Source organism: Gracilinanus agilis, chromosome 1 (genome assembly GCF_016433145.1).
Source record: "Gracilinanus agilis isolate LMUSP501 chromosome 1, AgileGrace, whole genome shotgun sequence".
In the NCBI taxonomy this organism is placed as follows: domain Eukaryota; kingdom Metazoa; phylum Chordata; class Mammalia; order Didelphimorphia; family Didelphidae; genus Gracilinanus; species Gracilinanus agilis.
In genome coordinates this window covers 262530322-262596462 of record NC_058130.1, presented here as the reverse complement: position 1 = coordinate 262596462, position 66141 = coordinate 262530322, and the positions used below count along the sequence as shown (strand labels likewise).

Here is a 66141-nt window from a genome sequence, read left to right as displayed (position 1 = left end):
AGCAGAGGAAGGATTCGAACCAGAGTGCCATGCTACCAAAAATTATAACATGGAGGAAGGGGGAAGAGAACAAGTATTTATTAAGCTCTTACTATATGCCAGGCACAGTACTAAGAACTTAAATATTATCTCATTTAGTCCTCATAATAATCTTGGGAGGTAGATGTTATTATTAGCTCCATTTTACAGTTGAGAAAATTGAGGGAGATAGAAGTTAAGTGACTTGCTCAGGAGCATACAGCTAGGAAGTCTGTGAGGCTAAATTTGAAATTAGGTCTTCCTGGCCCTGGGTCCAATGCTCCAACCATTGTGCCATCTAAATCCAAAAAGCTAATATAATCTTAAACTGTATTAAGAGAAGCATAACGTTCAATATGTTGGCAGTGAAAAGGCCTGTGGTACCATGTCCTGTCTGATCACAGATGCTGGCTTTAGACTATTCCTCTGTCTCCCAATTCTGTATTTTTACTCACTGTCCCCCCCACACCTGGATATTCTCCCTCCTCATCTCTACCTCTCAGCTTCCCTGACTTCCTGGAAATCCTAGCTAAAATCTCACTTCCTACCAGAAGCCTTTCTTGATCCCCCTTAATTTTAGGGTCCTCCCTCTGTTACTTATTTCCAATCCTTCCCATACATGGCTTGTTTGTATACAGTTGTTTGCATAAACCGTGAGCTCTTCCTTGGTGTCCCTGAGCTTATCACAGGGCTTGGCCACATAGTAGGTGCTTAATAAGTGATTCTTGACTGTCTGACTAAGTTCAGGGTTCCATATTTTAGGAAGGACACTGATTACTGGGAGAAGGCTCAGAGGTGGATAACCAAAAGGGCAGAAGAGTGTAAAGGCAGAGTTGGTGTGATAGCTTTGGAGAGGAGAGGAGCATTCTTATGCCTCCTTTGAGAGGTCCAAGAGACAGAAGCAGGAACAATGGGCAGAATAAAAACAAATTTATGCTTCATCTACCTATATTCCAGGTTGGAAGCCTGAGATGTTTCCGGAACTGCTGTTTGGATAAGTCCTAAAATGGAGAATGATGACTTAGAGCTCTGTGCCTACTCCAGGGGCAAAGTTGGAGAAACCAACTTTGAAAAAGGGAGGCATTTTTTATACTTTCTTTGAGAGAACACTTGTGGTTTTGGATTCATTTAGGGACCGACTCCAGATGCACGCAGAGAGAGAGAGAGAGAGAGAGAGAGAGAGAGAGAGAGAGAGAGAGAGACAGAGAGAGAGAGAGACAGAGAGAGAGAGAGACAGAGAGAGACAGAGACTTTAGAAGGCAGACACATAGGGAAGGGCTGGTTCTTCAACTTGTCTCTGATTTTCCATCTTATCTCCTGAGAGACTTTGGGAAATTTTTCTTTGGGGAGAATGGGGCCGCTTTCTTACTTTAACTGAGATATATTGCTCCCAGCGAGAGAGTTATATTTTGTGTCTCCTTCTATCTTTTCTGTCTTTTTTTTCCTTACTCCCAAGTGTTCTGAGATCTAGTGACAGTAATCCTTATAAGCTACTCCATCTCTTGACTACAAGTCTTTCTTCAGGATAAATTGGACATATTCAACAGAGGGGCTACTAGCATTTATATAAGATGGGATTTCAGCTGGGACTTGAAGGAAGCCAGGGAAGCAGGGAGGCAGGGATGAGAAGGGAGAAAATTTCAGGCATGGAGGGCATTTAGAGAATTTCCAAGTGAAGCATGTATGACTATTTGTCAGATATGTTGTAGAGGAAGAAAGAAAGGAACAAGAATTTACTGGGCACCTCTAACATTACAGGTACAGTGGTAAGTACTTTACAGATATTTTATTTGATCCTCACAACAATCCTGGGAGGGAGTACTATTATTATTCCCATTTTACAGTTGAACAACTTCCCCAGATCCCACAGTGAAGAAGCTGGAGGTGTATAATTGTCATAGGTATTGTATAATTGTCATAAAACTAAAAAATCTTTTAAGAAAGAAACACAGAGGTTAGTTTTGAATTCAGGTCTCCTGACTCCATGCCCAGTATGCTGAATTGCATCTGTTGTAGAGGCATTAAGAGATTCTTAACCAAATATAGGCTGAACTAGGTGGCCCCTGAGATCCTATGATTCTGTGTTTTGGGGAAGAAATATGAAAGTATTCTATTTTTAAATGAATGTAGGAGGTTGTAACAAGTGCAGAAAGTGATAAATATTCAACTTGCTTCCAGTTGCATACATGTGTCTTAAATGAATCAATCAGCCATCACACAAGTGGCAACTTCCCAACTGACCAACAGAAGTGAGTTCTCAATTTCAACTCACCCAGGCAGCTGAGGGGCACAATGGATAGAGCACTAGGCTTGGAGTCAGGAAGACTGGAGTTCAAATTTGGTCTCAGACACTTCCCAGCTGAATGATCCTGAGCAAGTCATTTCACCTCAGATTACCTGAGCAAAGGATCCATTGGAGAAGGAAATGGCAAATCATTCCTTGCCAAGAGAACCCCATTACGTCATGGCCCATGAGGTCACAAAGGACAGGCCTAAAGAACAGGTTATTTGGGAAGCTGACTGATTTTAAAATCTAGAGCAATCAGTTTGCTTATCATTTAGTAATACCATCCCAAGCATAGAAATATAGGATTCAGAGCCAGAAGGAACTTTATTTTTTCAAACCTTTACCTTCTGTCTTAGAATTGATACTAAGTATTGGTTCCAAGGCAGAAGAGTGGCAAGGGCCAGGCAATGGGGGTTAAGTGATTTGCCCAGAGTCACACAACTAGGGAGTGTATAAGACCAGACTTGAGCCCAGGATCTCACAACTCCAGGCCTGACTCTCTATCTATCAAGTCATTGAGTCACTGCCTCTGAGAAGTAACTTTAGAAATTATTTTGTTCACCACCTTCGACCCCACTCTGCCAAAATACCCCACACTCTTCTACCGATGAAGAGGTTGATGCTTAGAGATGCAGTTATTTGCTAAAAGCAGCACAGGTCGTCAGAGGCTAAGCTGAAATTTAAACCCAGAATATCTGACTCACATTTTCAAAACCTGCAAGGAATTTGCATATGAAAAAGAAAACAGGACATGTCTGACCATGTCAATTGCTCAAAAATCTTCAGCAGCTCCCTATTGCCTCTAGAATAAAAGGAAAATTTCTCAATGATAATATGTAGCATTTATCTATCACTTTAGGTTTGTAAAATGCTTTACAAATATTATCTCAGGAAATGTGTTTTTCATGATCACATGTAAATAACCTATATCAAATTCCTTATTGTTTCAGGGAGGATGGAGAGGAAGGAAAAAGAGAGGGAAAGAATTAGAACTTAAAATTTTAGAAAATGTATGTTAAAATTTGTTATTACATGTAATTGGAAAAAATAAAATATTATATTAGACTTAAAACAAAAACAAATATTATCTTATTTGATCTTTAGAATAATCATGGGAAGTAGGTGTTAATATTATTATCATTTTTACAGAAAAGGAAACAAGCAAATTAAATGAGTTGCTATAGGGAATGAGATGAGGAAGGAGATTAGTAATCATACCATTAACACATATGAGATTATGTGCCATACATTTGAAAATGTATGGAAAAAAAAGCCATGATCTTGGGAGATCATGCTACAGTAGTAGAATTGATGTTATAGAAATGAATGTAGTGCAGGAATGTAAACAACTAACTGCTCTCTTTAGTTTATCAAAAAGTCATAATTGAGTGAAATCTATTCACTATAATAAAAATTTGGTTAAAAAATACATTTCTATCATTGACTGTAACTTTTTGAATTACCAAAATACTAAAAAGATATCATTATGGTTCTCTTCCTTACTCCCTTTTGCTTTTATTGCCATTTTGGCTTGATCCTCTTCCTCACCCTCTAAATGTGCCAAAGGTTGGTCTTTGGCACTCTGCTTTTCTTTCTAAGAAAGCTCATTTACTCTCACAATTTTATTTATTACCTCTATCTAGGTAGCTAGCTCACAAATCTCCATTTCCAGACTTGACCTCTAGAGATTCACATCCCCAGGGTGTGATAGATATTTTCCCTTGGATGTACTGCTATCACTTTGAACTCAACATGTCTAAAACCAAATCCATCATTCCTCCCTCCTGCCTGCCCCCGCAAAAAAACAACTTGGTGCTTCTTTGAATTGAGTAATGATCTTATTTCTGCCTTTGTCAGATCACATCTGGATTATTATTTGATATTTTGGGTGCTGTGTTTTAGTAAAGACTTTGACAAGATGCTTCATTTGATGAAAGAGTATTCAGAATATGAGAAAAAATATAGATCATGGTTAATGAGAATTATTTGAAGCTATTGGGATGTTTAATCTGGAGAAGAGAAAATTTTAACATGATAGCCATTGTCAAGTATTTATGGCTTTTTTGGTGAAAGAGTGATTAGACTTGTGCTTGGCCTCAGAGAATAGAACTAAAAGCCGTGGCTGGAAGCTGCAGAAGCATATTTAGGTTGGATGTAAGGACAAATTTAATAAATGTACAAAGCAGACCACGTGAAATGTGCTGCTCAATAAGGTGACATATTTCTTATAACACAAATTCTTCAAGTACAGAATGGATGACTGCTTCTTAGGGATGCTAAAGAAAGGCTTTTTTAAATTTGTGAACAAATTAATTTAGACGTGTTCTGAGATTAATATCAAACTCTTTCTGTTATTCTATGGTTTTACCATTTCTGTCAATGGTACACATCATTTTCCTAGTTAACCAGGTTAGAAACCATGGGGCCATTTTTGACTTGTTTCCACCGTGCCCTTTGTCGTCCAGTTCTGTCAGTTCACTGTTTGCAATATATTCTGTCAGTTCACTGTTTGCAATATATTTTTCCCAGTTGTCTCTCCTTTTCCATTCCCATTACCTATTTCTTCTAGATCCCTTCACATTGCATCTTCTCCATTGCCACAGTCTTCTAACTTTTCTCTGTGTCTTCAGACTCTTTGTAATATATTAGAAGTGCAGAAATATCACTGGACAAGCAGTGATTCAAAAGACTGACTTCTGGTTCTAGTTTCATCACTTTCTAGTCATATGACATGAAGAAATTTTCTTCATTCTCTTGTGAAATGATTTTATGTGTAAAATTAAGAAAATAGTATTTTCATTACTTGAACTCAATTAAATTGATCAAATTTATCTCTCAGAGTTGTGAGGAAATACCTTTGTAACCTGTCAAGTCTGATATAACCTGGGTGTGGGACCCAAACCTATCATGGAAGTTCTCAATAATTAATACCTAGTTTGGTCCACCTAGATTTAAAAGCACTAGGAAACTCATTTAGTTAATTTGCTACCAAGATATTTAGTTGACTCATGGCAAGCTAATGCTCGCAATGTCATTGAAAAATCATAACATTTACTACTAACTGAACAGTAAAGGAAAAGAAAGTAACCATAGCTTGAATTCCCAGCTAGAATTGCCTTACTTACCCCAGCTTGTCACATCTCCATCCGCTCCCCAAAAGTTTGGGTAATTGCTTCACAACTGAGGTGGTGTAAAAATGTAGAAGAGTAGCTAAAAACTTCAATGGATGCAGTATTGACATCAATAACCAGATCACCAATAGCTTCCTCACCATCCTGATTATTTCCATTATTCTTAGTAGTTAGGTCCAAGTACATCCTACTTTTTTCATTCCCACTTTCCTCCTGCCTCTTCCAGGATTATCTTGTTTACCATATGCCATTGGCCCACAATATTCCGAGGCATGTTTTCTTCTACTATCATTGGCATGTTTTATTTTTAGATGCTTTATTGCCCCATTTCCTCTGCCCTCCTCCAAAGCATGAGAAAAGGAAAAGAAACAGGTAGATAAGGTTTCCATGAATTAAACTATTGCTATTATTGTAATTTATGTAAAGAAGGGTGATTCCCTTATCACTACTTCTATGGATAGTCATAGAAGGCTCAGAATATAATTACAAGGTGTGAAAAGTGTAAAGGATGTGTTAAGTTTTCAGATAACTCCATAAGAACTCCCTTAGTAAACCTGGGAAGAATATGGGGCTTTGGCCTGAGAAAAATAATATTGGATTGTCTTATTTAGTATTTCTATGTGATCCATCACTTCTCTCATTTTGACAGACCCCACTTCCAAAGGACTTCAGAGAGTTCCTGAAGGGTATAAGATAATTATTCCCAGCCTCCAATGCATCTGCCTTGCAAGGACCCTTGTTTTTTGTTTTCCTCATAAATAGAAGCCAGCTTGAGCTAACTCAGCTCTCCCTAAGGACAATTCTCCAGACTTTGCTTTCTAGTCAAGATTTGGGGTAACTTGGTCTCCACTGGGGAAGCCAAAACCCAGGGGGAAGAGTATTGAGCCAAGATTGCTGGAGGCAACTGTCTCTCTTGGAGCAGCTGGCATTCCTTGAGTGTCAGAGATGAATATAATCAACCACATCTGAAAGGCGGCCTAATTTCCCTAGCTGCAGATTGATCTTGAGGATTAATTCTGGCCCAAATGATGAAATAACAGGGAAGAGCTGAGAACTCTTAACCTATCTCCTTATTAAAATATCCACCAATCAGAGTCGTTAACATTTGCTAGGAGAGTTCCAAATGATATACCACCAGACCATCAGAAGGAAAACACATCTAGGTTTAAAAGACTTACTCCTGGCCTCTGGCACAAATGGAGACCAGCCATAAGAGCTCTTTGTTACTAAACTACAAGCTCTGGCTAATAAATGATGTCTTTCTTGGAGAATTGCCTCAATCTGCCCTTTGCCATAGGCTATTGGATGACGAGAATTGATACCTTCTAAGAAATATAGCAATTGGCTAAATTAGTTAAAAAGCAAGCCATCTAGCAGTTTGAGTTTGAGAGATAATATACACAAGGAGTTGCTTATCAAGGAGTCCCTAGAAAGGGGGAGTGAGTCACGCATCTTTTAAAGGGCGCTATCAAAGTAGTAGGAGATAACTGCATCGAGCAGTGAGTGGAGGTATACGTTCTAGAAACTGACACAGAGAGAGATCATCTAAAGGAAGTTAGCTTCTGAGGAATGGGACCCCTAGCAATGGAAAATAGAGCTGGCTCTGGAGAAGAGCCTGTGAAATGAATGGGCAACACTCCCATCAGAGATTCTGAACTGCAGGGGAAATCTATGAAAACTCTTTGAAGAGGGAAGGAACCTCCTGGTTTTGTAGTGCCAGGAGTTGTGGGTTGCCCTTGTCACATGTGCCTCCTTACTTTTATACTTTAAACTTGATTTATAATCTGTATGAATCTGTATGCTGTATGAAGTTTGTTCTCCAGTTAGATCACAAGAAATGTAAAAGCAGGGACTATGTTTTACATTTCTCTCTCTTTCTTATAAAGTCAGGCACGGTGCCTTGCACTTAGTAGGGACTCAATAAATGTATATTGACTGAAAGCAATTTCATCCATGGGCAAATTCCATAGTACTATACAAAGAGAGGGTTTCTATTTGAAAAAGAGTCATGAGAAGAGTTGTATAAAGATAGAGAGATACTATCTTTAGAGAGGTGTAAATATATTTTTTCCATTTCTACCTACAACTGTAAATCAATAGCTACAATGCTGTACTTTCTATTCTGGTCATTGCAATTCTAAAAGCAATTATAATACAGCTATTATAAAATCAACAGTGCACAGGAAACAGTTTGTCCTTCGAGGTGATAGAGAAAATAGTTCTTCTTAACAAGGAGATCTGAATTAAATTTCTAATTTTAAACATTGCTAGTAAATAACCTTTACAGCTTACAATACTTTTGCTTTTAGAGAATAAGTAAACAATTGCTGTGATATTACACATAGTAATTGTACTTTACCAAAGCAAAGTAAGAGCTATTTGTGTATCTTAGAGAACTGAATATTGTACACTTCTGTCTTCCTACATAAATTCAACCATCTATCAGATGTGAGTCAGCATTTTCAAGTATAAATGCACACAGAATTTTTAGTTACACTGTGTTGTCCTTAATTAAAACTGTCTGTTTATAGATGGAACAATTATAGCGGCATTCTCATTTTTAAGTAAGACAATTCAGAAGCAGTCTGAGTAAGACATTACCACAGAGCAGTAAGAAATGTGGCAAATAAAGTAAAAGTAACAATTACCAAAAGAAAAGAAAAAAGATGGAAGTGTTCACAAGGAAAATCCATAGAAAAGTCAATAGAAGAAACAAATAAGCTTTAAAAAGGGCACCTAACATCAATAAAGAGATACTATGGAGTAAAAGAATACAAGGAAAACTCTTTAGAAGTGAATATCATAATCACTATAACTAGAATCCACGAAAAGAAAATGGAGCACCACAAAGACGAGAAAATTTTTGTTCAATCACATCTGACTCTTCATGATGCCATTTGAGGTTTCCTTGGCAAAAATAGGGGAATGATTTACTATTTTTTCTCCAGCTCATTTTAGAGATGAGGAAACTGACACAGAGTTAAGTGACTTGCTCAGGGTCACACAGCAAGTAAATACCTGAGGTCGGATTTGAACTCAGGTCTTCCTGACTTCAGACACTGTATCTATTGTATCTCCTAGGTGCCTCCAATGAGAAAATTAAAGGAAGCATAATTGAAGTTTTTAAAAAAATTAAAAAGTGACTCACTAATTTATAACAGAAATTAGAAATGTTCTAATGAAGTAGTAACATTTTTAATGAAGTAGTAGACTGAAGCAGAGAGTAGAAGAGAAAAAACTCAAAAATAGAGATGCAACAAGAACTATTAGAGCAGAGACAAAAAAGCAACATTACCACATATAAGAAAGTTTTAACAAACAAAGCAACTGCCTTTGAAGTCATAGTACTTTAACAATCAAATTATCAAAAGAATTATAGAATTATACAAAATAATAACATTCATTTGGAGAAACAAAAGATTAGGACTATCAGTAGAAATAATTTAAAAAATAGTAAGGGGAAGGGCTTTGATATTCAGGCTATCTTACAAAGGAATTACCAAATTATCAAAATAATCTAGTAAGGGATGAAAATAAAACAGTTGATTAATAGACAATTGATAATCAAGACCTTGAAACAATAAATAAATAATGGGTAATAATTGATAATCAGGACCTAGAAACAAATATACATAGCTGTTTAATATTAAATAAATCTGGGAACATAAACTACTGGGAGAAACACTGACTACTAAGAAAATTCAAAATCAGTCTGAAAGATAGACTAAGAGGTTTATACTAGAATTTTATGCCATATATCTGTAATTTCCATATGGATAAATGTTGCAATTATAAAAAAAAAACAAACCATAAAAATAGAGCAGAGAGAGAAAAACAGAGCGAGGATATATCATAACAGTGTGTAAGGAAATAATCTGTAATCAAACAGGACAGAAGAGATTATAAAAATCAAAACAAATAATTTTTAAACAAATCAAAATGGCCTTTAAATAAAACCAGTGATGCTCACATAAAAAGACATAGTGTGAGAAAAATATTTGCTCAAAATATATCAGAATAGTCTCACATTCAGAATCTAGAAGTAATTTTCACAAGCCTGAATCTTTAAGACACATTTCCCAATAAAGTGGTCAAAAGGGATGAAGAAAGCTTTTAAAAGAAGAAATATGAACTATCTTACCATTAACTGAAAAAATATTTTGAGATCACTAATAATTAAAGAAATGAAAATTAAAACAATCCTAGAATATGTAAAGATGCTAAAGAATGGGAAAACTCATTCTAGGAAGGGAAGGAAGGTATATTAATTGGTTCTATTATTGTGGAAAACAACTTGAAATTATGCAAAGTTATTTAAGTTATTCATACCCTTTATCCCAGAGAACCTATTATTGCAATTATTTCCCAAGGAGGTTATGGAAAAAAAGCAACCATCAATATGTACATAAAGATTCACAGCATTTAGAGGAGGAGAGAGGGCAACCAAATGGTATCTAAGAACAGCAATATGATCAGGAATTAGAGCACTGAAATTTATTGGATGCTGACCGAATTTCACTTCTTCAGCAGGTATGAACCAGGGCACACCTAGCTAGTAAGAGTGATGGGAATCTATTAGATAGCACCCTTTTCTGCCTTTCCACTTTAATCAATAAGAGAATGCAATAGATGGAGAGGACTGAATTTGGAGTCAGGAGGGCTTGACTCTGTTTATAGATACATACTGGTTATGTGACTCTAGACAAGTTACTTAATTTTTTTTTCTCTGTGTCAGTTTCCTTAATTGTAAAAATGGGGATAATGATAGCACCTAACTCTCCCAAGTTATAAAGAACTCTACAAACATTAAAATGCTATATAATTATTAGCTATTATTATACCATTGATCTCCATCTATCCATTCCCTTAATTAGTCCCCAGGTGACTACTTTGAATATTATGCTATTCTCAGGGGTCCTTGATGGGGCAACATTGTTGTCTGCTACAAAATCACCAGGACATTTATGGTCATGTCCCGTGGCAGAGGGAGATGACAGTTACTATGGCCATCTTGCTTCCCACTAGAATTGGAGGATCTAAGAATAATTGCTGTAGTGTTGAAGCATAAGATGGAATCTCTAGAGGACAGACTTTCCCTTCTCTGGCACAACTGTATCAATGGGGCAATCTATTTTTGATGTATGCCCTTCACAGTCAAACAACCCAGCGTGAGATCAATTGATGTAAGTTAGCCAACCTGTCTCAAAACATAAGACAAGGAGGCTTGCATGAAAGCCACTTGTGGCACAATGGATGTGAAGGCCAGCACAACCTCTACCCAGGCAGGAATCTGAAGGCTTTACCACAAAAAAAGTAAGCTCCTTGGTAGCGTGACCCTACTGAGCTCCTTCCTCTTAGATGCAGGACTCTCACTGTAGAAGCAACTTTCTTTGTCCTGGGGTCTCTGTGTCTGAGGGGAAGTGTCCATGAGGCTGTATGTGCAGAGTTTTGAGGTCTCCCAAAGAGTTTCTCCCCTTCCTCCCCACCCCCAAAATATTTTTCTTAAGTTAATTTTATGGTAGCTCTTAGACTTGCCTGGAGAATGAAAATTCTTAGTTATAGAGCCATGAATGAATTCATCTTTGAAGTGGAAAGCTACCAATAATTGACCATGTATGACTACATTATTATTTTTCATTATCTTGTTCTCATCTTTTTGGATAGAGTCTAGATAGAAATGTTCTGAGGACAAGTTATTATCCTGGTATTCATTTATGTATTTCTATATCTATCTATATCTATGTTTAGCTAGCTAGCTAGATGGCTCAATAGATTAAAGTACTAAGCCTAGAGTCAGGAAGATCTGAGTTCAAATATGATCTCGAGGACTTATTAGTTGTGTAACCCTGGGCAAGTCACTCACTCTCTATTAACCTTAATCCATTTACTCTTCGTTTCAAACAGAACCAATGACAACTTGGGATGATGTCTTGATTTGAACATGAATTGGATTGATAAGCCTAAAAATCAAAACTCCAGCCCCAAATATTTTCTGTTCCCTCACCTCCCCCCATGACAAACCTAAAAACGTTTCCCAGCTAAAGCTATCTTAACACCTCCTTGAGAAATGTTTACTACCCTTCCTGGGAATGTTTATTACCCTGATCTACCTCCGTGGGAATGTTTTATTAACCTGATGCATATTTACCCCTTTTTATGAATGTTTGATCAAGTGCTTCCTGACCCCTAATCCTGAAACCCCCCAAATGCTTCCTGACCCCTGACCCTGAAACCCCCTCCCCATATGATTCCTGACCACCTGTCCCTGACACTACCTTGATAATTATGTATGCACCAGCCCCCCTTCCCCAAACCTTTCTATATAAACCCTTGGCTGGAGATGCCTCGGGGTCAGACTGGCCAGCCTTCCTCTCTCCCACTGACCCTAGCTTCTCTGCTAGCAAAATATATGGGCCTCTTCTTGCACATTGCAGTGTCAGAGTGATTCTTCCTGCCACGATCGAATCTGGGTATCAAAACTTGGGTACAACAGGATTAAGTGAGGCAGAGTTGCACAGAGGTAGCATAATATAATATTCTCTCTTTCAAAGTTATCAAACTCTAGTGGCAGAACATAAGTCAAGATTACTGGAAATGGCCCCAAATATAATGAATGACTTTGCTGTTTTCCATGTCTGACCGAGTTCTAAGCACTCTGTAGTACTTGCTTCATCCTCCTTCATGGTCATTGGAAAAAATAGTTCTCATCTGTCCATCCCGCCCCCCAGGGTGGAAATCCTCTTGTGCTTGGGATAGGCATCCCCCTAACTCATTGACATTGAGGCATGTCAGTTACCATTAACCTGTTTTAGGCTGTCTGCCGAGACGATTTTACCCAGATGTGGCTGCTGCACAGCCTATATGTAGCATTTTGGAGCCACAGGTGAAGAGCTGGGTGGTAGGTAGATACCAATGGTGGAAAAGCAGCCTAGAAAAAAGGCTCAGCAAGCCCTCACTAGAGGTGCTAGTACTGCAGAACACCTCATACACCCTTTTAGTCCACTGGAGAAGGAAATGGTAAAGCATTTGTGTCTTTGCAAAAAAAAAAAACAACACCAAAAAACCCAAACAAACCATCATATGGTCCACAAAGTCACAGTCAGACATGACCAAATAACAACAAAATCATATATATTATATACTTATTTATATCATTGTACATACTATATTTATGATATATAATATATACATACGTAATTATATAATTTATTTTTTTTACTTCTCTTAGGGGTTATGTGATGGAGGTACCCAATTGTCCCACCTCCATGTCAGGATACCCTCTATTTCCTGTCAAACATTATGACTCTTGACTACTTAGCAAGAAGTCCAGATATACTAAAGGGAAAATATCTCTCCTTGTGGACTCTTCTTTCTGCTAGCCTTGAAGAGTAAAGAAGTGAAGGGCTCTCTGAGCTCTAGGTTGGTGACAGAGGTTCTTCTTTCCATTTGGTCATAAGCTGTGAAGTTATGACCTCCTCTGCTGATCTCTATATGGGATTAGGTTGCCCCTTTGCTTCTTCTTTTATTTTGGTATAAGGCTTTATAAACTCCCAAGGCAGTTGGTGTCTTCTCCTTTCCCAGGCACCAGAGTAGCAGAGCAGTTGTATTGGAAACAGCTGCAGAGATAGACTAGCCAAAAGGGAAACTTGCCCCCAAAAAGAAACCAAAGGGGAAAAAAAGCCTACTTTGCATTGATTGGCCTTGTATTCATGGGAGGTGAAATGTAAAATACCAAATGAGTAGCTCAGTGGGAAATGTACCAAGAAAGTTTAAAAACTACCTTACGAATTTATTGTGTCCATTCTCTATTTCTTAATTGTTTAATATTCCCATTTCTGTGTGGGAATAACTGCCTATTTCATACTTGTTTCACATTTATACTCTGGATATATTTTTTACCTCTCTTCTCCCCTGCTAAGAATGACCCCTCAAATTAGAGCCAAATATGTAATTGTTCCTCAGGACACTGAGGCAGAGGTGGAATTGGAACACTAAAAATTCATTCCTCTTCTGGGGAGACAGGCAACTTCAGTGCAATGAGCCCAAGAAAAACTGTGAGGGTAGGTAAAGGACAATAGTGGGGAGCCAGGTGGCTAGATAAAATACTGGACCTGGAGTCAAGAAGACCCAAGTTCAAGTCTAGCCTCAGAGATTTAATAGCAGTGTGACCCTAGGCAAATCATTTAACCTTGTTTGGCTGCTTTCTGGATCTATAAGATGAGCTAGAGAAGGAAATGGCAAACCACACCAGTATTTTTGCTAAGAAAACCCCAAATGGGGTTACAGTGAGTAGGACATGGCTGAATTAACCAAAAAAAGCAATGATAAGAAGTCCCTAGACCCAATGGCCTCTATTTTGTGGTGCCTGGCTAACTGCTGTGCTAGACATATTTAATGTTTGTGGATTACTGTGCAAGTAAATACAATTATGCTTTTAATAAAATGAATTAAAGCATTGGGCTATTGACACACCTGTTGTCTCGCTGAAAGCACCATTAGGACAATGTCATTAGTAGGCAGGAGGACAGAGATGACACATGCTTTATCTTATTCTCACATGGTTTTAATTTTGGGGAGCAGCAAGGTGGTTCTGTGGTTGAGAGCCAGTCCTAGAGATGGGAGAACCTGGGTTCAAGTCTTGCCTCAGACTCTATTCTTGGAATCAACACACAATATTAATTCTAAGATAGAAAGCAAGAGTTTAAAAAATTATTGTTAAATTTTTATGGATCAATGTCTGGGTTTGGGGGAAACAGTTCTACCTTTAATGAAGTTACATTAGTATAGTTTATCTACTGAATCTTCAAAGATATTTGGGGGATCTATATTTGTTGGAGATTTATTGCCTGTTAGTTTATAAAGGACAATGAGTTTCTGATGTACAACTAACTAGGCAACTGATTGTGTCTCATCTAGTAGATGCTAAGTTGCATCCTTCAGTGATAAATTATGGATTTTCCATCGTTTCTTTGCATAATCCCTACTGATCAATAATTCTGGACTCTTAAAGGATAATCTTTTTGTAATTGTTGTTATTATTAGTTATCTTTATTACATATTATTTACTATAAGAAATGTTACCAGTTTTTTGAAAATTTGAAACATTGCTTTTCAAAAAATACATTTGCCTGTATTTTAAATATATCACTTAACTTTCAAACATTTCATCTCTATGCTATCTATGTGTGCAAAAAAGAAAATAAAAATGAAGTAATTCATAGCAAAACTGTCAGTTGAACATGTGTTTGTTGTGACTATTTATCCATGAATGGGTTGAACTGAACAATCAACATTTTCTTATCCAGCCCCACTGATATTCAACCAGAAGGGTCTACCAGATGACTAAACAGGTGGTCTGCCATCTGTGACCACTGGACAGATTTTTCTGTGCATTGTATGTGAGCTATGACCTGCTACAAAAAGAATTCTTTATAAATATTTTTGTTATTTCATAGTGATATTTAGGTTAAATTTAGAACAAGCAAATATCTGATAGGTTATTTCTTAATCATTTCATAATTGTATTTTGAAGACTTTTCCCCTCTAAGAACAAAGTCTTGAAAAGAGAAGTGTCTCTAAATTATATGTGAATTATGAAAGATTTATTTGTAAAGTTCACTGTTTGAACTCCTGCAAGCTGCAAAATAGAATTTATAGGCTTGTGATCTAGTCTATTCTTATCAAGGTGTATAAAATGGATGTTGTTACCTGGAACAGAAGAATTAAAAACTGAGTTAGTAACACAAGGTATTATTTATTAGATTTATTATTTAGTAGAATTAAGGGAGCTTTAGATTTTCAATTAATTTCTCTAAAGAGACAAACTAATTACCAGGATTATAGAATATTTTCCAGTTCTTACTATAATAAATTCTAATTACATCACAAAGCATGCAAAAGAATAGTATTATGTGAGAGCAAAACATGCCCCTTTAAAATATCCCAGGGGAAAGATTCTTGCGTTATAACCTTCTGTTAGGTTTTATTCTTTATTATGCAAGTCAAATGAAATGCCTGGTCAGATAGAATGGCAGACTAAAGGGATGGCATACAGATGTTGAGGGGAGTATAAGTCATCCTTGCTTCTGAAATAGTTGAGTAAATAATTCATTTTTTAAAGTTCCACTCCAGAACACTGATTTAATGGAATATTTACATTGCAAGCATGGCATGAAAGATGTTTGAAGGTTAAGGAGATTAAAACAATCAGGCACAAACCCCCTAGGTCTTCATAGTCCTTTTACTCACAAGCCTAAATGCACTGCTTTGGTTTAGCATTTAAAACCTTTCACAACAGAACTCCATCCATCCTTTCTAGGCTGATTACATTCATATTAGGCTAAGCTTTAACCAGCCATAGCACTTGCAGTTGTTCCCGTATCCATGAATTCTTGCATCAAGGGCTCTGCATACCCTTTCCTCCACCTTTGAAACCCTCTCCCTCCTCATCTCTCTTTCCCTGGACTCTTTGCTCCCTTCAAGATCCACATTAAGTGTGACCTCTTTCAAGAAGCTTTTCCTGATTTCCTCTGGTTATTAGCCCTTCCTTTCCTATCTCCCAGAAAATCAAATTATTCACTATTTTTTATCTGTGTACAATGTAAGCCCCTCGAGGGCAAGTACTACCTCAGTTATCTGTATTCTAAGCACCTAGCTTAGTGCCTTTTAATAAATGCCTGCTAGTTAACTGACAGAAGAAAAATTTACATTCTTCGTTCCATTCCCATAAAACTAAATTGGCAGTCTTCCCTGATTATACAAGAGTCCTAAAAGGCAGCATTTGAATTTATATCAGTCTAATTGTCTTATATAACGTTCTCTCATTATAATCACTCCATTGTAACTACTTTTAAAAGATGAGTAAAATGCTATATTAATCATGTTGTAGGAATGCGTGAATAATCACATGCACTTCTCTTTCAGAACTGCCTTTGTTGGTTGCTATGTTCTTTAATGATGCTTCTCCTGATTAGACCTAAAAGTAGTGGATAGAGCACAGGACCTGTAGTCAGAGTTCCCAGCTTAACTCAAACACTTCCTAGCTCTGTCAATGGAGATAATTATAAATAGTGCCTGCCACCTAGGTTCTAGAGAAGAATGGAGAAGCAGTGGGATGCAACAGAAGCAACACTAAATCTGGAACCAGAACGAAGAAGTTTCCATCCTGCTCGGTTTTCTACCTATGACCTTGGGCAAGTGACTTAACTACAATAGGCCTCAGTTTCCTCATCTACAAAATGACGGGGCTTTTACTAGATACATTTTATTTTTTTATTTTTATTTTAAATATTTTCCCATAGTTACATATTTCATGTTCTTTTCCTCTCCCCCAAGCCCCTCAAACCCCCCTTAGCTGATGCACAATTCCACTGGGTTTTACATGACTAGATACATTTTAAAGTCATTGTTTCCTCTAAAATTTGCGATTCTCTATATACTCTACTTTGGCATGGTTATGTGCATATGAAATTTTATTTCTGTTGTCCTGAATGCCATTAGGCTAGGGAGAGGAAATAATAATAAGAATGGGCCAATCCAATTCTGAGGCAGAAGACTTGATTAAAGAATGAAGGCAACTGGGGATGGTGTATACCTGTAGTCCCTGCTGCTGAGGTGGGGGTGGAGAAAGGGGTTAAGGCTGGGATATATAGCTTGTATTTGGGAATTCTGAGCTGCACTAAGCCAAGCACCAACATAGTGAGCCATCAGGCTGTCTAAGGAGGGATGAACTGGCTCAGTCTGGAAAACTGCCACATGTTAAAGCTTCAGTGCCAGTTAGTAATGGGATTGGCCACTGTATTTCTAGCCTTGATGAGACAGAGAGACCTGGTCTCAAATAAAGGGCAAAAAGGCTGGCAGAATTTTTTTTTCGAGTTTCTGTTTTAGTGATAAGACCAAGTGCCCTTATAATAATCAGACCTTGATTTAAATATGAGTTGAGGAACATATAACATATTTGGCTTTCAGTCTTCCAATTATTAGTACAAATAACCAAAATGCATCACTTTTTGGGGTCAGAATACTAAATGAACTTAAAAGTATGAATTCCTTTAAAAGAGAGGTAGCTTGGTGAAGTCAATAGAGACCATAATCTCAAAGCCAGGAAAGCCTAGTTTCACCTCTGACACATGACGACTATGTGACCTGGGCAGGTTAGTTGGCCTCTGAATTTCCAAGCAATTGTTTCATGACAAGGGCTTTTAACCTGAAGCCTATAAATTGTTTTGTTTGATTGTTTGTTAGTTAACATTTTGATAACTGACTGTATTTCAATATAATTAGCTTCCTTTGTAATCTGATGTATTTTAATTTAAAAACACTACTCTGAGAAGGGGTCCATTGGCTTCATCAGTCTTCCAAAAGAGGTCTAGGACTCAAAAAATGTTAAAAACCCTGGTTGAAGACAAACTTCAGAGATGATGCTTGCAAATGGCAAGAAAAGTTTCCTTATTTGGAAGTTCCTTATTGTCACTAACGTCACAGGTCTTCAGAAATACTTTCCTTCTTTTAAATATTTGCAACTTACAAAAACTTTGTGTTTAATTGTAACAAGTGGGAAGGACTTGCTGACACCTTTTGTAAATAAAAAACAGAGGAATTCTGTTGTTTCCAAATATAAATATTGCAAATAAAACTCTAACATTTGCGTGGCCTAGTTGTTTAGTACCAAATAAGAGATTGTAGTCTCACATATTTCAGCATTTCTGTTGATTTTCTTTCTGATTCTGAATAATAACAGCTAGTATTAAATAACACTTTCACAAAATGCTTTACAAATATTATCTCATTTTATTCTTACAACTCTAGGATGCAGGCTCTATCATGTTCATTTTACAGATAGGAAATTGAGACTAAAGGAGGTCAAGTAAATTGTCTAAGATCACAGAATTGGTAAGCATCTGAAGGCAAATCTGAACTCAGATCATTCTGACTCTAGCTCAGTACTCTATCCACTGTACCAGCTAGCTACCTTTAATAGGTCATTTTACAAATGTAAGCTTAGCTTTTTTTAGAAAACAAGTTCTAAACCTTCTATTGATAAAAAATAAGGTTGGTTCTCATGTTGGATTTAAGCCAAGAGACCTGAGTCCAGATCCCAGTTATACTACTCTGGTGACTTTGGGCAAGTTACTAACTGCTCTGGGCCTCAGTTTTCATATTTGTTCATTGAAGGGCTTAAATTAGATGATCTCTGAGCTTTTACCTCCAAATCTATGGCAATTCGTAACTCTGCTTGATTTTTACTCCATGGAATATCACGCCTCACCCAGGATAAGCTGATAATCGGAAATCTCATCACCATGATAATTGACTCAGTTTTTGATACTCAACACTGTCATCTCCCTCAGATCCCTACCTGCTCTGAATGAAGGGTTGAAAAAAAAAGCAATAAACTCTACTTCCCAAAGTCTTCCTTTAAAGAGGACTCAGAACTTTCAGAACTTTATAGATCAATAACTATTTGGTTTTGACTCCACAGACATGTCCCCAAACCAGTCTACTCCTCACTTTTCAGCTTTCTTTTGTGTATCAGTTTCCCACATTGTAAGCTTCTTGATGGCAGGGATTATCTTTCTTCTTGCTATTTGCATCCTCATTGCTTAGCACAGTGCCTACTCCATAGTAGATGCCTAATAAACATTTATTTAATTTAATTATGATCTTATGAACTCTGTGGAACTGGACAGTGTCTTGTAAAATGTCTGTAAGTCACTAAACCAGAATTATATTAGTTTATATCCTTGTTTATCCCTATAATCTCAGTGTTTTGGCATTATTTGCTTTTCTGAATATTGAGAGTATTACATTAAATTAAACATTAGAAAGAAAAATTTTGAATACATTTGAAAATGTTAAGTATTAAAAAAGATGAAGTCCCTAGATTAATTAACCAATCAGCCATGCATTTATTAAGCATTTACTATGTACCAGGCAAAGCAAAGAAGATTTATGTTAGAAGAGAAGAAATAGTGCATATGTTGGGAATGGCCACTGGATTTAAATAAAATTAAAGAAGAGCTGCAGAAAGTAGACAGCTGATTAATGAAGCTATTTGGTTTTAAAACTGAGGCTTACCAGGACCCAAAATGAGTGTTCCACCTTGTTGAGCTGGATCTCCTTGAAAATCAAAGATAGGGCCAGTCATAGCTCTCCACAGACTTTGAATGCTTCCTGAGAGTAGGTTGGATTTCACATGTGGACTCTGCTCTAAAATATTTAATGTTCATCTTTTGGTTATGTAAATTTATATTTCATAAACATTAGGTCAAAATTCATTAGTCTCTCTGTGGAAAGAATGGCATGCCAATATACTATTGTTGGACCAGAGAACTGATCCAAGCATTCTGCATAAGAAATGCAATTACTTTGTTTCTACTCCTTGTCTTAGCATTGCTGATACAGGACATGTATCCAAAGGAGATCCAAAGCAGACACAAACATCCACTATATGCTGAAATATTAACAGAAGCACTTTTTGTGATAGCGAAAGAAGAGAAACAATGTGAGTACCCATCAATTGGGGAATGGGTGAATAAACTAATCAAAATGTAATGGAATATTATTGTGTAATAAGTAATGAATATGAAAAATTCAGAGAAATGTCAGAAAATTTTCTGAAATGATACAGAATGAAATGTGTGTAAACAGAAAGATATTATATGTAATAGTTACAACAATACAAATGAATAATCCCTAAAAGCAAGTCAAACTTTGAGGAGACGAAAACCAATAATATTCCCAGAAAACAGATAATGAAATACATTTTTGTCTTCCCAACAGAGAGGTAGGGGAACATCATATCAAACTGTTCATTGTACCAATGTTTTTTTTTTACTGTTTTATTTGTTACAAGGGACAAATGGAGAGATGTATATCTCTAAATGATAGTGTGAAAATAAAAGATTTTAAGATATAAATTAAATATTAAAACATTCTAAACAAATTTTAGTCTCTCATGGTATGTGCTACCTTATCTTTCTTCCTACATCCCTCATAATTTTTGCTTATAAAGGTAGCTAAGTAGCAATTCAGTGTATTTTTTCCTAGTACTCTTGTTGTGTTGGCCATACTGGTCACAAATTTTTCCCCTCATTTTTTGGTTTGTTCTATTCCCAACTTCACTCTACCACTAAGTTTTTCCCAAGTATTACTTTTTTGTATTTTACTTGTTGGTCAACTTTTTCCTCCCTCTTTCCTATAGTGAATTTATTCCTTAACCTCACACTACCGCTGGAATAAAACTTTCTTCACTTTCTAAATTTGATCTCTTTATCCTTCTGGTATTCCCTTCCTTAGCCTTTCCATTTATGATTATAGCTTTTTACTTGGTTCATAATTGAATCACATAAGGAAGAGACATTTAAAATCATCTTATCCAACCTTCTCATTATACAGATGAAGAAAACTGAAGCCCAATGGTAAAGGAATTGTTCTATATCACACAACTACTGTGTCAGAAAGTGGAATTTGAACCTAAATCTAAATTTAAAAGATTTAAATTAATCTAGGGACTTCATCTTTTTTTAATACTTAACATTTTCAAATGTATTAAAAAGTTTTCTTTCTAATGTTTAATTTAATGTAATACTCTCAATATTCAGAAAAGCAAATGATGCCAAAACACTGAGATTATAGGGATAAACAAGGATATAAAGTTTGGTGACTTTTCTACTATAACATACATCTGATCACTAAGCCTTTTTTTAAAAAAAATAAGTCTATTTCTAACAAGTCTTTTCCTTGATCACACTGATTTTTGTCCTTCCTTTGTCCTTGACTGCCTAGAATTTCTAAGTACAGGCCTGCAAGGTTGGCATATGTAAAAGACACACTTTTATTTTTATTTTTCTGAGAACCATTTCCAAAATCTGAAATAGTTTTAGAAAGAAGTTAATTAGTTCATTTGGTATGGAGAGAGCCAAAAAGAATGGCTGGTACCCTCCTTGAGTCTTTGCGCGTTTATACCATATAGAGTTCAGACCAGGGCATAAGGATATTTCCTGACTGGACTCACATAGGTAATAGGTAGTCCCCAGAAAGGTAGTATGAGATGTATATCAGCTGATAAGTTAACCTAATTTGGTGGACCCAAACACGAGCTTTGGATGAACCCCAAATAAGACCTGAGCAGAGCCTGAATAAGCATGGCATAAGGATCTAAGCATTTCTTATAGTCATTCAGCTTCTCGGGAGTGAGAGGGTCAGCCTGACCTCTACGATGATCTTTTGGCTAGACAATTTTCTACCCACATAAAAGTAGGTTTAAATAACATTAATAAGTGATAAATAATAAATATTTTCTCCATACTTTTTTAACAGAATTTTTTCACAGATATAATTTTTTTTACAGAATAAAATTGACATGTAGTTCTTACCCAAATCATTTACATGCATCTACCCTAGAATAGATTTACTGCTTTAGAGATCTAGTATCTATCTGGTTTTCAAAGATGTCCAAAGGAAGGTAATTCTTTAACCTCTTTTGGTTACTAATTCTAATATTTAATAATCTTGTTTGTCAGTTACAGTGCTACCTGGGCTACTTTCATTCACTATTTATGCATAAAATTTCTCAATTCATCACTTTTCAAATCATTCTCCTTTCACAGTTAACTTGCTTCATTTCATATCTTTTCACCTGCTTAACTCTCTCTAAATCAAAATTTTACTTTTATATTTGCTTTATAACAAACGGAATGATTTGTTTTTGATTCTGAGATGTGTATCTTTTTGTCTTCCATTGAGAAGTCGGAGCCTCGGGATCTACTAATAAAAAACAAGAGAATTTAACAGATTCATAGGTTCATAATTTTAGTGTTGGAAAAAACTTTGGAGGTCATCTTGTCTTATTTTACAAATAATGAAACTGAGTTAAAGAAATAATAAGTGACTTTGTGTTGTCACATAAGTGGCATGCATCAAAGTCAGGATACAAACTAAGGTCTTCTAAATCTAAATTCCCTACACCAAATTGCCTATATAAGTATGAATGGGGTGACAAATTTATTCAGTCAAGTCATTTTAAGTGATAAGAGGCTTAATCAATATCAGTCATAGGCTTTAGACTAAGTACTAAAAATACTTGGAACTGGAAGTACACTGCATGGGAAGAAAGCTTTGGATAGGTCAGAGTCCTGGTCATATTCCTGGAATCATCTACTCATAAACTATCAATCTAGTTTAGAATTAGGGTCATTAGAGAATATGGAGCAAGTATGGCTTTCCATAAAACCCTGGAAGAGTAGCTGCCCGGCAATGGTGTGGGGAGGGGAGGTCTCTGGATTTAGCTCTGGCTAGGTGTTCTTCCTGCTCTCTCCCAGCGTTGACCAGAAGAAACCCTTTTGAGTTTCAAAGGTGCAGAGGACTGTACTTTCCAGTTTCCTATTAGTGTCCTAGCAGCATCTATACCAGGAGTCAAGGACAAATTGGACAGAAATTTACAGCTCTACAAGAAACCTAGCAAAGAACCTATGCTAGGCTTAAGGGAAATTTCTTGAGCACCCCACAAATGGGATAAAAAAATCTTCCAATGCCTAGGAGTTGAGAATTATTCCTTTGCCACATGTGAAATCTAAATTTGAGCATACTTCCTTGGGAACTCTGCAAGTACTTCTCTGTAAGACTATGTCTCTGTGGGAATCATTTCTACTAACTGTTATCACTATCGAAACACTCCTTTCTAAAAGGGATATAATATGATTCTCAAATGATAGTCTTGAGGTGAAGCACATAAGAGGGAGTTCAAGACAACGGCACTGGATAATCACTCTCAACTCAGGGGCAGCCTTACGGTCCTGAGAGGCAAATATAGCCTTGCTCTAAGACCTGTGAATCATCTGTGAGAATGTGGATAAGGACTTTCAAAGCTTATGAGTTGCACAAACAATTGGTGTTTAAAGAATCTTTGTGTAGTAAGACATGATAAAAGGAATTCTTGATCAATTGAGTCCCCCTCTCATCCTATTCTACCCAATAAAATTATAGGGTGTGGATCTTTACCAGAAAGGGACACATCACACAGATCTGGAGTATATGTTCTCTTTGCTGAGTGATGTTCTTTACTGAAATAACATGGAAACTCTTAATTGTCCTCCTCCCCCCATAACTGGAAGCTATCTTGAGAGTGAGAAAGAATTGCCTATGCTGGTTGATAAGATGAATGATAAACAATGTCTCTGTCTCTCTTGGATCTTCTTTTAAGACTCTTCCAGCACCTTCTCACTTATAGCAGGGTTAGGGGAGGGAAAGGAAGAAGATTTTTCTTTCTTGATATCCTCACTACCTCCCAGTGGCAATGGAAGTTACAAACACATAGCAGAAAGAATGTGTTCCAGTCCATGAGACTGGACCTTAAATCTCTTCTCTCTCCTGAGCACAAAAAATCAGCAATTCTGATAAATGGACCATTTTTCAACCTTTAAAGCTACCCAAATCATAGATTGAGAATTACTGAATTTGAGACTGGTCCATTGGTCAAATACAGAATGAGAAATTTCTCATAGGAAGATATAGGCATCACCATGATCATCCCATAGTCAAACAACTAAAGAAAACCATGGTTTGGCTGGTCAGGAGATCTGGATTCTGTTTGGTGGTCCTATAGAGAGATCATGAACTTCCAAGAGAACTAGAATGAGTAGCATTTGAACTATGATACATTTTTGCTATTTCTTCATGTGTACTGCTGAATCCTCTGCAGCTTTAATTTTTTCAGGGATAAAAGATATAATCAGCTGCCTCAGATTGCATCTCCATGTTGTTTATTTACTGACTTTCTGAGAAGGTACTCTGTCCCCTAAATTTTGGCTAGACTCTAGACATGGGTTATACTTAAACATTGTTTAGAAATTTCACTGTAGTTCTACTGTAGGATGAGGGCAGAGCCAGACATAGAGAAAAATTTTAATTTCCTACCAGACAAATTGGTTTGTATGAGTACAGAGCTAGAATCTGTTAGGAAAGGAGCACCCTGGGCCATGGAATCTTTCAAAATTTATGTGTTTATTGTAGGAATCATTCTTATTTAAGTATAAACTAAGCCAAACTAAACACCTAATTTATTCATCTGTAAAATGAAGGGGTTGGAGTAGAGGGTTTCTGAGGTCTCTTTCATTTCTAACTATGACCCTATGATTCTAATTACACAGAGCTCTATGAATGTAGAGTCCATTGAAATTTTCAAAGAGCACAAGAACAATGCACTAAAAAATGTCATGGTCATGATTCATATGATACTCCTCCACTCACACCTGCCTCAGCTCTGCCTCCCAACCCCTCTATATAATAACTACTATTTTGGGGTACTAAGATCCTAAATGAAGATTGAATGTCTAACTTCAAATAAGAAATTATTATCTTTCATAAAATAATAATTAAAATCCCTGATTTGAGGGAAATAATGGAAAGAGAAGTCTCACAAAAAATAACTTCATAATACATAAAATTCTTGGGAGTCATTATGCTAAGGCAGGCTTATAAGAATACAATTATAAAATATTGTGAAGAAATTTCTCATAGGAAGACATAGGCATGACCATGCAAATCAAAAGAACTTTGAGGTTTTACCTTGTACCCAGCAAATTAGCAATGGCAAAAAGATGGAGATAATCAATATTGAAGATTTGGGGCAGCTAAGTGGCATAATGGATAGAGTTCTGGTTAGAAAGACATGAATTCAAATAAAACCTCAGGTATTTCCTATCTTTGTAACTCTGGGCAAGTAATTTAATCTTGGCCTCAGTTTCTTCATCCGTAAAATGGGGATAATAATAGCTACCTCTCAGGATTGTTGTGAGACTAATGACATAATAATTATAAAGTGCTTAGCATAGTATGCACTATTTGTAAATGTTAATTATTATTATTAATATTGTAGTTGTTGCCAGAAGACAGGCAGAAAGTCTCCACTTTTAACAGAATTGTGAAACAGTCCAAACATTATGGACAAATATATGGACAAAAGGAAAGTATTAATATAATGTTTTCAACTGCAGTGTACTTACCTGATGAAGCAATTCCTTCCCCTTTGTTCATTCCAAGTTTTCTATAAATTTTTCTCTCAGTGTCGACATAGATTTCATGAGAATACCCTGTCAACTTGCAGAAAGGCTAGGGAAAAAAGAGGAAAACTGAGTCTTTTTAAAGAATAAATATAGAAAAACTAACACTGATTTTATTTGTAAAAATTCAACTTGCAGCCAAAGAATTTACATAACCCAAACATCTGATGTCTGAAAACTTGTTTTAGCTCACTTTTTTCTAATGAGTATGGTATAGTGGATCCAGTTAGGAATTCTTGGATTCAATTCCCAACTCTGACACATACCAACTATGTAATTATGAGCCAGTCATTACCTCCAAAATCCCTATATAAGTCTTTAAGAGATGACGAGTTGTAGATAGTTGTCATTCAGCATCAGTGGAAAGAATTTCCACACTGGAAACTCCCTACATCAATGTAATCTCAGATTTGGCTTAAGAGATATAATTTTCCTTATTTACCAACTACATACCTCAATGTGTTGGAAAGATGACTGTCCAATAACTATTAGTGTGACATTAGCATCCTTTGAGAGAGAGAAAAAAAAGATGTGACTATGAAAGATAAATTATTAGCTTGTCTTTAATGGTATCTTATAAAACACTTTAACAAACATTATCTTACTCATTAAGAATTATTTATTTTACCTCTCCTCAGCCTTCAATTTTATTCTATTTTAATATCTTCCACAACACAATTATGAGATTTTAAAACATAAAAGCAATAACAAAAACATTATCCTGATTGTAAATTATGAATTTTGACAAGATGGCTAAGTGAAAGGTCACATCTAAACCCAGTTTTCCATTATTTCCTCAGAATAGTTAGCAAAATGAAATAGTACAAAAAGCAAAAAGAAGGGAAAGTACTTTTATTACAAAGAAAATTCTGGAGAAAAAAGGGTAAAAAAGCAAATAAGTAAAAAAATATTTCCTAATGCAATGAAGAAATACTAGGATATGAAGAAGAGAAATCTCTGTAGCAGGAAATAGCATGGAGAACAAAACTCCAGAAAATAGAATAGAGTGACTGAGAAGATCCTCATTTGGTGTTTTTTTTTTTTTTTCTATTTTAAACCCTTAACTTCTGCGTATTGACTGATAGGTGGAAGAGTGGTAAGGGTAGGCAATGGGGGTCAAGTGACTTGCCCAGGGTCACACAGCTGGGAAGTGTCTGAGGCCGGATTTGAACCTAGGACCTCCCATCTCTAGGCCTGGCTCTCAATCCACTGAACTACCCAGCTGCCCGCCCTCCTCATTTGGTTTTTAAAAAGCTGGATAAAAGCATTAAAGAAAAAAAAGTAAAATCAGACTGTTAAAGAAAAATTTTTTCTATTCCAAGAGTAGAAATGTTTGAAAAGAAACTTTTAAAAAGCGAACAAAGCAGTGGACACCTTGAAAAAGAAAATGGAAGAGATTAACTCCATAATTCAAAGGTACAATAAAAAAATTGAAGCAAAAGCAAAAAGAGCTAAATTGGAAGAACATGTAGGGTCCCTACAAATTAAAACTACTGTTATACCCCTAAGGACACAGGTTAGGAGGCAATTGTGGCAAGCTCTACGAAACCTTAAGTTTTACAATACTTTTCATAATATTTGGTCTGCGGAGTTCTATAGCCCTTTCTTAATATTGTTTTTTGTTGTGTCTGACTCTATGACCCCATTTGGTGTTTTCTTGGCAAAGATACTGGACTAGTTTACCATTTCCTTCTCCAGGTCACTTTACAGATGAGGAAACTGAGGCAAACAGGGTTAAATGACTTGCCCAGGGTCACACAGATAGTGATTATTATGTATATGATGATATAATTTTGCTTTTTCAAACTTTGTAACTCTAAATGCTGTCTTTCCTCAAATTGAGGCCTCTTGATGAATTAAAACTGATTGCTATAGAATAAATTTGCACATATTTATACATAGTTATATTAATTAGTAAGATCTTTATCATCCTATTAGGATCTTATGTATGCGACTCTTTTTTTGGTCTTTTCCTATGGAATCTGAATTAGGGGGAAAAAAACACCATGGGAGACTTTTGATTCCTCACTTCAGAGAACATCCTAATCCCCTTTTCTTGACACCTGGTAATTGGCATGTATCCCTTTAGTGTTTATTATCCATGGTTTTTTGCCTTTTTTCCTGAATAATTACTTCATAGGGAAAGGTGACCATCTTGGCCCAGATGTTGCCATAGCAGCAGGCATCGTGAATGCTCTCCATGTGCCCCCTTTTAGCTAACTAATAGGGAACATTCCACACTCATCACCCACAACCAACTTCTGTGTTCAGAGATTGAAAAATTTAGATCTTGAAGCAGAGGTATCAGATAGCACCTTGTTCTACCACTCATTGTCCTGGAATGCCAAAAAACAAAGGGCCATCTCTAACACTTGTGAAAGATGGAATTTTTACTATACAGAAAAAGAGAATTGAGAGTTCATACCATCACAACCTGGGGAACTGCCATATCATTGCTCGAAGCTAGATGAAAATATGGAAGCCTCAAGTATCCTACCCATGTCTCCAGCCAGATGTGAAGACTATTCTTTAATAAATCTTATGTGACACTTAAATTTCATGTGTGGTCCTTTTTCTTCCTCCTTAATTAGAACATTTGAGTTACTTCATAATCACCATTTTGAAGCTATATTTGCCACCAAATAAAAGGACTAAAATTAATAGAAGAAATTAATCAAATCTCATTATAAAAAGTTTTCAAATTTAAGGAGCCTTCACTTCAATTGCTTCAGTGAATAGCCCTAATTTAATAATCTAATAACTGGCTTTCAAAAAGAAAGAAACTCATGATGAAACAGAGTATATGTATACCACATTGTAGAAATCATGTAAGAAAATTCCTTTTTAAATATCGAACCTAGGGTGAAAGGGTTGGTATACAGGCTGAGAGGAACCCTAAATTTAATTTACCTTTACATGTATTTTTGACAAACTCCAAAGTTTTAGTAAACATCTCATAAAGCAGCCAAAGACCCCCAAAAAACACAGATCACATCACAGATTTGGAGTTACAAAAGGCCTTCAAGGTCATCTACTCCAATTCTCTCATTTTACAGATTTGGAAACTGAAGGCTGATGAGAGTAAGTGACTTGCCTAAGGTCACATGGGTAGATAAATCCCAGAGGATAACTTAAACCCAGGTTATTTGATGCCAAACAAAGCATTCCTATTTATTACAACATCATACTACTTCAAGAATAAATTGAGAAATTAAAGACTAGGTGGGAATATAAGATACCCAAAAGCAAAGGAAAATGACTTGTATCCAAGGATAACTTATGCTGCAAAAAAAGATGAGAAATATGAGAAAATATTAATTTTTAAACATAATTGAGGTTTTCAAACAAAGCTTTTAAGAAGATCAAAGGTAAGGCAAGTTTTTAAAAGTGAAAATGTAGAAAGCAATAGCACTTTGAACTTGGAGCCAAGATCTAGGTTGATTCCCACTTCAGACATTTATTAGCTGTGTGAACCTAGGAGAATCACTCAACTTCTCCGCTCCTCAGTTTCTTATTTGTAAAATAAGCATATTGGCCTTCATGGCCTCTGAGGTCACTTCCAGATCTAATTCTGTGGTTCTATTCTTCTAACTTCAAATAGTTTGAAAAAAACAGATGGCCAAGTACTTATAAATTGCAAAGTGAAGACCAGCCTATCTCTCATCTATTGTGGATGTCCTACTCTGCTAACAAGTCATGGAAAAAAGGGGAAGAGTAATACCAGGCGCTATGCTAAGTATTTTACAAATATTATCTCAATTGCTCCTCTCAACAATCCTGTGGAAAAGGTACTATTAATATCTTCATTTTAAAAGCTGAAGAAACTAAACTTAAAGGACTTTCCTTGGGTCACACTGCTACTAAGTATCTGAAATTAGTTCTTCCTCACTCCAGGTCCAGGACTCTATCCACTGCACTATCTTGGAGTGACTGAAGGATAAGCAGTGAAATTAGTCCATAGGATTTTAGAGGTGATCAATAGAGGGACAGGGAAGAATAGAATTAGTATTTCTTGAAATCAGAGTGTCATAAGGGAAAGTCATTCAAATTAGAGGTTGTCACCATGAGACAAAAGTTCAGATATGATAAAATAGAGAATGATGGCACCAAATTGACAGTTAAAGCATACATCCTTTCTTTCTGTTAAAAGTCAATTAATAGGGGTAGCTAAGTGGCTCAATGGATTGTGAGTCAGGCTAGAGACAGGAAGTCCTGGGTTCAACTCTTACCTCAGACATTTCCTAGCTGTGTGACTCAGGGTAGTAATTTAACCCCCATTGCCTAACCCTTACTCTTCTGCCTTGGAACCAATATATAGTATTAGTCCTAAGATAGAAGGTAAGGGTTTAAAAAAGAAGTCAATTAACCAGGAAGGTGCAAAGTGTCAAGTTATATCAGTTGTTTAAAAAAACATCCCAAATATTAGGTAGTTTGCTTAATTGTTATGGGGCATATAATTTATGCATGTGTATGTGGGAAAGGGTTTATTTGTTGTTTGTTGGGAAGTACCTTCTATGTCAAAAGAAAGTTGTCAATAAATTTTAAAAGTATTTTAAAGGGGGGCAGCTGAGTAGCTCAGTGGATTAAAAGCCAGGCCTAGAGATGGGAGGTCCTGGGCTCAAATCTGACCTCAGACACTTTCCAGCTGTGTGACCCGTGGCAAGTCACTTGACCCCCATTGCCTATAAAAAAATAAAAATAAAATAAAAAAAGAAGGAATCCATAGAGTTAATATTAAAAAAAGTATTTTAAAGATACAATGTGCATTTAGACAGCTCTTTCAATAAGTAAGATTTCCCTAAATTATATGCTTAATGAGCTTGATTATCATAAAAAGCATATGAGGAAAGAATTAAAGCTATTAATAGTAGAGTTATTTAATCTCTATTCATTTTACTTTCACACATCGCAATCAATGAAGAAGCTTTAAATGTACTTTTGCTGAACATAAAGTACTGAGGTTTAAATTTGGGAAAATAAAATTTGCATCTCTATCTTTGAAGCAAAAGATGAAAAAAAACTATCTTTGAAGCAAGAGGCCACTTTGGATGAGAAAAAAAAGAGAAGCTGAAAATACATGTGTAAGCCTAAGAGGATTGTTTCTACTGAAACAAAGCAGTAAAAATGATAGATTTTAGAGTTTTGTCTCTCAGTCCTAATTTCCTGCATATATTACTGAATTTTCACCAACTTCTGTAGATCTGGCACTATTTGCACCATTGGCACTATTGTGTGGATTGTGGACACATCATCTGGCTCAATCCTATGGTATTTATTTACTTTTTTTGTAGTTGCTTACCTAGCTTATGATATGATTCTTGGGTTTTGACTGGTCCTGACACCCAGTCCTGTCACATTATACTGAGATCATGTACCTCAGGTCCTGACAAGCAAACATTTGAAGTCCTGCAGACTCAAATCTTCTAGAATCTAGGACAAGCTCCTCAGTCTGTAAAAAGAGGCTCTGAGATTATCTTCAGACTAGGAAGGACACAACAAAAATGGTTAAGTGAACTGAAATCCAAGATAAGTAAGAATGAAGTAAGAAACAAGCTTATTCTCATTGGGTAATCAAAGGCAAGTTATTTAGCCTGGAGAACACTAGGTGATATAGTAGATAGAATGTTGGACCTAGAGTCAAGAAGTTTGAATTTTGCCTTTTAGAAAAACACTAGCTGTGTGAATGTGGGAGCCATTTAACCTTTCTTAGCCTCTGTTTCCTTATCTGTAAAATGGGGATAATAAAAGTACTTATCTCATAGGACTTGTTGGGAGGATCAAATAAAACAATATACGTACAGTGCTTTACAAACTATAAGTGCTATATAAACGTTAGATATTATATCCCAAGACACTGAAATAATGGTGCATATTTAGCCTAGAGAAGGCTTAAAAGCCTTATCTGTCTGTAAGTAGAATTTGAAGGACTCGCAAGTAGAAGATGTTACTTTGCCTGGTCATAGAGGAGAAAAATAATAGTCATGGACAGACCTTGCTGAAAGACAGCTCAAGGTTTAATGTAAGGAAAAACTTCCTGAAAATTAGAATAATTGGAAAATAGTGCCTTTTGAGGTAATAGGTTTCCCCTCCTTGAGATATGAAAGGAAAGGTTAGATGACCACTTTTGAACATATTGAACATCTTTGGTCAGATATGAACTGGAATCTATGACCTCTGAGGTCCCTTTCAGCTCTGAGATTCTATGATTTGATGTTATCATTTCTATACCGTTGTTAGTGGCTCTTTTACATACTATGCTCATATTTCCTATTTACTTACATGGCATACAAGTTTGACTTTTTTCTCCTGACAACAATAACTAATGGAAGGCAGGGGATATAGTCCATAATTCCAACTCCTTCTTGGCACCCTTAATACATGCTTATTGATGAAGTAATCTATCCCCTCTACAGTTAACACATTGATTATTCCCAATTAGAAAACTTACTTGTAAGAAACTCTTGGGGATTTTGGCCAGATCTTCCACATATTCTTTACACGTGTAACACAAGAAATGCTGAAACATCAATGCAGCAAGGTAGGCAGGTTAGGAACTCACACCAACTCAGAGTAACCAACCATTCATGAGGGGCCAAGTTTTCATAAACTTAGAACAAATTCAATGTTTAGGAAAAGGTGTTAGGGGAGAAGTGGTCATACTAAAACTGCAAAGAAATCACTGACTCATTTGTTGTCATAAAATAGAATAGGAAGTGAGGACAGAAGTGCTTCTTCCAAATCAGAGACTGATGAGCAAGACAGCTATTTTTTGCATTTTTGCATTTTCCACTTAAAAAAATAAGAGAGACCCCTACTGGATGGGGCCACAAACTCAAGTCTTAATTCTTTTGGCTTCTCTCTCTACCCAGGGTGGGACTATGAACTTGTTTTAAAAAATATTTTGACAACTGTATTTCAATATACTTTGTTTCTTACGTAATCAACATATTTTAAGTAGTAAAACATTAATCTGAGAAGGAGTGAATAGGATTTACCCTAATGCCCCAAGGACTCTTCCAAACAAGAAATATCTTTTAATACTTGGGAGAAAAAGAATAAAAGCAAAAACGCTCCTCCTATCCGAGATCCCAAAGAACCTAGAACTTGCTCTTTGGGGAAGGTTAGAAGTAACTTTTTTAGACTGGCAGAGGAAGCTGTTCCAGAGAGAGAAGGGGAGGTGAATCCTCCCCGTTCTAATGTGGGACTTTGCAGCCAGGTCTCACCCTCACGAACACGACGATAGCCCGGCGTTCCCGGAAGAGCTCCCCGAACGGGATCCCTTTGCCGGAGGCATCCTGCACGGACAGCTCAGCCACGTCCTCGGCCAAGGGCACGCCACACTGTTTCTTCGGCGGTGGTAGAAGGCCCAAGCTGCAAATTTGCTGTGTGACCAGAGTCTCATCCTCTCGGGGCGAGGAATTGGCCATAGGGGCGTCCCGCTCTACGCTGCTACTCCTTCGTACCGTGAGAAGCTTGGTGTGAGGAGGGAAAGAGCGGGGTGGGATGGCAGATACCCCTTTTAGTGGGCTAACTTGGTCAAGGACGACCTGGGAGGTGGCCGAACGTCTCTTCTCTTGAGCCTGCGGGGGTGGAGTCAGAGGGTCTGAGAGAGGAAGGGCAGGCCTTGACTACAGCTGCCTTCCTTCCCTGGACCTCCTAGACCTGCGTTTCATGTCTAGGCATGCACACATCCACACACTTTCTGGTGCCTTTGGCCTTCCAAAAAAAAAAAAAAAAACCCACCCCCCCCTCACCCCCCAGCATTGGATACTACTAGCTTCTGGCACACTGGGACCCCTAAATCCCCATCCTTTGTGGTGCTCATTAACTGTGCCGGCTGGAAACGTCTAAAAACAGTGGGATGTAAATTTCAGCAAAAGAAAAGAAAAATGTTGGCGCGTCCGCACCCGAAGCTATTTAAAGCACAAGACTTTAACCCCAAAATGTTCACTCCCTCACTTCAACATGATAGATATTATGGGTAGAGTTTTGGCCTTAGCATCAAGAATAATTCAGTTCAGGCTTTATCTTTGACACACGGTAGCCGTGTGGTCTCATAGACAAATAAATCTCAACCTCTCAGTGCTTTCAGCAGCTATCTGAGACTAAATTATTGTTGAGTTGCCATTATGTATGGTTGAGGGATTTCCCCCCTCAATTAATCATTGATTCAGCCCTAGGCTTTCCCTTCCACGACTCCCAGCAACAAAATTTTAGTTGCTATCAAATTAAACAAAACCAACAGGATAAGAAATAATAGTACGTAGCAAATTGAACAGGGATAGATAAACAATTCTGGACAGGTATGTTCCCAGAACAAAAGATTTTTCTTAGAACTCCTCCTCTACTGCCAATCTAGAAGAAAGATTTGGAAAATATACTGATAATTTTATAGTCTCCATCTCATGGTATGTTAGGAGGTTTCTACCAAGACAGGGTGGAACTAGTTGCCTCACAAAACTAATAAGGGCACTTATTCCTGGGATAATAATGGACATATTCTGCACTTAGAGGGAATGAATGACCTTGGATAAGTAATAGCTTTTTACCTAGTATTTTTTTAAATTTAATTGATATGTGGGAATTGGCCTTCCCAGGTCTTAAGTAAATCTATAATAAATAATAAAATATTCTTTCTTCTACTTTCTGTTACTCCTTTAAAAATTATTTATGCTTTTTTGCTTTTACATTAAAGTTATTTCTCAATGCAAATCAAAACAACTCTGAGGCATCACCTCAAACTTAGCAGATTGGCTAAAATGACAGCAGGAGAGAGTAATGAATGTTGGAAGGGATGTGGCAAAATTGGGACATTAATGTATTGCTGGTGGAGTTGTGAACTGATCCAACCATTCTGGATGGCAAATTTGGAACTATGCTCAAAGGGCTTTAAAAGACTTTTCATCTGACCATAGCACTGCTTGGTTTATACCCCAAAGAGATAATAAGGAAAAAGACTTGTACAAAAATATTTATAGCCGCACTCTTTTTGGTGGCAAAAAATTGGAAAATGAGAGAATGTCCTTCAATTGGGGAATGGCTGAACAAATTGTGGTATCTGTTGGTGATGGAATACTATTGTGTTCAAAGGAATAAAGAACTGGAGGAATTCCATGTGAACATGGAACGACCTCCAGGAATTAATGCAGAGTGAAAGGAGCAGATACAGGAAAACATTGTACACAGAGACTGATATACTGTGGTACAATCAAACATAATGGACTTCTTTACTAGCAGCAATGCAAGAATCCAGAGCAAGACTGAGGGACTTATGAGAAAGAAAACTAGCCACATTCAAAGGAAGAACTGTGGGAGGAGAAACACAGAAGAAAAACAACTGCTTGAACACATGAGCTGATGGGGATATTATATGGGATGTAGACATTAAATGATAACTCTAGTCCAACTATCAATAATATGGAATTAGGTCTTAATCAGTGATATATGTAAAACCCAGTGGGACTGTGCATTGGCTAAGGGGGGTTAGAGGGTTTTTTAATTATTATTTTATAAAAAAAATAAAAATAATAAAATTATTTCTCAAGTCACTTCCCCCCACCCCAAACTGTGCTGAATGAGCCTTCTTAAAAAAGAAAAAAAATATTAAAAACACAGGATACAGTAATGCTAACTGCCAATGTATATATACAATATTTTGCTGACAGGTGAGGAATGTTTCATTATAAGTTTTCTGAGACAATTACTGGTTTTTCATGTGCCCATGGTTCAGATTCCTTGAAATAATCTTTAATTTTATGCTGTCTTAGTCCTATACTCTTTGCCCAAGAAGTTATCTGTTCTGTCCTTCAAATAATTTTGAAAAGTTTATATATATATATATATATATATATATATGTATATATATATTTGCACATACCTTATTGGAAGAAAACTTAAGGGGAGTGATCTGTTCCACTGAATTAAAAACTTCTAAAAAATAGCCAACACTGATCTTAAGAGGATCTTGTATTGCCTACCTCTTTTTCTTTTTTTTTTTTAAAACCCTTACCTTCCATCTTCGAATCAATACTGTGTATTGGTTACAAGCAGAAGGGTGGCAAGGGCTAGGCAAAGGGGGTTAAGTGACTTGCCCAGTGTCACACAGCCAGGAAGAGTGTGAGGTCAGATTTGAACTTAGGACCTCCCATCTCTGGACCTGACTCTCAATCTACTGAGCTACTTAGCTGCCCCCATCTACCTCTTTCAGTAAACTGTAATCATGGAACTGGTTTATTGTGGAAAATAATCTGTTCCTGACTAAAATCCTCACGAAGGATTCCTTCCTTTCTTATCTATAACATTCTCATTAAAATATTACATAACAGACATATATGTTGGTAGTAGTTTGTTTTTGTTCTCTTAGTTACCTTTTTTTGCCTTTGGGGAAATATCAAAAGCTCTTTAATGACTGCCAACTTTTGTTACTGAACAAATACTCATCTTTTTCATAACAGTATACCATAATGCTTTATGACAACTTGCACAGTGTCCATAATAATGTTAAGGAAAACAACAATGATTCTGTTTAGTGCAGTCACCAGCCATTGTCCATTTGTAATGGAACATTACAATCTTTGAAGAATTAAAAATGGGTCTTACTCAGAAGACAGTCAGGGAGAGGATCATGATGGGTATGAACAGGTTGAAACAGGTAACAAACATAAATTTTTTTATAAAGACAAATCCGGATAAAGATGTATGACCAAAAGTCATGTGCTTGCCAAGTGGTGAAAAGGATAGAGAACCAAAAATAATAGTCCATGTGCATGATTTTGGAAGAATCAAGAAAAAATGAAGTCTCTAGCACTTTGGATATCCCTTCTATGGTGAATTTTATGAGACAGCATAGGCAAGTGCAGTGTTAGGCAGGATAGATGGGCATTATTGAAGTTAAAACCTGTGTCACTGGAAGGAATATCTACGTTGATTGGGTTGCAGTTGGTATTTGAGTTTGTAATTGTGTTTATGTTTTTCTAGTTCCACTTAGATCACTCTTTATCATTTCATACAAATCTTCCTATGTTTCTCTGAATTCTTCATAGTTCATATTAAATAACTAAATTCCATTATTTATAATCATGTGCTTTTCTCCCAGGATTTGGTATTAACATTTCAATTCTGATTCTTTGTTAGTACAAAAAGTGCTCCGATCAATACAGGTAGTCCTTCCACACAGCAACTTTCCCCATTGTGGTATCACACAGGTCTTCATAAGGAATTAAATGAGAATATGGGGGAGTGTTTTGCTGAAGCTGCAGATGATAAGCAAAGGCCAGCAGATAACACAGAAAAAGTTTAGAAACTCAGAATGCATAAAATATATGCGTAGTATTGTATGATATCAACATATTTTTATCTTTTAATACTATAAATTTATACAATTTGATTTTAAAGTTAAAAGAAGTAAAAAGTTAAAATTTGTGAAAAGAATGCAAAAGCCAGCAGATGAAATGTAAAGGCTAGAATATAGCCTATGATCAAATACTTAACCCAATTTTACAATTATGTGCTGTAAACACACGTAAAAGAAAAAGAAAAAATATTCGGACTTCTCAGTTATGAAGGGAGAACCTATAACTTTTACATAGATTTTCCAGATTGTGGGGGCACTGTGCCCCTAACTTCTGAGATTTGGAAGGGATACCTGTACATTGATACAATATCTAATAGTTCTTTGTTTCTATCTGTTACTTTGTACCAAAACCTATTGGTTTCGGATTCTCTCCTTATTGGTTGAGATGAACTTAAGTTAAACCATCATTTAAAATTACATACCACAATAAACTTTAAATGGTTGTAACTTAAATATAAAAAGTTACATAAAATATAAAAGATCACATCATTTTAGTTTTTCAAGTTTATTTATTTAATTAATTAGTTTTGATATTTTTCCATGGTTACATGATTCATGTTCTTTCCCTCCTCTCCTTCCACCCCCTTCCTGTAGTCAACAAGCAATTCCACTGGGTTTTCCATGTGTCATTGATCAAGATGCATTTTTATATTATTAGTATTTGCACCAAGGTGGTTGTCTAGAGTCTACATCCCCAATCATATCCCCATTGAACCATGTGATCAAGCAGAAGTTTTTCTTTAATATTTCTTCTCCCACAGTTCTTTCTCTGGATGTGCATAGCATTCTTTCTCATAAGTCCCTCAGAATTGTTCTGAATCATTGCATTGCTTCTAGAGAAGTCCATTACATTTGATTGAGATGACATCATTTTAAAAAATTAGAGAAGAACTGAATAAGATATCTTTCACAACTGTGCCTAGGGGAGAATTTTTTTTTTTAGAATTCTTCATTAAAACAATGGATAGAAATCATGAAAAGAGTTAAAAAGGGCAATTTTGATTTCCTAAAGTTGAAAAGATTTTTCATGAACAAAATTATTGGGACTAGAATGAAAAGAAAAAAGTAGTTAATTGGGAAAAAACATCTGCAGTAAGTATATGAAAAAGGTATGACATCTGAGCTATAGTAGGAATTGGTATGAATATAGAATGAATCATTTTCCAGTCAGGAGTGGTCAGAGGTAGTTTTCAAAAGAGGAAATGCAAATTATAAACAGGCATATGGAAGAATGCTTCACATCATTAATAATAAGGCAAATGAATATTAAAATAACTCTGATGTTTCATTTCATAACCATCATATTGATAAAGGTGACAAAAGACAAACTGATGTTTCAAGGCTCCATTCATTGTGCAGGCTGTACCCCACATAGAGGATAAGGGTGTCATTGAGGTGCTTGAAGGAAGGTAGAATAGACATTGCTAACATATTCTTCCCTCCTTCTCCGCAGAAGACTTCAATTCCTGCCAGAAGGGGAGGTTAGGGCCCACAGAATTTTGGCCACTGTGCAGGCCTCAGGGAGATTGGGGTACATGGCCAGAATTATAGCTATGTACCCCCATAAATATTATTAATTTAGAGGATATGGTTTTCAGTTCAAACTGATTTTGCTGTTTTGTTGTTGGGGGGAAAGGAGGATCCCAAGCTCTATCCAAGACTTGACTCCTTTACCACCAAATAGCAGTTTTACCATGAACACACATGTAACTCTTAGCCAAGAAATCAATTTATCCAAATTGGTAGCAAATCAAAAGTCAAAGAAGGTATAGCTAGGGAAATATTATCAGATAATACAGAGTGAAGACACTCTCCCACTGGGAGCAAAGTAACTCAATTCAACTGAGAGAGTTATAGATCTTAACCAAAGGGAAGTTCCCTGAAGTCTCTAGCACAACAAGCTGAGGATGGGAATAGGATGGAGATGGCTAATGTCTCTCATGTTGGTTTCTTCCTGGAGGCTTTCCTGTCAGGAGACTGCAGTAGGGTTGGCAGCCTCCATCTTCTATCTTAAAACTAGAAGCCAAAAGTACCAGAAATAAATGCAGAGCCTGAAGAGACTGCTTCAGAGCAACCAAAGCTCAAAAAATACCGAGAGCTCTCCTTTCTGCCAGTCTCACCAACTCCACTCCAATCCTCATGTAGATGCAGGGCATTCATCTCCATCAATGAGGAGAAAGGTTTACATATCAATAGGCTTTGGGTCTAGGGCAGTGATGGTGAACCTTTTAGAGTCTGAGTACCCAAATTGCAACCTTCATGCCACATGTAAGCCCTCTACCCCACCTTACTCCAGACAGGGGAGGGAGGAAGTGCTCCCATTGGGATGCTGGGCAGAGAGGTGGAGGGGTGGGAGTTGAGAAAAATGTCCTTAGGCATACACGGAGAAGGGGAGAGGAGCATCCCCCTCTAGCATACATGCATAGATTTACCAGCACAGGTCTAGGGTCACACTGATAAATACTTAAGAGGCACACTATTGGTGGAGCTGTGAATTGGTCCAACTCATCTGGAAAACATTCTGAAATGTATTAAGAAGATAATAAACTATATAAAACAATGCCACTATTAGACATAGACTCTAAGCAGATAAGATACAAGAAAATTCCCTTCCTGGCAGAAACTAAAAATTTCTTAAAGAAGTCTTTTCTGCCTTTCTTCAAGCCACATAATGATACTCCCATACTATAAGTTGGGGATAGTCCTTCTAACATGTAGGACCTCAATATGATCTTTATTTTTTGTCATCTTTATCATCATCCCAATTTCCTTCCTTTTTAGAATAGAAGGGAATTAATGCAAAGAATCTAAGGAGAATACTGGCAAGCCTCAAGGGATCTGCCTTTAGTGTCCTATGTACCTGTATGATGAAACATACACAAAGGACACAATACAAATACAACATTTGTAGTTATGTGACTCTGACTGTACAAATGATAGTTATGTGTCTATATGAAGTTCAAAAGAAATGAGAAAAAGCTTTTAAATCTGTATCAAGTTTGTAAGCAAGATACTACTCTTAGACATATGTTTCTTTACACATATTCCAAGTCTTGAAATGAACTCAGCATTTCTTAACTTTGGCAACACAGCAACTTAACAGATGGTACTTGACAAGTTACTTTCATATATACATATATATGAATCTTTGAAAAAATATAAATTCATTAAGCATAAAGAATTAAAATATATGTTGACCATATTGGAGAAATTTTAATTCAAAGACAAATATTCACATTATTATTTTTCAAAATTATAATTGATTCAATCAAAAAACTTTTTTTTTAACTTGACTTCCACAGCTTCTAACAGAATATCATACATACAACAATCAGGCAGAGAAGACATACCCAGAAGGAAGATGAAAAGTGTTAGAGTTTATAAAAGAGGAAAGGTACACACAACATACTGGGGATAGATATGAATGTTGCAATTTTCAGTGAAAATGCCTATAAAAAGAAAGGTAGGACTGAGAAATAAAGATACCTTTCCCAGGATTCTGAGGAACTGTTCTTCATGGGAATGTTGAAAAGCTCCTGTGTAATCTGAAAAGGCAAGAGAGTTTCTGGACTTCTTTGCATAAAAATAGAGTGGAAAAAGTTGGAAGAGGAAGATAAATTTCTTTTGAGCTATTCCTAAAGCCTAGAAGAGAGAAAAGAGAATATACAAATTTGACCCTACCAAAACAAGAATTAGACTTCCAGGTTAAGATGGTGACAGAGTAGAAGCAGGTGACTTTCTCTCCTTACAAACAGATATAGCATACCTTCAAAGGACAAGAAAACAAAATCCAGATGAAAGAAGGGACCCCACAATAGGGCGCAGTATGTGGGATTTGGACACTTCCACTCTATAAGAGGGGGAAATAGCTCCCATCAAAATGCGAGTGGATCACCCCTTCCCCACCCCACCCACAGTACCAGAGGCAGAGGCTGTGCTTCAGAGTTAGAGCCAGCAGGGGCACAAAATCTAGCTCCTTGGCAGCTAACTGCCACCACTAGGAGGTTGCCCCTGAGAGCAGCAAGACCTGAAACCCCAGGTGGCTGGAAAACTCAGACCTTGGACACAGGAGTGGGGCTGAGAGAGGCGGCAACAGCAGTGCTCAGTGTGCTCAGACTCAGGGGAAAACCCCAGTTAGAGGAGCAAACATGGGCCAAGTTCTGGGCTCTGGGCAGCTGGCTAGGAACAAGGGAGTTCAACCCTGAAAATAGCTAGACCAGAGACCCCAGGAGGGTCCCCAGAGAAACCAGGACTCACAAAGTAGCCTCAGGCAAAAACTGCTCCCTAACTCCACATAAAGAGAATCAGATTGCCTTACTTAGACTTCTGGTGGATAAAGCACAATGATGCTAAGGAAAGCCCAAGAAATAAACAAGAAGACAAAGAAAAAAACTCTATCACTTGATAACTTCTGCACAGAAAAAACCCAGAAAACAGAGGAGGACAAACAATTAAAGACATCCAAACCTTCCTCAGAAAATAAAAATGGGTCACAAGATCTTGAAGAGTTCAAATCTGAGATCATGAGAAAGATGGAAGAGATCTGGCAAGAAAATAACAGTTTAAAAGGCAGAATTTTGCAACTGGAAAGTGAGGCTCAGAAATTAAATGAATTGATAAGCAATTTGAATATCAGAAATGACCAGCTGGAAGCCTTGAAGAACCAGATGGATCAGATTGAAAAGGAAAACCAAAAGATTTTAGCCAAAAACCAGTCTCTAAAGACCAGAATTGGGCACATAGAAGCCAATGATCTCACAAAACAACAAGAATTAATAAAGCGAAGTCAAAAGACTGACAAAATAGAAGGAAACATGAAATATCTCAATGAGAAGTTAATAGACCAAGAAAACAGGTCTAGAAGAGACAATTTGAGAATCATTGGTCTTCCTGGAAAAGCAGAAATTAATAGAAATTTGGACTCCACGCTAAAAGAAATTATTCAGCAAAATTGCCCTGAAGTTCTACAACAAAAGGGCAATATAGACATTGGAAGGATCCATAGATCACCCTCTACACTAAACTCTGAAAAGACAACCCCCAGGAATATAATAGCCAAATTCAAGAGCTTCCAAGTAAAAGAAAAAAATTTTACAAGAAGCCAGAAAGAGACAATTCAGGTATCAAGGAGCACCAATCAGGATCACACAGGATCTTGCAGCCTCCACACTAAAAGACCACAAGGCTTGGAATATGATATTCATTAAGGCAAGAGAACTGAGCCTACAACCAAGGATCACCTACCCATCAGAACTGACTATATACTTTTAGGGGAAAGTATGGGCATTCAACAAGATAGAAGATTTCCAAGTATTTGCACAGAAAAGACCAGGACTAAATGGAAAGTTCGATATCCAACCACAAAAACCAAGAGAAACATGAAAAGGTAAATAAGAAACAGAGGGGAAAGAAAGAAAACTCTTATTTTTAAATTTGCCTCTTTAAGGGCTTTAATAAGATCAAATTATTTGTATTTCTATATGGAGAAATGTGTGTAATTTTCAAAAACTGTATTACTATTATAGTAATTAGAAGAATTATTCTTCTAGGGAGAGGCTGGAGCACTAAATGGTCTAAGATGAGATGGGGTGGGGGAAAAAGAGATGGGTGAATAGTAGATGACACCAAGAGAAACTTGAATGAATAAGAAAAATAGGATATTCTATACCACACAAAGAGAGCATGGGAAGGGGAGGGGATGAATACTATTATAAGAAGGAGAGGAAGAGAGCATTAAGAGGTACTATTTAAACCTTACTCTCAGTGGAATTAATCCTGAGAGGGAAGAGTAGCTATATGCATTCGGATATAGAATTCTATCTAACCCTACTGAGAAAGTCAGAAGGGATTAACCACGGGGAGCAGGGGAGTGAGGAGGTCAAAAAAGGGAGGGGAGTGGAGGGGGAGAGAATTAATTAGTCCTTAAAAAATAAAAAGAGGAGAATAATAAGGGAGGTGTTGGAAAGGGAAGTAAATCAAGGGAGGGGACAAGGGGGACTAGTCTAAAACAAATCACTGGTTTAAAAGGGAATAGCGTAAGAAGAAGGGGTAGAACTAGGAGAGGATACCAAAGTGTTAGGGAATACACAACTGATACTTATAACTCTGAATGCCAATGGGATGAACTCACCCATAAAACAGAAGCAAATAGCAGAGTGGATTAGAAAACAAAATGCTACCATATGTTGTCTACAAGAAACACATATAAGGTGGGTGGACATACACAGGTTTAAGGTCAAGGGCTGGAGCAAAATCTTTTGGGCTTCAAATGAGGAAAAAAAAGGCAGGAGTGGTGATCATGATTTCTGATAAAGCCAAAGTAAAAATAGATATGATTAAAAGAGACAGGGAAGGTAATTACATCCTGATAAAAGGCAGTATAGACAATGAGGAAAAAACAGTACTTAACATGTATGCAACAAATGGTATAGCATCCAAAAGGAGAAACTGGCTGAGCTCAAGAAGGAAATAGATAGTAAAACCATACTAGTGGGAGATCTAAATATTCCTCTTTCAGATCTAGATAAATCAAACCAAAAAATAAATAAGAAAGAGATGAGAGGTGAATGAAATCCTAGAAAAGTTAGATTTAATAGATATGTGGAGAAAAATAAATAGGGACAAAAAGGAATACACCTTCTTTTCAGCTGCACATGGATTGACCATGTTATAGGGCATAGAAACATCGCAAACAAATGCAAAAGAGCAGAAATAATAAATGTAACCTTCTCAGATCATAATGAAATAAAAATAATAATTAGCAAAGGCACCTGGACAGGCAAACCAAAAACTAATTGGAAATTAGTTAATATGATTCTCCAAAACCAGTTAGTTAAAGAAGAAATCATAGAAACAATCAATAATTTCATTGAAGAGAATGACAATGATGAGACATCCTACCAAGTTCTGGATGTAGCTAAGACAGTACTCAGGGAGAAATTTATATCCTTGAGTGCATATATTAACAAATTAGAGAGGGCAAAGATCAATGAACTGGGCATGTAAATTAAAAAATAGAAAGGGAACAAATTAAAAATCCCCAGGTAAAAACTCAATTAGAGATTATAAAAATTAAAGGGGAAATCAATAAAATTGATAGTAAAAGAATTATTGAATTAATAAATAAGACTAGAAGCTGCCACATTGAAAAAACAAACAAAATTGAAAAAGTACTGGTCAATCTAATTAAAAAAAAAGAAGGAAGAAAACCAAATTATTAGTATCAAAGATGAAAAGGGACACCTCACCTCTAATGAAGAGGAAATCAAGGCAATCATTAAAAACTATTTTGCATAATTATATGGTAATAAATGTAGTAATCTAGATGAGATGGATGAATATTTACAAAAATATTAATTGCCTAGATTAACAGTAGAAGAAATAGAATACTTAAATAATCCCATAGCAGAAAAAGAAATTGAACAAGCCATCAAAGAACTCCCTAAGAAAAAATCCCCAGGACAAGATGGATTCACAAGTGAATTCTATCAAACCTTCAAAGAACAACTAATTCCAATACTATACAAACTATTTGACATAATAAGCAAAGGAGTTCTACCAAATTCCTTTTATGATACAAATATGGCACTGATCCCAAAGCCAGGTAGATCAAAAACAGAGAAAGAAAACTACAGACCAATCTCCTTAATGAACACAGATGCAAAAATCTTAAACAGAATACTAGCAAAAAGACTCCAGCACGTGATCATGAGGGTTATTCATTATGATCAGGTGAGATTTATACCAGGAATGCAAGGATGGTTCAACATTAAGAAAACCATTCACATAATTGACCATATCAACAAGCAAACCAACAAAAATCACATGATTATCTCAATAGATGATGAAAAATCCTTTGACAAAATACAGCACCCATTCCTATTGAAAACACTAGAAAGTATAGGAATAGAAGGACATTTCCTAAAAATAATAAACAGTATATATCTAAAACCATCAACAAGCATCATATGCAATGGGGATAAATTAGAAGCCTTCCCAGTAAGATCAGGAGTGAAACAAGGATGCCCACTATCACCTCTATTATTTAACATTGTACTAGAAACACAAGCAGTAGCAATTAGAGAAGAAAAAGAAAGTGAAGGTATTAAAATGGGCAATGAGGAGAGTAAGCTATCATTCTTTGCAGATGATATGATGGTCTACTTAAAAAATCCTAGAGAATCAACTAAAAAGCTAATAGAAATAATCAACAACTTTAGCAAAGTTGCAAGATACAAAATAAATGCACATAAATCATCAGAATTTCTATATATTTCCAACACATCACAGCAGCAAGAGGTAGAAAGAGAAACATTATTTAAAATCACCCTAGACAATATAAAATACTTATGAATCTATCTACCAAAACAAACATAGGAATTATATGAACATAACTACAAAACACTTTCCAAACAATTAAACTACAAAAACATAACTACAAAATACTTTCCAAACAATTAAAACTAGATCTAAACAATTGGAAAAACATTGATTGCTGAATCAAAGGATGAACTAACATAATAAAAATGACCATCCTACCCAAAGTAATATACCGATTTAGTGCCATACCTATCAAACCACCAAAAAACTTATTTACTGAATTAGAAAAAATTATAACAAAGTTCATTTGGAAGAAGAAAAGATCAAGAATATCAAGGGAAAAATGAAAAAAAAACATGAAGGAAGGTGTCCTAGCAGTACCAGATATTAAACTATAAAGCAGTGGTCATCAAAACGATATGGTAGGGGCAGCTGGGTAGCTCAGTGGAGTGAGAGTCAGGCCTAGAGACAGGAGGTCCTAGGTTCAAACCTGGCCTCAGCCACTTCCCAGCTGTGTGACCCTGGGCAAGTCACTTGATCTCCATTGCCCACCCTTACCAATCTTCCACCTATGAGACAATACACCGAAGTACAAGGGTTTAAAAAAAAAAACCAACGATATGGTACTGGCTAAGAGACAGAAGGGAGGATCAGTGGAATAGACTTGGGGTAAGTGACATCAGTAAGACTGTCTATGATAAACCCAAAGAACCGGATTTTGGGGACAAAAATCCACTATTTGACAAAAACTGTTGGGAAAATTGGAAAACAATATGGGAGAGATTAGGCTTGGATCAACATTTCACACCCTACACCAAGATAAATTCAGAATGGGTGAATGACTTGAATATAAAGAAGGAAATTATAAGAAAATTAGATGAACATAGAATAGTATACCTGTCAGATCTATGGGAAAGGAAAACATTTAAAACCAAGCAAGTGGTAGAAAAATTATAAAATGTAAAATAAATAATTTTGATTATATTAAATTAAAAAGTTTTTGTGCAAACAAAAACAATGCAACCAAAATCAGAAGGGAAACAACAAACTGGGAAAAAAATCTTTATAACAAAAAACTCTGATAGAGGTCTAATTTCTCAAATATACAAGGAGCTAAATCAATTGTATAAAAAATCAAGCCATTCCCCAATTGATAAATGGGCAAGGACATGCACTGGCAATTTTCAGATAAAGAAATCAAAACTATCAATAAGCACATGAAAAAGTGTTCTAAATCTCTAATAATTAGAGAAATGCAAATCAAAACAACTCTGAGGTACCACCTCACAGGTAGCAGATTGGCTAAAATGATAGAAGGGGAGAGTAATGAATGTTGGAGGGGATGTGGCAAAATTGGGACATTAATGCATTGCTGGTGGAGTTGTGAACTGATCCAGCCATTCTGAGTGGCAATTGAAAACTATGCCCAAAGAGCTCTAAAAGACTGCCTGCCCTTCGATCCAGCCATAGCATTGCTGGGTTTGTACCCCAAAGATATAATAGATAAACAGACTTGTACAAAAATATTTATAGCCGCGCTTTTTGTGGTGGCAAAAAACTGGAAAATGAGGGTATGTCCTTCAATTGGGGAATGGCTAAACAAATTGTGGTATATGTTGATGATGGAATACTATTGTGCTCAAAGGAATAATAAACTGTAGGAATTCCATGTGAACAGGAAAGACCTCCAGGAATTACAGCAGAGTGAAAGGAACAGAGCCAGAAGAACATTGTATACAGAGACTTATACACTGTAGTAAAATCAATTGTAATGGACTTCTGTACTGGCAGCAGTGTAATGACCCAGGACAATTCTGAGGGATTTATGGAAAAGAACACTACCTCCATTCAGGGGAAGAACTGCAGGAGAGGAAATAGAAGAAAAACAACCGCTTGAACACGTGGGTTGATGCGTGCATGGTTGGGGATGTAGACCCAAAATGACCACAGCAATGCAACTATCAGTAATATGTAAATAAGTCTAGATTGATCACACATGTTAAAACCAGTGGAAATGAGCGTTGGATATGGGGAGAGGGGTGAAGAGGGGTGAAGGGGAAAGTAAAAACAAGAATCATGTAACCATGGAAAATTTTTCTAAAAAAATAAAATATTAAAACACACACACACACACACACACACACACACACACACACACACACACACAAGAAGCAGCAGCCAGAGAGAAAATACAATAAAAAACTTGAAACCCTCCTTAATATAAGGAGAGCAGCAAGGAAAGAATGAGAGAAGAACTTGCTTTACTTTTTTTTGTCTCTATTCTTTGATTTGAAATTTTTATTTATTTAATTAATTAAGAATATTTTCTCATGGCTACATGATTCATGTTCTTTCCTTCCCCTCCTCTCACCCCACTCCCATAGCCAACAAGTAATTCCATTGGGTTTTACATGTGTCGTTGATCAAGACCTATTTCCATATTGTTAATATTTGTATTAGAGTGATTGCTTAGAGTCTACATCCCTAATCATATCCTCATTGACTCATGTGTTCAAGCAGTTGTTTTTCTTTTGTGTTTCTGCTCTCACAGTTCTTTCTCTGGATGTGAAAAACATTCTTTCTCATAGGTCTCTCAGAATTTCCTGGATCATTGCATTGCTGCTAGTAGAGAAGTCCATTACATTCATTTGTGCCACAGTATATTAGTCTGTGTCAGGTACAATGTTCTCTTGGTTTTGCTCCTTTCACTCTGCATCAATTCCTGGAGGTTGTTCCAGTTCACATGGAATCCCTCCAGTTCATTATTCCTTTGAGCACAATAGTATTCCATCATTTGGTCTCTATTCTTAAGAATATATACATGTTTATTTTTCAAATTGCAGAATACATAGATTTTTGTCAATCTTACTATTCTTCGAGGGTTCAAGGGGCTAACAAAGTAAAGATGAAAGAAAATAAGAGTCTCAGGCCTCTAAGAGTATATCTCCTACTAAAGGGCTACAGCATAAGTAAATATATCTATATCTATGTAGACATAGATATAGATATAGATAGATAGATAGATAGATAGATAGCCAGTAAGTTAACCAAAACCTGAGTTCTAATCCTACCTTAGAGACTTACTTAGCAATTATATGACCCTGTGCAAGTTCTTTATCTTCTTTTAGCCTCCTCTTATTTCTCGCATTTATGGGATTCACTTTCCTTCCAGTAAGTACTTTGCTATTACAAAAATGCTGTTATGAATATTTTTGTCAGTCTTATTGACTGAGTAGTTTAAGAAGCAATTTCCTCCAAATATGAATGTAGACATTGTCTCCTGAAGCCAAGTCTGTGGGGGAGAGGGGTAGTTATAAGAAGACTTCATCCTGTCTCTGCCACTCTGCTAAAGATTATCAGATGTACTCTATAGCTCTGCCACATCTTAGATTGCTTTTTGTTATACACTTTGGATCTTCAGGGAGACATTCAAGGATTCTTGAGTTCCTAAAACCATCATTGTTTTTCAGTTGTCCTAATCTATAACTTTTCCAAACTCTATTTGCTATTTACCTAAATAGATGTTTGACTATTTGTGATGGTTTTTGAGTAATTAGAGTTCTACTGGAGAGACTGCATGTGTATCAATAAATATGCACAAAATACATGCAAAATAAATAAAGAAATATTCTGTGAAGGAAAGCTAGGAGGTTGGAGGATGAAGAAAAAACTTTACATCAAAGGCGATGCTTCAGCAGGAATTTTGAAGAAGTCATGGGATTCTAAGAGATAGAGGTGAAGGCGGAGTACATTCCAGGCATGGGGAGAAAATAGCTGATGCAGAGGCACATAAATGAGAGAGGATATGCTTGTCTGAAGAACAGCAAGAAAGTTAGTTGAGCTCCACTATAGAGTATATGAAGGGGAATAATGTATAATAATTTTAGAAAAATAGTTTGGGGCTATTTTGTGATGGGCTTTACAAACCAAAAGGAGGAGTGTCATTCTAAAGGCAAAACGAGTTTATTGAGTACAAGGGTGATCTGAACTTATGAAAATCATTTTGAAAACTGTGATGTAAGGGAGACAGATGAGATAAAAAGACTGAGGAATCTAGGTTAGAGGTGATGAAGATCTGAACTAGGATGGGGGCCAATAGATTACTGCGTTTGATAATGGGATCTCTTTTTTAGTTGAAATGAGATTTCATTTCATTCTATCTAAAGAGCTCATTCATGTACATATTTTCTGATTTATTTTAATCTACATTATAATGATTTTGTTTGCTCTTTTGTATAAATGAATTTACATGCTACTCACTATTTCTGTCCTTTTGTGTAACAAGTCTTTGGTAGAAAGGAGTTAAGTGATGTATTTTGAAATGAGGGGAAGGGTATTTGTAATCGAATTGTATCTCAAGCCAAGCTGTGAAATTGGACTCCTGACATTAACCTGTAAGGTGGTGTGGCATTGTGTATAGAGTGTTGGACTTGGTGTCAGGAAAACCTGTATTCGATTCCTGTCTTTGACATTTATGAGCTGGGTAACCTTGAACAAGTCACTTAATGTTTTTCAAGGCTCAAATTTCATTATCTATAAAACAGAAATAATAATGCATGTAGTGCCTATCCTTTAAAATTGTGAAGAAACTCTGATGAGATAGAAGGGCTATGTAAAATATTTTCAAATTTTAAAATGCTATCTATAACATTCCCATTTTATTATTTGTAAGGTTAATAATTCAGGTATGTGCAGATATTACTGTGTTTTGAAAAAGCTATGTAAACCACATCATTGAATCAATTGTTTTGTAATAATCATGTTTAGATGGTTATTACTATATTTAAAAAAATCCCAGGTAACCATAGCATAGAACTAATAAAAGCATCAATTCAAACAAAATAGGAAAATTAAACATGAGAAATGCTCTTAGCAAATATTCTGTTTTCATTCTTTTCTTTAGTACCATAGAATAGCCTGGAGAGAAATTTCATTTATTTCATTCTTTAATATAAGTTGCCATTTTGTGGTTGTTGTTGTATCCTTCATTTCTGAAAAGGACCAATGACATCAAAGGGTGATATCTTGACATGCATTAGATTTAAGTGAGGAAGAGTTGCACAAAGTTGTCAGCCTCACTTTCTCTTCTAGTCATCAATGTTGAGTGGCAACACAAAAGTCAGGATGACTTGGTGATGGCTCAAGATCAAGTGATGACCTTGGCGTCTTCAATGTCTGATCAAGCTCTAAGCGCTCCACCATACCTGTTTCAGTTTCTTTCTTTTTTTTTTTTTTTTTAGACCCTTAATTTTGGTGTATTGTCTCATAGGTGGAAGAGTGGTAAGGGTGGGCAATGGGGGTCAAGTGCCCAGGGTCACACAGCTAGGAAGTGGCTGAGGCCGGGTTTGAACCTAGGACCTCCTGTCTCTAGGCCTGACTCTCACTCCACTGAGCTACCCAGCTGCCCTTCAGTTTCTTTTATGGCCATTGTAAGAATTTGTTATCTGCTCATTCCACCTGGAGAAATCTTCACATGCTTGGGGTAGACATCCCCCTAAATTGCCAATGGCTTTAAGGTTTGAAGTTACCCAACTTGGCTTAGTCCATCTACTGAGACTGGTTTACTGAGTGTGTGGCTGCTGCACATGTTACAAATTCTTAGAGCCACAGGCAAGAGTCGAGTTGGGTGGCCTTACAAACTGGAAAAACATCATGATATCTTAGTAGCTGATAATCCCCTCCCTCTCAACTTTTAACTCTCACTTGGTGCTATCTCCTGATAATCTTGGTCTTGGGAATCTTGCATATATTTCTCTATGAATTAGCAAAGTGATCTAGACCCAACCTATGTCCTGTTGTGAGGAAGATTAGTTAGTAATAGTGTTGGGCCTAGAAGGAAGGGCTGGAGCATTCCAAGATGGAATGAAGGAGCAGGAAGTAGGGCTTGTGCTCTGAGCGAGACTCCATGAGTGGTTGACACAAACTGTTGCTAGTCCTGGGAGATCTCAGACCTACATCCAGATTCCCTGGGATCCTGAGTGGTGGTGGCTTTCAGCAAGTGGACAAGACCTGCAGAGCTGCACCAAGTGGAGGAGGGGTTTGGGATCTGGTGGACAGCATCTCAAGCACACTCTCTCTACTTGGGTACCTTGGACCACCTTGGCTTTTGGCATCCTGTGATCATCTTTGGATTACTGTGAGAACCCTCAAAACCACCCTCAGGCCCTTTAGCTGTGCTGGTCAAACCTGGCTGGAACCAGGTTTGAAGCATCCTTCTCAGTGACTCCAGAACTGCTCCTTTGAGCCCTGCCTGTCCTCGGTCAATTAGAGTTAGAGTAGACAAGTCCTCCCTTTGCCCCTGCGATTTACCCTTTAGGTTTTTAAGTGTAGAATCCCCTATCCTACCTTTATTTAGTAAATCATAATTAAAAACTGTTAAAACTTTTACCTTGCATATATTGCTATGATATGAATGTGTTATGCCTTGCATATAATTTAGCCTTGCATCCAATGAACTAGCCTGCCAAGTGATGCTTTCCTTGCACTGTACTCTGGAGGCAACTAGATGGCTCAGTGGATAGAATTCCTGGAATCAGGAAGATCTGAGTTCAAATCTGACCTTGGACACTTAGTAATTATGTGACCCTGGGTAAATCACTTAACCCTTTGTTTGCCTTAATCCACTGGAGAAGGAAATGGCAAATCATTTCAGTATCTTTTCCATGAGAACAACTTTGACAGTATTGGTGTTAAAGCCCATAAATTTATGAAGAATCAGACAAGACTGAACAATAATAATGTCTCATGCATGAATTATTGATATGTATCTTTTAGGAATAGCACATTAAAGTAGTTGACTAAGATATTAGATTACTCTTGCTTTAAAAAATTAAATATTGATATTTATTTTTATGTTGAGTATACAATTTCAGAGTCAAGAGTACTGTGGCTGATTGTGCAAAGGACCATAAAACATCAATCCCCAAGAGGATTGTAACCTCTAAGACAGGAACATATGAGGGCAGCTGCATGGCTCAGTGGATTGAGAGCCAGATCCAGAGATGGGCAGTCCTAGGTTCAAATCTAGCCTCAGACACTTCCTAGCTGTGTGACCCTGGACAAGTCACTTAACCCCCCATTGCCTAGCCCTCACCACTCTTCTGCCTTGGAACTAATACAGAGTATTGATTCTAAGATGGAAGATAACGTTTTAAAAAATATGTATGGGGGGCAGCTGGGTAGCTCAGTGGATTGAGAGTCAGGCCTAGAGACGGGAGGTCCTAGGTTCAAAGCCGGTCTCAGACACTTCCCAGCTGTGTGACCCTGGGCAAGTCACTTGACCCCCATTGCCCACCCTTACCACTCTTCCACCTATGAGCCAATACATAGAAGTTAAGGGTTAAAAAAATAAGAATAAAAATATGTATGATAGGAGTTGAAGATTTGTAGGTTACAATGGGACCTCTTAGAATGAAATTCTGAGACAGGGCACTGGGACAGTAGAAGAAGGACACAGACAGCACGAATATGGAAAGTTTGGGGGCTTTTGCTTTGAAGAAAGACAAATGGGAGAGTACCCTGATGGAGAAAGAACAACTATGCTAGAAAAGCAAGCAGAACATAAATATTTTGAACCGATATTATCATGGCATCTGGAGAAACAAGCCCTCTCCATCTATTCAGGCTTCTCCTAAGAGGGATTTACTTCAGAGTTTCATTGTTCATCTAAGTCTTTTTAAAACAATTTAATTCATGTCTTTGAAAGTGTCTTATGTGTGACATAAAACTAAGACTGGTCAAAAATGGTTTGTGAAATTGTGGTATCCGTTGGTGATGGAATACTATTGTGCTCAAAGGAATAATGAACTGGAGGAATTCCATGTGAACTGGAAAGACCTCCAGGAACTGATGCAGAGTGAAAGGAGCAGAACTAGGAGGACATTATACACAGAGACGGATACACTGTGGTACAATCCAATGTCATGGACTTCTCTACTAGCAGCAATGCAATGACCCAGGACATTTCTGAGGGACTTATGAGATAGAACTCTTATCTACATCCAGAGAAAGAACTGTGGGAGTAGAAACACAGAAGAAAAAAAACTACTTGATCACATGGGTAGATGGGGACATGATTGGGAAAGTAGACTCTAAGCAATCACCCTAATGTAAATACCAATAATATGGAAATAGGACTTGATCAATGATACATGTAAAACCCAGTGGAATTGCGGGTAGGCTATGGGAAGGGGGTTGGAGGAGGGGAGGGAAAGAACATGAATCATGTAGCCATGGAAAAATATTCTAAATTAATTAATTAAATTAAAAAAGTTTGTGATTTATTTACATATTTAATTGAGAACATGGTGATTATGACAGAGGAACCAGAGAAGGGATTCTTTGAAGAAACAGAAAGGATGAACTGTCTTTGCCTGAGGGGGTTAGTAGGGAAATGAATTGGTTTTTCCTCCAGTTCCCTACTTTTTCTTCCTCTCTCTTCCAGACTGAGAGTCTTATGGTTCAAATTTTATTATTTACCTTTATAAAATCCCTAATAGCAGAGTAAAATAAACTATGAAGATCCTGGCCCTTAATTTTTGGTTTATGCTGTGCTGAAATCACAGGTCAGGGAGCTATAGCAGAAACCTAGAGGGGAAGAACGAGTACTTCTTAACTTTGATTGCCCTTAAAATTCCAAATATTGCTAGACATCTCCACCTAGTGGCAACTAGTGGAAACTCCATCCTCAATATTTTTGACTTAGAATTCCTTTTTTCTGCTTTGGTACTGTATTAGCTGGAACATATTGCGACATTCCTCCCCCTCCAATATGTACCTTTGAAAGTCACACTCTCACTATATTCGAGCACTTCCAGCTTTGAAACCATAAGTTGTGTATTGTGCGCCTCAGCATGCATTTTAGCTCATCTATTTATAATCATTACATCGTAAATGAATCGAAAATTCATGTTATGATACAACCTTGTTCAAATGTACTGGAAGTGTCTTGAGAAGAACACTGAAAATAGATATAGGCTAAATTGTTGCAACTCCACGCGCGTGTTGTCTCACGGGAATAGTCTTTCACACATGCGTTTTGTTGTGGTTCCGATAGATCTAATGCCAGTGTTTTTGGTTTTGGTATCTCTTTACGCTAAGGCTCTTGTATTTATAATTTCTGAATATTTACCCATTATTTATTTGATGATGGGTAGAGAAAATAATATTGACCATGTTGAAAAAAAGGCCTTTTCCAAAACCCAGGTACTTTTCCTCTTTCTGAATTACCCTTCAAAATATTTGGGATCATATTATATTTGGTCTAATATGGTAATTTAAAATCCATTAAAGTTGTTTTCTTTCTGGTATTTTTAGAACAGAATTTTCTTCATGACCACTGCAATAGTGAATATGCCTGTACTAAGAAAATGTGCATTTAGTTTTGTTCCCCAAAGTTTCAATTCTATGTTAACTGAAAAATTTTTTTCTTTTAGAGTTTGAATGTAAATTTGAATAGCTTAATATTGGTATTTTTGAGGAAAAAAATTTGGATATTGCATTTTTAATTTTTATTTTGTATGAAAGATTATGTAATATTTCTTATTATTTTATTTTACTTTTGTCCTAGTTAATTTTATTTTTATTGTCATGCAAAACACACTTCCATATTGGTCATTATTGCAAGAGCAAACTCGTTCATAACCCAAACCCCAAAATAAAACCATAAATACACTGATGTAAAAGACTACTTCAACAGTCCTTTCTCTGGAGGTGGATAGCATTCCTCATCAAAAGTCTTTCAGGATTGTCCATATCATTGTATTGTTGAGAATAGCCAAGTTTTTACAGATAATCATCATCCAATATTGCTGTTATTGTGTACAATGCTGTCCTAGTTCTATTTATTTTGCTCTGCTTCAGTTCCTGCAGATCTTTACAGCTTTTTTCTGAAATCATCTTGCTTATCATTTCTTATAGAACAATAATATTCCATCAACAACATGTACCACAATTTCTTCAGCCATTCCCCAATTGATGGACCTCCCTTCAATGTCCAATTCTTTGCCACAAAAAGAGCTGTTATATATTTTTTTAAAATGCTTTTATTTATTTTTATTTTATTTTAATAGCAAATTTACACATAGGTTTTCCAAAGTTATATGATTCATGTTGTCTTCTTCTTTGCTCTCCCCTCCTGGGAGCTGACAAGCAATTCAACTTGGGTTATAAATGCATTATCACACAAAACTTATTTCCATATGCTATAAGTATTTCAGTATATCCTTTCCTCCTTTTTATTATCTCTTTGGGATATAAGACCCAGTAGTGGTATTCCTGGATTAAAGGGTATGTAGAGTTTTATAGTCCTTTGGGCATAAATTGCCTTGCAGAATGGTTGGATCAGATTTTGTCACATTCCCTCCAACATTTGCCACTTTCCTTTACAGCCATATTGGCCAATCTAATAGGTATGAGGTGGAACTTCAGCATTGTTTTAATTTGCATTTCTCTAATCAAGAGAGATTTAGAATAATTTTTTCACATGATTACTTATGGCCCTATTGTTTCATGTAATATTTCTATTATTCTCTAATATAATTTATTCTTTGTCTCTGAAGTTATCAGTTGGACTTTTGCTTTTAATGCCATTTTATTTTTGGATCTCTTTTATTTTGGATTCTTTTTTCTTTCCTCTGTGTACCAGTCTTTCACTGAGCTTGGGCTACTGTACCCCTATGTTGCGTCTTTATGTTAAGTGCTTGTTAATGAAAAGTGCTAATATAATAATAGTGCTAACTGCCAGTCAATATAAAAGTACAAATGCTGGTTATTGCTGTTAATTTGTTGATATATTTGTATGTCACTTTCTTTGGAGAATTTCTTACTTGTTTCATCAGTTAGTGAATTGCCCTTTTGGGACTGGTTAAATAATGACATGATGGAGCAATATTGTGAAAATATGAATGAGATACTTGAAAAAATCCTGCTGCTTTGTGGGTGTTAATATCCACAATATCTGATAACATCCACAATATCTAAAATAACTGATATTTTGAGTAGACTTTGGTTGTGGAGCTGAAGATATTAGAGAAGACATCAGTAATAAGTAAAAGAGTTAGAGAACTGTAAAATAGTTCATACTGGTACAGAGTTGGAAGAATCCACTAAGGATGTACATTGTGAATGATCAGAACCAGTCAAAAACACCAGGCAATTTGTTTCTGCCAGGGTGATGTTCAACTCTTGTACCTAAAATATATTTCTTGATGTCTCCATCTTTCCTTATATGAGCTCATATATTTATATATGTATATGAGTGGTAATAGCTGTAACATATGTTGCAGTATTGGTCCTGATATAATTTTATACTTTCTGTTAAATGCTATGGAAGAACGTATTCATTCATAATGACAAGATGTAAAAAAAATGTGCTATTATCAACAAGGCGAGGATACAGAACAACTCCAAGGGACTCATGACGAAAAAGGCTATGCACTGCCATAGAAGGAACAGATGGAATCTGAATGCAGATTGAAACATACCATTCTTCCTTGAATTTTTCTCTAGTGTAAGCAATATGTGTCTTGTTTCACAACATGATGAACATACAAATATGTATTATATGACTATATGTACAACCTTTATTGTATTATTTCCTTCTTAGAGAGGGGTAGGAATGGGAGGGAGAGAGAAAGAATATGGATTACAAAATGAGTATTAAAAATTGTATTGACATATAATCTGCAAAAAAGAAAAAAATTTAAAACAAACTTAAAAAAAAGATTTCATTCTAGCATATTTTGTCTGCTAGTTGGATTCATTCCTAAAATTCTAAAGAGAGATTTGGAAATTCCAGGCTACTTGCTCATTTTCTTTTCAAAATTATTTAAGATACTGTTACTTTTTTGTTTATCCACTTCATTAGTAAGTATGACTTCTTGAGGAAAAATCTATGTGACTCAGATATTTGTTTGATGATTTTTTTGAAGGGGAGATATATTTTTGGCTTGAATTCATTCAGCTGTCATCTATGGAGGGCCTGATCGTTCCATACTTATATTTTAGTCATTTTTTAAGCTCAATCTGGAGATAAACCACTCAGTTATATTCAACAAACCCAATGCTGAGTACCTGTTATAAGATTTTACCGTTACTGGTTTGCATATTCAGAGCAATTCATGGACATACATAGCCTTGAATTCTTCAAGGCCACATATTTGCATTGTTTTCTCTAAAATCCAAAAATGAAATACCACAGGCTTCAATTCCTCCTGTAGTTGAGTGTAGAAAAGTATTTCTATAATTTTTGACTTGTCATGTTCTGAGGTTTATCAAGCCTTTTTCCTTCATTTTGGCAAGGAAGCTTTTCTAGAGCCTCCTTAGAGTAATGTCTTTGCTAATATTGCATGGGTTTTTTTTTCTGTTAGAGCACTTTCCAGATTTATTACAGTCCATTTTATAATTCTGGAAGTATACATTGAGATTTAGGGTAGCTAGCTGATGTAGTGGATAAAACTCCAAGCCTAGAGTCAGAAAGACCTGAGTTCAAATGTGGCTTCAGGCACTTACTAGCTATGTGATCAAGGGCAAGTCACTCAATCATGTTTGCCTCAGTTTCCTTATGTGGAAAATGAGCTGGAGAAGGAAATGGCAAACCACTATAATATCTTTGCCAAGAATATCTCAAATGGGGTCACAAGAATCACTGAAATGATTTAACAATAACACAACGCTGAGATTGGTCTTAGGTTGTTGATTTCTTTAAATGGCTTCTTCCCATTTGGCTACAATTTCAGAATGCCAGAAGAGTTTTAGTATTTTCAGCCACAGTCATCTCCTTGAAATGGTTATGCTCAATGTGATTGCCTGGATTGCCAAGGTATTTATAGTTATCACCTTCATCCATTGAATCAATATGACTTCCAAATTCCAGCTTATAGGGATCAGTTTCTATCTTTCCTTAGCATATGCTAAAATGCTTTAAAAATATTTAAATATATAAAACTTTTATACTTATTTTACTCAAGTTGTGTTTTGATTTGATTTTAGGTGGAACCACATAGCTTATTGTGAATGTGTTCTATAATGAACAAGTATAATATAATATACATATTATATTTCTATAAACAAGGAACTGGCCCTTACTTGGAGAGGTAATATCCTTTGGTAATAAAGAGGTGATCTCAGATCTTATATGTCCCTACCACTTTCTGATTTTGTATAGAGGCTAGAGTTCCAGTCATTTCTCTCAATATAACTCTTCCATTGTCAAGTATATAAATGGAGTACAAACTTTCTTTTTTTTATGTGATTCAACTTGTTTTATTAGATTTCTTTTAACCATATAGATTTTTTTTTTCAGGAGTTCTGTTCTGCTAGTGGTTTCTTTCCTCAAGAAAACAGTTTGGTAACCTTATGCAGCATAGGCAAGTCAAGTCAAACATTTATTAAGTACTATGTGCCAGGCTCTGTACTAATGGCTGGGGATATAAAGAATCCCCCCCCCCCAAAGAGTTCCTATTCTTAAGAAACTCGCTCTAATGGGGAAGACAAATAACTATGTACAAAGAAAAAATATATAGGGTAAATTGGAGATAAACTCAAAGGGAAAGCCCTAAAATTACAGAGGACTAGGAAAAGTTTCTTGCAAAAGAAAAGATTTCATTTGGGATTTGAAGGAAGCCAGGGAAGTTAGGAGGCAGAATTGAGCAAGGAGGGAATTTTAGACATGGAGGACAGTCCGAAAAATGTCACAAGATGGAGTGTTGTGTTAGATAAATCAGCCCTTCAAAATAAATTACTTGGTGAATAAAGCTGATGAAATTGAAAAAATAATAAATTGATAAAATGAATAAAATCGATGATATAAAGTTGACTGAATGAAGTGGTAAAAAAAAGAAGAAATAAACAAGAAAAATAAATCCCTTCCTGTAAGAAATATATTCTTACTTCTACCACACATACCTGTTCCTTTATTCATTTCTATACATGCCAAACAATAAGGAATTTGGAAGAAGCTAAAACATTGTACATGAGGTCTATTTTACATTAGGCCTGTTCTTTTCACCCTTGTGCAAATGATAAATCACCAGAAGTAACTAAAAGTCAATTAAATTATCGTTAGAAAAAATCAACACAATTCTTATTCTCTAACCTACTGTTAATTAAGGATCATTTTGATTTCTTTAATACATATGCCATTGAAGACAATATTTCTTTATAGATTTTTTTGTTTGTGCATGAAAATAGTTCTTTGGAGATAATTTAAATAATCTAAAAATCCATTTTTAAGATTATGATTTTAAATAGGATTTATATTATTCTCTTCTACCTCACTTGCTACCAACAATAACCACATGGTAAGTCTTAAGCTAAGGATAACTTCTTTTATGAGCAACCTTTGTCAAAAATATTCCAGGCAGCTGTGTTGTTTTTCCTAATGTGGTAGAGTTTGTGTGGGGGAAATTTGGGTGAGAGAAAAGAGGGAGAAAAATGAATATTAATGTACACATAAGACAAAGTGTCATGAAGATTAATAATCAAAGTTGAGAAGTCAATCTTTCCAATTTTAAGAGGAAAACCTATACTCTAGTGGATAAATAGTATAGCCTGACTGAAGAATCTTAGCATACAAGCATAGTTACCAAGTGCTGTGTTTTCCTGACATCCAGTGGTTTAATTGTAAAGCTGCAGCTTCAGGATGATTCAATGTGGCCTTTAGGATGGGAAAGGGATTTGGCATGTCAATGATCTTCCTTAAAGAGGTATTCCTTGTGAAAGGCTGCTTTCCTACAGTGGGGGCACAAATGTTGTCGTGGAAGGGGCCTGAGAAGAGAAGGAATCTGACTTCCCTTATTTTAGAGATGAGGAAATGAGACCTAAAGTGTTATAAGGTCACAGAGGCAGCAAGGCTCAGATTTGGACTCATGCCTTCTGACACCAAATTCGGAACCTTTTCCAATCCAACAGGATGTATTTGTAGAATTCTGTCCAATTCTTTATATGATATGTTAACTGTATATTCTAAGTCATATTTAGGTAGAATTCCATATAATTCTATATTATGTATCATAGAATTCTATGTATTATGTATGATCTGCATATTATCTATAGAATTATGCATATTCTATATATAACTATTTATATAATAAGCTTTCTAAGACTGAAACATCCATGAGGGATAATTCTAAAAGTTTTTCAAAGCAAATAAAATTCATATGGGGAGATCTCCCAGTTTCTTCTTTGCACTTAACTTTAACCATTTAACCTCTAAGACTTATTGAAAAAAGGCACTTTTCTTACTTCTTTTTGGCTTTCCTTTATCCTTTATCCTCTGCACATAATACAAGTGTCTGGCTCATAGTAGGCACTTGACTGACATCACTTCTTTCTTACTTCCCAGATATTACATGTGTCAGACAGCATATGCAATATTCTACACTCAAAGACCACTAGCTTTTGAAATGATGGTAGGGAGGTGCACTTTCTTAATTCTTTTCTTGGGAAATCTTTGATAATTATAATTACATAGTGTTTGGTTTCATTCGTTTCATATTGTTGTAGCCATTGTACATGTTATTTTCTTTGTCTAAACCTTTTTCTGCCAAACTACTACCTAGTTTTTTCAGAAATTCTGGTAAAAGAGGTCTCCCCCCCCTAAATAATTAGTCAAAAAGTAGCACATGTTCTAAGTGCTAAGGATACAAAGACAGTGACAATTTTTTCTCAGGGAGATAATATTCTAATGAGAACAAATAGCTTATATTCTGGACTTTATCAAATATTAAATGATTTAGTTCATTTCTGGAGGGGAGGGGTTTCTTGCTTATCTAATCTGTTTCACTGATCTATTTCACTATTTTAGACTAATATCAAATAATTTTGATGACTCTTACTTTATGGTGTAATGTGATCCCTATGCATGATATTCCTCCTTAGTTCCTACTTTTTTTTTTATTCTAGACCTTTTGTGCCTCAAATGAATTTTGTTATTATTTTATTTAGCTTTATAAAGTTTCTTTGGTAGTTTGATTACTAGAGCACTAAATCTGTATGTTAATTTAAGAACTTTCAACTTTATCTCATTGGCACGTGCAGCTATGAGCAATAAATATCCCTCCAATAACATGATTCTTTCTTTCTTTAAAGGACATTTTGCAACTATTTATAACTGTGTTTATCCTTTCCTCAGAGTTGTTACCTCATTGTCCTCTTGTCTCAGAGACTTCCACTAAAATTCTTAGGGGAAAGGTCTGATATCCAAGATATATTAGTCTGGATGGTGGGAAGACCTGCTACCACTGAGGGCACATTTTATCTCTTTCCTTACTCCAGAACTCATAGGAAGTGTAAGGAACAGCAGTTGGCAGAGGAAAATGCCTTTCTCTCCCTGCCTATATCAACTCTGTATTTCTGGTATAAATTAAATTTGTTCATAACATAGTTTTAAAAATGTTGCTATATATTATTTTGTAATACTTTAATCAATATTTTCCTTTGGGCAACTTGATTGCTCTGGTTAGTTAATGGTTTGTTGATTTATTAGATTTTTAAATAAGTCAGCTCCTTACTTTATTAATTTAATGATTCGGGGGTTATTTTCAATTTATTTTTCTTTGCATTTTTTGTTGTGAATTTGTTTTCATGTTTAGTTGGAATTTGATTTTTCTAGTTTTCGTTGTAGTCTCAATTCACTGAGCTATTCTTTCTCTCTCCTTTTTTTGTTTTTTGAAAAGTGGAGATAAAATTTTGGTAAAGTATTGCTTTGAATTCATCCTTAAGGTTTTAATATGTGTTCTCATTTTTGTTATTTTATTTGATGGACTATCTGCTATATTTTTGATCTGATTTTTTAAGCTACAGATTCTTTGGTATTAAATTATATAGGCTCCACTTAAGTTGACTCCTTTCTTCAAATTATTCATTGACATATTATTACCACAATATTTATGTATCATTGATACATACTTTGTTATTATGTATTAGAATTTTATTGATCTGTGGTCAGTAAAGAATGTGTTTTATATATCTATTTTCCTGTATTAGTTTGTAGAGTTTTAATGTTCTAGCATATGGTCAATTTTTTCATAAATGCTATTTGTAGCTGAGAAACATTAGGTTTTTGATTCTCATTCAATAATTATTAGATATGTATCATGTCAAAATTTTCTAAAATTCTATATAAATATTTAATTTCTTTCTCATTCATCTTTTTTATTAGATTTGTCTAGGAGCACTTTGAGCTGAAGATCCTGAACCTCTTTGTGTCTAACCCAGAACTTATGGTAGAGGTCAGACTGACTTCTCAGTTATTCTGGGGATGCTGATTAGTTGCAAGGATTGCTTAGAGTCTATCTAGGTCTTACTTTGGGTATGCCCAAAGCTTGTGTGTGGGGCTCGACAAATTTGGATGTTTATACTTACATGCTGTTGATATACATCTCAAACTGCCCTCCATGGGGCCAATGAAGTAAATGTCCTTATTCCCTCATTTGAACTCTTCATAATGTAACCTCACAAAGTCTTGAGGAGGGAACCAAGCCTTTCCCCCCAACCATGGATTTCTCTTTTTCCAAATAACTTAATAAAATTCTTTCTAAAACCATTTCAAAATTTTGAGTTTGTTCTCTATCAACAATTCACAACAATATTTAACTGTTCCATTTTGTCTATCTCACATGGTTAAACTTAATTATAAACTATAACTGTCATATTAAAAAGATATGCTAGAGCCAGCTTGCACTGGCTTGAGATGATTTCCTGTTTTTCAGAGTGAGCATTTACATCTTGGAAATCAGCAAATTCTACAAATTAGGGTTTAATTCATTGTTTTGCTGGTTGCATAGACCTAAGAAAGTAATGGTGAAAATGTTAATAGTGAAGATTAATTGTAAAGATGTTTCTTGCAAACATCTTTCCCACCCAGAGAGCCCACTAAACGTTACCAAAACATTTTTGTACATCATTTAAGATTTCCCAATTCTTTCAGTATACTAGGATGTAGTTCATGTGGAACATGAGATGACCTTATTGATGCCAACAGGTGCTTTCTTAGTATGTTTTGTCTATCTTGGATTTTAATTTCCTGTTGTCAATATTTCTATGTCTTTTCTGCTCCAAAGATCATTCTTCTTTGGCAGATAAAACAAGTCAAATGAGGGCTGTCCAGAGATGCTTTCTTTTTCTTTTATGCAATGGCTGAGCAAATCCAGCTCTATTTCAATTGGCTTGAAAGAGTCTCCTCTATTCTTAGCTCTCAGTGTTCTAATAAAGACATTGTTCCTGGGCCAATAGTTGGCACCTTTGTAAAATGGCGGACTGATTAAAATCTCCACCAAATAATGAACGTGCCTTAATTGAGTCTATTTGACTAGCAATAATTTAGTTGCTATATGGATAAAGAAGATGACATAATTCCTGCCCTAGAAGAGTTTATAGTCTCACTGGGAAGACAAACCTAACATATTAGAATCAGAGAATAATAAAAAGTCACTATTCTCTGTCTCTGTCTGTCTCTATCTCTGTCTCTGTCCATTTGTCTGTCTGTCTGTCTCTCTCTCTCTATTTTTCTCTGTCTCTCTGTCTCATCTCTCTATTCCTTTCTTTGTGCTTTTTGCTTCCCAGACCAACAATCCAACAATACTATGCCTCTGCTTCAGTTTCACTCTGGAATTTCCTTCAGTGCCTGGGGCTTCCTCACTCTGGAACATCCATTCATCATGTCAGTTCCCTTCTCACATTGGTGAGTTTCCTCCTATGGCCTTCATTTTGGAGAGGGGCCCAAGTTGATCAAACTTCATTCCTATTTCAGCTGTACTTTTGACTTTCTGGATTTTAACACTAAACTCTAACAGCTTCATCTCTCCTTTTTTCTTCTCCTTCAACCCCAGCTACCCTGCCTTTTAACTGCTTTTTCTGTGTCGTATTATCTCTTAATGTAATTGAGGACAGAGCTTGTTTTGCTCTTTGCTTGTTTTTGTATCTCAAACACTTAAGACAGTGCTTAGTATATAATAAGTATTTAGAAAAAGATTTTCTGTCTGCCTAACTGTTGGTCTCTCCATCTATTTCTCTATCTTCAGTTGCTAAGTTATATGAGACAGACCAAAGAGTCACTGGAACAATACTAAAATTTATCAAGATAGATTTGGATGATGTAATTTCCTCCCAGTTCTAGAAATTCGGATCCATCAACTTACGTTGAATTTGTGGTTTAGATCTTTAATCAAAATGTTGACTAAGGAAAGAGTTTCAAAATTGTTATGTCTACTAATTTTTATTTCTTGGGATTTTGGTAAGAAAGGGTGGTATTATGGTATATTATATTATAATATATTATATTTTGCATTAACATTTGGTTAGATTATGGGGCAGCTTGTTGCCACAGTGAATAGAGAGAACCAGCCAGGAGTTGGGAGGATCAGAGTTCAAGTCTGGCCTCAGAGACTTCCTAGTTATGTGGCCCTGGGCAAATCACTTAACCCCATTTGCCTAACCTTTGTCCTTTTGTTCTATAGTTTTTAGGACAGAAAGTGAGGGTTTAAAATATATTTGTTGGGGCAGCTGGGTGACTCAGTGGATTGAGAGCCAGGTCCAGAGACGGGAGGTCCTGGGTTCAAATATGACCTCAGACACTTCCTAGCTGCATGACCCTGGGCAAGTCACTTGACCCCCATTGCCTAGCCCTTACCACTCTTCTGCCTTAGAACCAATGCATAGTATTGGTTCTAAGACAGAAGGTAAAGGTTTAAAATATATTTATTTGGTTAGGTTAAAATGCAGTTGTGTTGTAAAGCATACAAGTGATTTGTTGTTCAGTTGTTTCAGGGGTGTCCAATTTTTTGTGATCCCATTTTTGGAGTTTTCTTGACAAAGATACAAGAGTGGTTTGCCATTTCCTTTCCTAGTTCATTTTCCAGATGAGGAAACTAAAATAAACAATGTTAAGTAACTTGTCCAGGGTCACACAGTTTGTGTCTTGAGGCAAGATTTGAACCCAGGAAGATGAGCCTTCTGATTCTAGGCCCGACACTTGCCACTTAGTTTCCCTTAGGTAATCAGTGGCTCACCTGAATGATTTTCTTTAATATTCTAAGATAAGTTTACAAGTTGGTATTTTGTTTTTGCTGACTTCTATATAATTGCCTCTTTTAGCTCTGAGAGTTTCAAGGTTAACTTGAAGTTGAGCTATAGCCCGTGGGAGCTGAACTGATGACAAATAAGCCTAGAGCATGTGATTTTTACTTGCAGCATGCTCATTGCCCAAATAAGTGATAATTATCTAACTTCGCAAGAGGCCAGTAGATTTATTTTTGTGTATTGTATGACCTTTACAAGTGTGAAAGACACAAGAGCACAATGCCGAAATTGCTGAATAGTTGTAACATCTTTATCCTTGACAATTCAGTCCTTGCTGATTCGGAATGAATCATTTTAACCTGTGATAAGCTGAAGATTTCTTAAAGGAAGCTATAGGACCCAGTAAGAAATGGGCAGAGTTTAAGTAGTGGCCCTTTCCCCTTTCAGATACTAGAATATATTAGATAACAGGTACAGCAAAGGACAAAATGTACAATTTTGTGGGCGACCCAGATCTATCCTTTTATTGTATAGGGAATTATGTAGACTACCATTTTCAGTGGAGAGTAGAATCTCCTAGTTTGTTGGATATCCTCTGAAAAAGAAAGAAGCATTTTCTGGACTACTGTGTAGCTTCTGCAAGATTCTGCTCTATATTTTTTGGTTAGGTTCAATTCAATTCAACAGATATTCAATTAAATGCCTATTATGTTGTAGTCACTGGAGAATAGAAGAACAAAAATGAAGTAGTTTCTATCACCAAAGGGTTTATACTGTGCTTTAAGATCTAACCTATATTAGATCTCTTGTTATATTGATTATTTCTAGAGGTATTAAGTACTCATTTGAGAGGAGCAAAATGATCTAGATAGTGATATTCTTAGGGTTCTTCCTTCCTTCCTCCCTTCCTCCCTTCTTCCCTTCCTTCCTTCCTTCCTTCCTTCCTTCCTTCCT

General features: G+C 36.2%; 1 protein-coding gene across 3 annotated transcripts; it reads right to left on the bottom strand.

Moving 5' to 3' along the window:
- Positions 1 to 14499: 14499 nt before the first annotated feature.
- On the bottom strand, positions 14500 to 33786 carry PRXL2C (peroxiredoxin like 2C). Of its 3 annotated transcripts, XM_044657551.1 has the most exons (7): positions 32720 to 33786; positions 31945 to 32013; positions 25950 to 26003; positions 25440 to 25545; positions 19513 to 19644; positions 16470 to 16523; positions 14500 to 15165 (listed from the first exon to the last, which is right to left on the bottom strand). In XM_044657551.1, exons 1-7 carry the CDS (start codon positions 32921 to 32923, stop codon positions 15017 to 15019), a joined length of 768 nt encoding a protein of 255 aa, XP_044513486.1. In that variant the 5' UTR covers positions 32924 to 33786; the 3' UTR covers positions 14500 to 15016. The 3 variants fall into 3 exon arrangements, with proteins under 3 accessions (XP_044513486.1, XP_044513487.1, XP_044513488.1); XM_044657552.1 differs by lacking the exon at positions 16470 to 16523 and having other exon boundaries at positions 14500 to 15144; XM_044657553.1 differs by lacking the exon at positions 16470 to 16523 and having other exon boundaries at positions 14500 to 15144; positions 19513 to 19554.
- Between the last annotated feature and the right edge of the window lie 32355 nt (positions 33787 to 66141).

Bases quoted from the DNA above. Each gene is read 5' to 3' on its own strand.
- PRXL2C (XM_044657551.1), bottom strand. From the start codon at position 32,923: ATGGCCAATTCCTCGCCCCGAGAGGATGAGACTCTGGTCACACAGCAA. The intron at 26,004-31,944 runs GTAAGTTTTCTA...TCTCTCTCAAAG, and splicing joins TCCCCAAGAGTTTCTTACAA to GATGCTAATGTCACACTAAT. The intron at 25,546-25,949 runs GTATGTAGTTGG...TTTTTTCCCTAG, and splicing joins CATCTTTCCAACACATTGAG to CCTTTCTGCAAGTTGACAGG.